The sequence below is a fragment of the Protomyctophum parallelum genome, assembly GCF_964188405.1.
Source record: "Protomyctophum parallelum genome assembly, chromosome: 20".
NCBI lineage: Eukaryota > Metazoa > Chordata > Actinopteri > Myctophiformes > Myctophidae > Protomyctophum > Protomyctophum parallelum.
In genome coordinates this window covers 11068187-11140275 of record NC_139718.1, presented here as the reverse complement: position 1 = coordinate 11140275, position 72089 = coordinate 11068187, and the positions used below count along the sequence as shown (strand labels likewise).

At 42.7% G+C, this 72089-nt stretch overlaps 6 protein-coding genes across 6 annotated transcripts; 3 read left to right on the top strand and 3 right to left on the bottom strand.

The window, feature by feature from the left end:
* Positions 1–12716: 12716 nt before the first annotated feature.
* prox2 (prospero homeobox 2) lies at positions 12717–22609 on the bottom strand (the record flags this gene model as incomplete). Its single annotated transcript, XM_083791983.1, has 5 exons — positions 22486–22609; positions 19331–20965; positions 17348–17449; positions 14555–14749; positions 12717–12884 (listed from the first exon to the last, which is right to left on the bottom strand). Exons 2-5 carry the CDS (start codon positions 20912–20914, stop codon positions 12717–12719), a joined length of 2049 nt encoding a protein of 682 aa, XP_083648109.1. The 5' UTR covers positions 20915–20965; positions 22486–22609.
* A 522-nt stretch (positions 22610–23131) lies between these two features.
* dlst (dihydrolipoamide S-succinyltransferase) lies at positions 23132–36021 on the top strand. Its single transcript, XM_083791325.1, has 15 exons — positions 23132–23279; positions 26394–26427; positions 26535–26571; positions 27451–27512; positions 28326–28400; positions 28545–28600; positions 29891–29999; positions 30100–30276; positions 30911–30996; positions 31109–31206; positions 33825–33955; positions 34322–34395; positions 34501–34584; positions 34679–34846; positions 35302–36021. The coding sequence occupies exons 1-15, from the start codon at positions 23217–23219 to the stop codon at positions 35434–35436; spliced, it is 1389 nt and encodes a 462-aa protein (XP_083647451.1). The 5' UTR covers positions 23132–23216; the 3' UTR covers positions 35437–36021.
* A 1336-nt stretch (positions 36022–37357) lies between these two features.
* On the bottom strand, positions 37358–45612 carry rps6kl1 (ribosomal protein S6 kinase-like 1; the record flags this gene model as incomplete). The annotated part of the gene is made up of 11 exons (XM_083791587.1): positions 37358–37468; positions 37821–37916; positions 38021–38103; positions 38817–38906; positions 39012–39741; positions 39898–40505; positions 40640–40772; positions 41552–41599; positions 42424–42516; positions 43104–43228; positions 45477–45612. The coding sequence occupies 11 exons, from the start codon at positions 45610–45612 to the stop codon at positions 37358–37360; spliced, it is 2253 nt and encodes a 750-aa protein (XP_083647713.1).
* Positions 45613–50007: 4395 nt separating this feature from the next.
* Positions 50008–58608, bottom strand: lrrc74a (leucine rich repeat containing 74A). Its single transcript, XM_083791762.1, has 12 exons — positions 58450–58608; positions 58131–58238; positions 57499–57592; positions 57351–57400; positions 57182–57263; positions 56750–56835; positions 56190–56384; positions 53075–53170; positions 52070–52213; positions 51031–51135; positions 50761–50846; positions 50008–50525 (listed from the first exon to the last, which is right to left on the bottom strand). The coding sequence occupies exons 1-12, from the start codon at positions 58600–58602 to the stop codon at positions 50036–50038; spliced, it is 1689 nt and encodes a 562-aa protein (XP_083647888.1). The 5' UTR covers positions 58603–58608; the 3' UTR covers positions 50008–50035.
* Positions 54162–55094, top strand: LOC310877813 (ketosamine-3-kinase-like; the record flags this gene model as incomplete). The annotated part of the gene is made up of 1 exon (XM_083791763.1): positions 54162–55094. The coding sequence occupies one exon, from the start codon at positions 54162–54164 to the stop codon at positions 55092–55094; it is 933 nt and encodes a 310-aa protein (XP_083647889.1).
* A 4399-nt stretch (positions 58609–63007) lies between the features above and the next one.
* exd1 (exonuclease 3'-5' domain containing 1) lies at positions 63008–70590 on the top strand (the record flags this gene model as incomplete). Its single annotated transcript, XM_083792865.1, has 9 exons — positions 63008–63140; positions 64729–64794; positions 64925–65001; positions 65248–65328; positions 65706–65810; positions 65954–66034; positions 66281–66424; positions 68203–68370; positions 69787–70590. The coding sequence occupies 9 exons, from the start codon at positions 63008–63010 to the stop codon at positions 70588–70590; spliced, it is 1659 nt and encodes a 552-aa protein (XP_083648991.1).
* Positions 70591–72089: the final 1499 nt, after the last annotated feature.

Genomic DNA, 72089 nt, shown 5'->3' with positions numbered 1-72089 from the left:
CACACACACACACACACACGTGAGCACACGCACACAGACGGACAGACATACAATATACAGTAACACACATGCAGGTGAGTCGTGTGTACACAAACACACATACGCAGGCACACGCGTGCCGTGCACACATACGCACACACACACACACACACGTACACACACATGCACGCGCTTGCACAAATACACAGAAATGCCTCTGTCCTGGGCGTGTAAAAAAGAGCCCAGACATATTCTGTCCATTATTCAAGCCAACATGGCTTTTTAAACCTTCTCCTTATTGTCGTCATGCCTTTTAATTAGAGGAGAGTAGGTATAACAGAGGATGTGGTGGTGTGTGTTGTGTGTGTGTGTGGGGGGGGGGGGGGGGGGGGGGGGCGTACCTCTATAGTTCAGCCTTCTAGAGGCTCACGGACAAAAGGGGCATTTTTCAAGGTCTACAACCCCCCCAACCCGCCACACATACCCCACACCCGCGTGCACACGGCCATCTCTTACTCCCCATCCACCCATGTGAGGGAAGCAAGAAGCCTCTCCGTGTGCATAAAGTCGAAATAAACTGCCGGTCCATATTTTCATTGGGGAAAGTGAACCCAATTTCCACGCCGCTCCATTGGAGATGTGCGCTCTAGCGTACCCCCAGCCAGTAATCTGGCCCAGATTCCCCCTTTGTGTCCCGCATTATTGTTGAAATAAATAACCTTTCACTGCAATCAGTGTGGGGATCTTCACTTAAATTATCGCCCCGCAGATAGCTCACTCATGATCTGCTTCTATATCCATTAACTATCCTGGAAAGTGATTTATTGGTGAAGGGTATAAGAGGGGGGGAGAAAAGGACCGGGAGAGGAGAGGGAGACAGGGTGGGTTCAGTTAGACAATAGTGCCCTCTACTGGTTGTAGCGCAGATCACCCCAAGCATGGTTCACCACAGCAGGAGTTGGCCTGACTGAGACCACAATGCCTTTCACATGTGAAAGAAGCCAGTGTTGTTCTGTATGATTTGCTTTTCTGAAGCTGTACCAGACCACAATGTTTATGTGGCCTATGGGTAGGCTTTGAGAGAGTTGAAGGGTCATTTTGACAAAACACACAGTCTTTAGTCTGCTATCAGCATTAGCCTCGTGTGCATCCAGACTCGAATCTGGCCATGTGAGGCTATACATCAGCATGGCTATTGACCCATTAAAACCAGGAAAGCATCTGTGTCATTTTAGATCTTATAGCGTTGAATTTACTATTCAAAAATAGCAGATGCACAAGCTCACACGCTGCAAGCTTGTACATAGTCTGCCATTTTTTTGCTAAAGAAACCTGTGTGAGAACTACTGATTTAGAAGGTGTTTGTAGAATCAGCCTCAGGTCATAATGGGTTAAGCATCACTTATTGTGAAATTAGTGGTAGAATAAAGGGTCAGTACACAGACTAAGGCACATATACCTTCTTTCACCAGCAACACAAGCCAGTATCTCACCTCCCCCCTCCCTTACTTAATCCATCCTCCCTCCATTCCTCCATCCCTCCATCCATCTCTCCATCTCTCCATCCATCCATCCATCCCTCCATCTCTCCATCCATCCCTCCATCTCTCCCTCCATCCCTCCATCCCCTCCTCCCTGTTCCCTCCTTCCCCACACACACTCCAGTGATGTGTCGTTACATGCTCGGCTGGCTCCTCTTCCATGACAGACTGTTACTTCCTGGAGCGGAAACGCATTTGATTGTTAACATCTGGGCCATTACAATTGCAAACCAGGGCTCTGTACATCAATCAGGAAGTGATTTCAAAACAAAGAGACCGTCCTCCAATCAATCTATTGGAAGCGGGGGCATTACATGCTCCTGTAATCCTGGCTAATTAGCGGGATAATGGGAATGAGATTTATGAATCTGCCGAGGAGAGTGGAGGTGCGAGGGTTCACTCAAATTAGCAGGGCTGCACGACAGGCAGGGCAGCAATAAGTAGGATGAGCCTTTTTGTGCTGTTGGCTTTCATCAACTTTCTCTCTCTCTCTCTCTCTCTCTCTCTCTCTCTCTCTCTCTCTCTCTCTCTCTCTCTCTCTCTCTCCCTGGCCAGCTATCTCTATATAATGTGTGAGTCTGAGATTTGTGTAAAGGGATTATGTTAACGCCACTAATATCACTTTCAAAAGCGTGGAATTCTTTGGGCAGTGGTTTAAACATTCACATTCCAAAGGAGCTTTGCACAATTCCATACGGAGATGAAAATGTGCTGTTTGTGATGTAGCCTATTACCTCACAGAATTATAATTGCCATGGCATGAATGACAGTCAGCCAGCCAGCCAGCCAGTCAGTCAGCCAGCCTGTCTGCCAGCCTGTTTGTCAGCCAGCCAGTCAGCCAGTCAGTCAGCCAGCCAGTCAGTCAGTCAGTCAGTCAGTCACCCAGCCAGTCAGCCAGTCACTGGTAATGCTGTCTGCACTGGATCATTCAGTTCAGAGGTCCCGTACCGCTGTGGATATGAGGGTGAAGCTCCTCCAGTCGTACATGATGACGATCCATGGTGACAACCAGCTCCCTTCTTCTTCTGCTGCAAGTACAGCTTTCATGGCTGGGACTTGTCACCCGCAAAACCCAGACTGCAGGACACACTACTAGAGCCAAACCCAGACTGCAGGACACATCACTAGAGCCAAACCCAGACTGCAGGACACACTACTAGAGCCAAACCCAGACTGCAGGACACACTACTAGAGCCAAACCCAGACTGCAGGACACATCACTAGAGCCAAACCCAGACTGCAGGACACACTACTAGAGCCAAACCCAGACTGCAGGACACACTACTAGAGCCAAACCCAGACTGCAGGACACACTACTATAGAGCCACAGTATACTGTACAACACAGTGCATGATGTATTCCTTAAGGAGTTGGAGTATGAGAGGCAGAGATTGAGGGAGAAAGACAATCAGAGAGAAGACGGGGGGGAGTGTGTGTGTGTGTGTGTGTGTGTGTGTGTGTGTGTGTGTGTGTGTGTGTGTGTGTGTGTGTGTGTGTGTGTGTGTGTGGGGGGGGGGGGGGGGGTGTAAAGTAACTAAGTACATTTATTCAAGTATTGTACTTAAATCTGCTATATATTTCTCAAAATTATAATGACATTTTTTTATTATTATCAGGCAAATCGACCAATGACAAAGCTTCTAGTAAAATCTTTGAATGCAGATTCACATTAGATGTGTCACAGAGACAAAAAAAATGGGAGCGTTTTACCCATTTCTGGCTGTCTGAATACCAAAGTTAATTAAAAAAAAGCTCATTAAAATATTGACATATTATTGCTTATAGCAGCTTTAAGTACAGTTTTGAGGCGTTTCTGAGGGGCACTAGCCCCTCCTATGTCCAGCTTTGAGGGTCTGTGTAAACACAAACATTGAAGACAAAAGTGAGGATGAAAATTAGGATTGGCCTCAATGAGATGATGTATGATGACGTGACGTATGATGATAAGAGCGCCCCTCACATTTTTACTTTACTTGAGTATGTCCAATTTTCAGTACTTTAAGTCCTTTCAATACATCTCAGATCCAAATATTGTACTTTTACTCCACTACATTTATTTGAAAACTTAGTTTTGATTATTACAAAAAACATACAGTAACCACTTCAGCCCTACAGTACATTTCGGCCATTTGAAAATAGTCAGTCACAAGGAATTCAAAATTGACTTGAGTAAAAGTACAAAAGTATTGGCTCCAAAATGTACATGAAGTACAAGCTGTACAAGCTTGTACTTGTACAACTTGTACAATCTGCTATTTTCAAAATATTTTTTATACATTCTGCATATTGAGTACTTTTACTTTCGGTACTTCAAGTACATTTTGATACCAATACCTTTGTACTTTTACTCAAGTCAATTTAGAATTCCGGACATTTGCTTGTATAGTGTTTCTATAGACCGATTCCGTACCGGTTTCATGGTCGCAGCCTACGTATTTCCTGTAGGCGGACTCGACGTAGCTGCGGGGGTAAAACCCTTACCAGGCGCACCTCTTCCACTACAGTGAACGGCAGAGTGACTGATGTTAGTTTGCTTCAAACTTTACTCCTTTACCTGCTTTTTTACTAACACTAACATTACAAAGATGCCCAGAACATCGAGATGAACCTGTGTAGTTTATGGCTGCTCCAACAGTAGTGGCAACATAACAAATAAAATAAAACGGAATGTCTAATATCCACCGCGATGGCTGAGACCAGAGCCATTGAGTAATGGTTGAGACAAAGCAGTGAAGAATCCTGCAAGATACATAATTTCAGTCTTACCCAATACCTAATCTTTCTGTTTTATGAACACAAGGCTGCTGTATTTTATACCTCATACTAAGCATTTAAAGTATGAGGTATAAAGTACAGCAGCCTTGTGTTAATAAAACAGAAATATTTGGTATTGGGTAAGACTGGCGTTATGTATCTTTCACTGCTTTGTCTCAACCATTGCTCAATGGCTCTGGTCTCCGCCACCGCGGTGGATATTAGACATTCCGTTTTTATTTTATTTTTATGTTGCCACTACTGTTGGAGCAGCCATAAACTACACAGGTTCATCTCGATGTTCTGGGCATCTTTGTAATGTTAGTGTTAGTAAAAAAGCAGGTAAAGGAGTAAAGTTTGAGGCAAACTAACATCAGTCACTCTGCCGTTCACTGTAGTGGAAGAGTGCGCCTGGTGAGGGTTTTACCCCCGCAGCTACGTCGAGTCCGCCTACAGGAAATACGTAGGCTGCGACCATGAGACCCGCTACGGAATCGGTCTATAGTGCAGTATTGGTACTTTTACTTAAGTATAAGTCACTTGAGTATATACTTTCTCCACCCCTGGGGGCTTGGTGGTGCCACCCTGTAGCCTGCTCCCTCTCCCCCGGCGGTCCCGGGCCTGACCTTGCCCGGCGGCGGGGGACATCTCCCATTAAAGCAGCGTATTGTGATAAGGCCATTTCTTTTCCTTCAGCATCCCTTTAATGTCATCCCTGAAATATGAAGTCATTAAGCGATATTAAAACAGTGCTGACAAACTAATTAACAGAAGACATTATACGGGATGGGCTCGATTAATCCGCCTTAATTGCTCTTTTAAATGGGGGCTCCAATTAAAATTAATAAAGATTTACCGGTGATCGCGCCAAACTGCGCCAAGGAGTGCCCGTTTCTGAAGGGCAGGCTAAAGTCAGCCCCCGCCCGCTTATTCTCAAGTTCCACTCCCCCCCCCCCCCCCCCCCCCCAACCCCCCTGTGCTCCCAGTGCCCTCCCAGTGTGAGGCCGTACATATAACGCCCGTATCGGCACTGGGAGAGCTGGGAATGGGAGATTAACCCCCCCCCCCTTCAACCCCCCCGCCCTGCCACGGGGTCTTTGATCCCAGCTTCTGTCTCTTTAGGACCCTGTGTACCCAGGGCAAGATCGGCTTACAGTATTGCACTAACATGACACCACACACACACACACACACACACACACACACACGCATGCACTAGTACACACGCATAATCACACGTTTATAATGCACACGCATGTGAGAAAAACATGCTGCTGAGATAGCCAGGCGTGATATAAGATTTTTACAATAAAAATTGGTTTATGCCATTCCAGACCCCAGGGGGGGTTTATTATACAATGGGAAAGAAGCACTTTTCAATCAGGACCACCACAAACATGCGCACGCGAGCGTATACACACACACACACACACACACACACACACACACAAACAGCACACACGCACAGCTGTTCATCTTGACTGTGAGTAGGGCACCACTGTGTGGAGATTTTTGTGTAAAACCGATTTTTGGTGTAAGACTGTAAGCACATCTGTGAAGATGTGAAGAAATGTCCCAAAAATATTCATCCTTATTGCTTGTCTGTTGAGCACATACTGAGCACATAGTGTAGTTGGAGAATGGAGATGTCTGACAGCAGAGATCAGTGGTGTTCACACTAGGGGCGACAGCAGAGATCAGTGGTGTTCACACTAGGGGCGACAGCAGAGATCAGTGGTGTTCACACTAGGGGCGACAGCAGAGATCAGTGGTGTTCACACTGCAGGGGGCCAGGGGGCAGTGGGGGACATAATACACACATACAGTACCCACTATATGCATATATATTATTCATTGCTGTCGGGAGGAAACCATGCACCTAACTCCATTTTTTGATTTATTTTCCTTTTCATAAATCAGTGCTATTGAACAGCCTTTACGTCTGTGTGTTGGTTTAAAAGAATCACACTTGTGTGAAGTTGAGGGGCGCTCATCATACATACATCATCATTCATCACATTCCCTGCTCACCCAATGAAATCTTCACTGTTATAATTTAACTATTGAAAAATAGCAGATCTACAAGCTCATAGCCCGCCACCGAGTGGCGTGCTATGAGCTTGTAGGTCTGCTATTTCTGAAAAATCGTGAAAATGTGGCACAAATCTTTGAATATATATTCTTTCAGAGCGAACGTTTTTAACTCAAATATTTGCTTCTGGGGGGTTCCTGGAACAACATATTTTCAGATGGGGGTCGATGGCCAATTATTACATATCATTTTTGGGGTCCTCGACATGAAATATTGAGCACCACTGATACAGAAACATGAGGTATTTCAGAAAACTGTCAGAATTTAGAAGACATTTTTTACATTTCGACGTCAGGCCTGAATGGGTTAAGCGATATTAAAACAGTGCTGACAAACTAATTAACAGAAGACATGTGGTACACAAACACACAAAGCTAGGCATAGGAGGGGGTAGTTAGCGCAACTCAACAGAAAAGCAACCACTTTATAGATTACATTTGGTTTTTCAGATTTTAGTAAGGAAATTATTAATTTAAACGTGGATGGGTGGGTTATAAAATAAATTGGCATGTATTTTTGTCTAAAGTTCATAATGCTAGTATTTATTTTTTACATTTCAAAATAACGTGATACTATCTCCAACTATGTTTTCATTACATAAATTCTATAGCTTCTTTCCAGCCCTTTATATCTGTGACCTTTGAGATTCTTGTATTGTTCAACCTAAAGTTACAAATGACCTGTCTGTACTTATGGTTTTCACATAAAAGGTATTTCTCTCATTTAAACTTGAGTCGTCACCACCTAGAAGGTCCTGGGTTCGATTTTCCGCTGGGGACACTGTCCAGACACTGGCAGGGGGCGTGTTGTCTCCTCCATACCGGTGCCCATACCCGAGGCGGGGTTGGTGAAAGGGCCTTTCTGTGTGGAGTTTGCATGTTCGTGTCCCCTAGGGTAGGTACCCTCACTAAAAACACACAGTAATCCTGGTCTCTAAACTGTCCGCACATGATGGAGGGGAAAGGAACTGGTTGGAATAAGGTGTTCCTTCCACACGCTACGTCCAGCCAGGGAAACTCCTCATGTAGTGAAGGACGTATGAGGTCAGTCCATTGCTCTCCCCAGGTTGGCAGAGGGAGTGTACTAGCGCCCAGGATTACATTCAATAACACTGGGTGAAAAAATTGAGTTACAAAATCATGGGATAAAAATGTATGTAAGAAATATATATAAACTCTTGTACTCAACATAAAATGTCACATGATGTCATGATGTCATTGATTGATTGATTTAAATATTTATTAACAGTTTGCAGAATTACAGTACATTTCAATCACAAACTCAATACAAAGACTGTTAACTGTGAGTGGACGACCCAATTAGGGTCCACCATGTTCAATTCATCAAAACATTTAGAGACGTATAAATAGACACTTCTATATAGTCAAAGAACAGAACAGGATTTCATCATAAAGGAGGTAAAAAGGGAAAAGAAACTTATACACTACTTATTAATAAGTTCACTTAAAAAGTTCCACTTATGCAAAAGCTGATCTTTTAACCTTTGTTCAACAGTTAGTTTCAACCAGTCGATGTTATTACATTTCTGACCATAGTCGTTCAGACTGACTCACTTACCATTTGAGTCAGTCTCATTGAGAATTTTGTGAACATTCAGGTCGAACATACTGTAGGATCACACGTTTTGATTGCCAGTGAGTTTTGCCCTTCTTCTTCTTCCTGCTCCTGCAGAAACCTCCTCTTCTTGACCACATCATCACAGAGTGTGATGTTCAATTTACATCCCTATGAGTAATCTCCTCGGTTCCCTTTGTCCAGTTCTAGGAAGGTGTAAGAACAGACATCTTCATTGGAAATTACTTACAGCATGCTGATCGCGGCTATCACCAGAGATGACGTCAACGAGAGGCATAGGAAGGAAGAAAGGCCTATAGCTTTCTCAAGAAGTGTGGGAATGAATGTTCACATGTTTCTTAATTAGTCTGAACAATTTCTCTGACTATGACCTCCCCTTAATGGTTGTAAGCCAAGTAACCGCATAGACTGCAGTGCTTATGCCAGTGGCTGGCCCAACGTTGGTGCATACAGGGCTAATTAGATAGCATTTGGGACATTTCAATTATACCAGAACCTTCTATTGAGAGTTGTGCCATTGAGGGGGCAGAAAACCGTGCCAGTCACGTGGTTCGTGTAACTCGAAATAGTGACAAATTCCCATAGAGACTCCAGTGCATTCCGTAAACTTCCGGTTCAGAGCTTTGTCACTATTCGCCAATCAGTGTTGTCAAAATATTACTTTAACACTAATATACTACTTATTACTTATTACTTTTTTTAAAGGGAATAAAGGTACACTACTTATTACTCCCTGAGAAAAGTAACTACGTAGTTACTTATTACTTTACTTATTACTTTTTTCTCTCGCCTCCAGTAATTGCATAGTTTGTCCCCAAAAGTCTTACTTTGCATTTTCAACATTAGCAGTCCCCCCTCCCCTATTCTGCAGTGTTTATTTAACTCTAAAAAGTGTACTGTATAGTGTACACATGATGATGGGTCCATTTGTACACTCATTTGAATTAAATGAACACTAAGACTTTTACTGTGTATGAATTCATTAATTACAGTCTAAAGTGTTTCTTGATATTTTAAGTAGATTTTTTCGATGTGGAATATAGATTCTTCCCTAACCTTCCCTATCCTAACTTGTAGCGGACAATAATGTTCTTCTCGTCTCGATCACGGACATACTAAAAAAAATGCGAATACTTCCAAGTATTAAATGTTATAACGCTTTGTTGTGCCGGTGTTTCTGTCTCCTCCACCTCCTCCATGCTTAGTTTGTTTACGTCTCTTCTCTCTAACAGTGCAGTCTAACGAGTTACACACACTAGTTTAGGTTGTTGTTCTGTGTTCCGAACCTTCTGCATCCGATACTTCACACATACAGTACGTACCGACGAGTGTGCATCGTTTCGGTATCCGCTCTAGAGTCTAGATCTAGAGCGGATCAGCAGCCTGCAAAGCAACTTGACCCCTATCCAGTCTACAATAAACACTCAAACCCACAGTTCCACCAAGGCTCGTGAAAATAGTAATAATATTACTTAGAAAAAAGTAAATGTAATATTATATTACTCAAAATGTGAAAGTAACTAGTTAAGTTACATATTACTGGAAAAAAGTAATAATATTACTCAAAGTAGTATATTACTTAAGTTACTTGACAACACTGTCGCCAATACAGTAGGTAGTAGGTGTGTGTATGCGTGTACTGTATGCGTGTCTGCATGTGCGTGTCTGCGTGCCTGCGTGCGTGCGTGCGTAGAAGACCTGGCCCACTGAAGTGAACTGAGTTGACGCAACTCTCCTTCAATGCCTCTGACTTATACTATAACTACAGTTAGTAGACAACTATGAGTACACACTAGCACCAACGCTGAACCTCATGCGAAGTCTCACAGCAATGATGTCACCAGTGTATAACTGGCATTTTTGAATAGCTAAAATATAAGATAATGGTTAAAGTGGTTAAAATCTAAAATGACACAGATGCTTTCCCGGTTTTAATGTGTTAATATCATCACCAAACCTTAAAAATGTCATCGATATAAGACAAAAACACGAGTAGGTAAATAATAAATTAACGAAATTGCCCAATGAATGAATGAAATACAAGTTTGCATACAATAATGCATAATGCGGCCCAGGCCGTAGCGTAACGGTCTGGGCACCGGACTGGTAGCCTGACCTAAGCAGAGACATTTCTGGTCTAGAGGGGCGGGTCGCGCCTCAGAAATGCGCGCACCCTGATTGGATCTCATTGATCTGTCCGTCACCCCCGGCCCCTCCTCTCCCCCCTAGTGCAGCGCTACGTCACATCATTTAGAGCGACGCCCACCCAGAAGGGTTGACTCCCACTTTTAGACTGGTTCAGCCCACGGCTTTTTCCAGGCTTTCATCTTTCGCGCAGACGAAATGAAAGCCTGGGTATCGAGGCTACCGGACTGGTAATCCAGTCGCAGTGTGCCGCGGGTTCGACTCCCGGACCCGACACGGCCTTTACTGCATGTCATCCCCCCATCTCTCTCCCGTTTCCTGTCAGCCTACTGTCTGTCCCTTCAAAAATCAATAAAAGGCGTAAGCCGCAAAAAAAATAATAATAATAATAATAATAATGCATAATGCAAGAGTTACAAGACTTCCAGATAACCGAATGCTCATGTGAGTACTTCTGTATACCATCTTTTTTTACCATTGTGTTGGTCACTTTTCAGTGTCTTTGTTTTCACGGACAACATTTATTGTTGTAAAATGCATTGTCTATCTCAAAACTCTTTGCAGAGAACACTATTGTTGAGGCTGTCCAAGTGACGTCCCCCTGGGGCAGTGGAGGGTCCTTTTTTATTTTTTCCCCGTTTTCTTTCATTATATTAGACATTACCAAGTCTTGTTTTGAAAATGTCACACGACAAATTAATTTGCCGCGGAGAACTTTGGTTCAACCGGTGGCATTTTAATTGAGTAGAAAACATAAATCAATTTAACAAAAGAAGACTGATCTAATTGAAAAGAAATGCCTATTAAAAGATTAGACAGAGGTTTATTTTCTCCAGTCCTCCTCATGAAGCACAATACTAGCAAGCTAATGTTTTAATTTCCTTAATGTTATCATTTCTGATGTAATTGGTGCTTGGGCACCTAACAGGTTTTCCAATTAAATGTTTGGTTCTGGGCATTGGCAACGCGTAATCTAACACATTAACAAGAAACATTGTGTTTTGATCAAGTGGTTCAGCTATTGTAGACTTAGTTTTCCTTTCTACTGTATGTCCTGCACATTGTATCCTTGAATGCATTTAAGTGGTGTAAAATTATAATTCACCATGAGTAGGTGACATGAATTTATTCAAACTAAACTATGGGGTAGATAATTGCCAGGATTGTATTCAGTCAAATTCATTGCAGATTTGTGATAGTGTGTGTGTGTGTGTGTGTGTGTGTGTGTGTGTGTGTGTGTGTCTGTGTGTGTGTGTGTGTGTGTGTGTGTGTGTGCGCGTGTGTGTGTGTGTGTGTGCGTGTGCAGTTGTGCACGTGTCTGAACTGTGAAGTGATCAGCACACTTTGAGCGGGTGCCTGGAAGAAAGAGTCAACGGGTTTGTGGAATTTTGCTTTGGTGGCACAACTCCGATATGAGGTCACATCGGGCATTAGTCATTTGGAGGGAATGCATTGTGTCTGTTTTTAAGACATGGCAATTGTTCGCATCCGCACTGGACACACAATGAATGCAGGCCTTAGAAAGTCGACTTGAATTGGCTTCAGTGAACAATGTGAGCAGCATAGTTTGTAGGACATTTAGCAGCTGGCTGTGTGACATGGATTAGAGGTACCTAAGGGGTACCTAAGGGCCTCTGAACTTCGCTAGAATATTATGGCGAGCCTGCAAATGCTTGTGTATATATACGCAGTAAAAATCCTCTGTGTTATTTTAACTCTGAGAATGTACAAAATGTTACAAATGGATGAATGAACACCGACGACTGTACTGTATAGATTCAATGTTTACATTGTGCTTGTTGTGTATAAATGAAAATGTTGTACATGCACTTGTTAACGTAGTAATTAAAGGAATACCTTACATTACCGTAACAAGATAATTAAGATCTTTATTTTATTTTTATTTATTTCACTTCAATATGGTAGACAAATGTGTAATAACTAAAAATGATTGTTCCTTTTATGATACGTTTTTATACATGATGATAAAACCCAGTCGCTTGCATTATAAGAGTCTGTCAAGCTAATAACTATGACATAATAATAAAACATAAACAATATACAACAATAATTACCAGTGCATTTACATTTATACAGAATACAGCTATCAAATGTAATATGAAATGAAACAAAAAACCTAAACTGCTACCGACAATAACCGATACAACTCTAAAGCTTTCAAGTTGTATACTATCCGAAACAAACTATACCTAACCTATAAGGATTAAAGATTATTCTAAAATGAAAAGAACACCTCTGTAAACATGTTGACCATTTTTTCTTCTTTTCTTTCTTTTTTTTGTTTGTTTTGTTTTAGTTTTTTAACTCAATACAATTCTAAATGTGCTGTATGTACTGTATGTATACACTAACATGACAATAAATCATGAGCACATTAAGTAATGATAACTACCTCTTGCTCAAAGAAGAACGTACAGTATTTTGGAAGAGTGATAGCTTTCAAAATATATATATTTTTTACAGATTTACAAAGTGGTGTGTATATACCTAAGTTCTTTTAAAATTTTAATCTCGATAAAATACACGACATGATGTGGTAATGATGTCAAATAAATCACCCCGTTCAACCTTTCTCTTTCTGACAGGTCTTATAAGCAGGTGGATGTTTTGAACTCTTCGGGGACGTCGCTGTCTAGTTTGCAGATCACTTTGTAGATGGCCTTCTTCCACGAGGGCTCTGAATCTTTGGCGGTGGAAATGGCGGTATAAAACTCATGCAAGGTGATTTCAGCAACCTCTAGGAATCTGTCTGGAACCTGTGAGAAGACGCACAATTATTAGTTTAATAGTTAATACCATTCCTCATTCTAAGAACATTGTTCCAATTAGGGCTGTCCCCTCATAGTCAATTAATTAAATCATTTGGTTTGGTCTTAGTGGTCCAACCTGTGTTAGTCTTTTTTTCCATTTTCTATATTTCACTTGTAAATTCTAGATATAACCCGGTTTAATTCTGTTATTTTGAGCAAGTAGTCATTGTGAAATCAGCTTTAGAATGTTCAGTTCTTAATCTAACCTGACAAGGCTGGTCTCTGAATATTTGTGCGCCGTAAACACAATTTTACAAATGTGTTGATTCAATCAACAAATAAATTAATCTTCAAATACGATGAATGATTATTAGTTGACAAACAATTTCCTTCGTCAGTTGTCCTAGTTCTAATACTGTTGCAATAGTCATTATGTTAAAATAATATTGCGACACAGATTAAAAGACAAAATTATGCATAAGGAAGACAGCACATTTCTTCACACAATGATAAAAGGCAACTCATCTCACTTTGTACTCATACGCATACATACAATGAACACAATGTCAGAATCATTAACTCATCAATATCAGGTCCCTGCTTTGATAAGCTAGGTTTGTTTTCTTATTCTTATTTTCCCAGGAATTCTACCATGTGCTCTCGGCACCAATGAATCAACCGTCAGAGTCTAGATGCAATGGATGCTGGGAGAAGGCCCAAGCTGGCCTTGTTTCCCATCCACTGGCCGGTTAACACGGCAGTTGTTGGCATAAGTTATTTTTCTTTGCTCTCATCTCCTGACACAAAGCATCCCTGGGAAAGGAATGTCTTGGTCCCAAGGTAAAGAAAACGGTCTCGTCCCTTTCCCACCAAACGGCCTTCTCCCTCGGAATCCAAAGCGTCTTTCTCAGCATTCCGCATCAGTAGCAATCTGAGTCTCGCTCAGGCGTACTGGTCCTCTAATCCTGAGTTGTTTTAGTGGGATTCTGCGGCTTCCTCTTCCCACAGTGTGATAAAGCATCACTCTGGAGTTTAGATAATGGCTTTAAAGGCTGGCCAGCCACAGGTGCAGAGTGACACATACAGTAGTAGGTCAGGACAAGGACATGTATGACCACTGCTCCATGCTGGAAGCACCTGAATATTAGGTGCTACTCTGGCCACTAACTTCAAGGCCTAATAAACTACTAGAAGTTTATTTATTTTCCAGTTAAGTGGATACTTAATTATTTCCAATGTATTCAACCCATTTAAAAAATAGCAGATATACAAGCTCACAGTGCGTCACTTTGTGCCTCGCTGCGAGCTTGTACATCTATTTAGAAGGCATTTGTAGAATTGGCCTCAGGTCTTAATGGATTAAATATGATTTCTATACATACTGTAAATGAATATACTATATACTATCAAGCAAGGATATTTCCACCCACAAAGATGGGGGCATGATATATGAGAGCACATGATTCAGCTACTTCACCATGCTGATCAGAAATGCTACGCCTGCGTGATGTCAGACAGCAAGATGCGTTTCTATACTTTCTGGTTCACGGGAGCTCATTTCAAACCGCAGCTGCATAAACAATGCTTACAAACCCCACGCTGATCGAATCTCAGAGTAATGAACCGCTACCGTATAGGAGCCGAGAGTAAAAAAATAAAAAAAGGAGAGGCTTTACCTGAAAGTCGTTGGCTTTATTGTAGTGCATGTTCAGCGCTCGGAACAGCTCTGAGTCCCTGCTGACCGACATGTCTTTGACGTCGGTGACGCCGTCGACGATCGCCTGGCGGGCAAACTTCTCCATCTGGATGTAGTAGAACTCCCTGAAGTTACTGAACCACTTGATCAGCTGTGACGTGATGCAGCGGTTGAACTGAGAGAGACAGACAGAGAGACAGGCAGAGAGACAGACGGAGAGACAGACAGAGAGACAGGCAGAGAGACAGGCAGAGAGACAGGCAGAGAGACAGGCAGAGAGACAGGCAGAGAGACAGACAGAGAGACAGGCAGAGAGACAGACAGAGAGACAGGCAGAGAGACAGGCAGAGAGACAGACAGAGAGACAGGCAGAGAGACAGACGGAGAGACAGACAGAGAGACAGGCAGAGAGACAGACGGAGAGACAGGCACAGAGACAGACGGAGAGACAGACAGACATGCATCATGAAAATCATATACAGTAACTTCACACATAGTCCAAATCAGGGTGTGCTCTTTGAGCCAATGCAGGGATTTAGCTTAATATAAAGCTTTTTCTATGCCTTTTTCAGGTTGCAAAATTAATTAGGGGTTTAACTAAGGCAGTGGTTTTCAACCCTTTTAATATCAACGTCCATTATTTATGCCGCATTTGAGCCAGAATTTGATGAGATTTAGACTCTCAGACCCAAAACAAACATATTTTGTTGTCGTTGAATAAGGTTTGTGTGCAATTCCATGCTGTATTGATGTAGTACCATAGGAGAGATAACAGGCAAAGTTTGATCAAAATAACTTAATTAATTTACAAGAAGTCTACACAATTAGAGAATGTAGAAAACATTCTCTAATTGTGTAGACTTTGTAAATTAAGTAATGCCGATGTTTAACAACAATTTAACTCTTGAGAGCCAAAGATCAAAAGTATAAGGGTCCATTTGGTTACCAACTCTACATCATTTAGCTGGGGACCAACTGGAGCTCCCTCAAGGACCACTGGTGGTCCCTCTACCACTGGTTGAAAACCAATGAACTATGGAATTCCCATGTTATACTTTATCATCGTACAATGGCGGTGACAATAACATATCTGCAAGCTTTACTTTAGAAATACTTTAGATAGTTTAGATAGAATAGAATTTAGATTTTTGAAAATGTGCTTATAATGACATGACCAACATAGGGGCGCCAGGTTGAAAGTGATTAAACACTTTCTCATGAGAATCCCCCTCTCTTCCACAAGTGACGGTCCATCACTCCTCTCAACATGAATTGCGTTGATCTTTTCCCACCAATGTCTGGCTGCGGAAAACAACATCTGTCAGAGTAATGTGTTTCTAAACTCAGTCTTGACATTAGTCCTGTTATTCTATCTCTTCATCCAGAAAGACAGAAAAAAACGCCCAAGGGCTGGGCAGGCATCAAAGACGTGTCTTCTCTCTGGTGTTGTGGGTGAGAACGCGGCAGCGTAAGGGCAGAAGGAAGCTTCCCTCTCACTGACTCCAGCTGATAAAATGGAATCAGACACCGGGATTAGGGCCCTCTTTTGTTCAGTGCCACTTCCCACCGCAGGGTCGTAGGCAAGGAGGAGATGTTCGCAGGCCTGCCTCCCCGCTGACCCCCAGGGGTCAGAGCAGACAGAGGGCCCAACAGGACTCACAGTGGGAGCTATACGACATAGGGCTATGGTGTCTATGGTCAAGGCATTGGAGACAAAGCGAGACACAGTGAGGACTAAAATATGTGTGTAAGAGAAGGAGACAAGGGAGGTTTGGAGGATCGTAGTCAAGGGAGGAAACAGAGGCTGTTGGAGAACCGTCAATAAAAAAAGAGGAACCTAGAGACGAGAAACTAAAGGATGTTGGAGACTGTAGATATTCTGCCAGACAATTGTTTTTAATTGCATTTTATTTTTTATAGTGCTTTTCCAATGAATGGTTCATTCATTCATACTGTACATTGGGAGGTGAAGTGGCGAACAGTCGACGCCAGCGTCCTCACTTCCCACATTCACTTGCACCGACCGACTCATTGGAGGCAATGTAGGGTTCAGTCAGTGTCTTGCCCAAGGGCACTTCGACATGTAGACAGGAGGAGCCGGGATTCGAACCGCCGACCCACGTATGACTAAGGGCATACTGTATACATACTGTATAAAGGAGTCAGGAGAGAAGTTAAAAGAGGTCGTGGGGATGACCGGAAATGTGGAGCAGGTAACGTTCCGTAAGGGGAAGGTGATGAAGAGACAGAAGAGGAGGCAGGAAAGAGGAGATAGAAGTATGGGGCGGATGGGAGGGGGGGCAGGGGGTGGGGGACAGGACAGGACAGCAGGGCCAAAACACACAGGATGTTGTGGTTAGAGCCGGCGCGCACAGCTCACAGACTGGACGCTATGAGCAAGTCTAATACCGGCTCTGTGTTGACACTCAATAGCAATGCCTTGCCTACAGAGTCCTTTGTCACTCCATTTGCTGACTGGAGTGGCTTTTTAAAGAGAGAATGCCCCTCTATCTCCCTCTGCCCCCAGGACATACTAGCAGCTTAGCGGCTTTGTTAGTGTAAACCCTCTGCTCCTTTGTTTCTATCCTACGACACACTGCTGATTCTATCCCAACCGTCCAGCAACAAGTAGATGTTCAGGAGATAAACACCCAGCACACAGTAATTCCCCTTTTCTGTTTTGTTTTGGTCTTTTTTTCTTCTTTTTTTTTTTTTTTTAATTTTCTACCTGTTGAATTAATTGGCCAATATTGTATATATCGTAATAACTCACCTTGACATCGGGGAAAAAGGTTTTCAGCACGTTGGAGCTGGGATAGCGGGTGTAGAAGAACATGAGTTTGGCCTTCTTCAGATGGTTGGGGGTGAGACCTTCCTGAATGTGCACATCGGAGTTAAGGCAGCGAAAGCTGACAATTAGACGTGAGGCGCACAGCAGCCCCCTACAGCGCTTTGCAAGGTGATAGTAGGCCAGAGTATTGTGTTGCCTCGATCTTCGGCTAAATTGAATTTCACTAAAGAACAGCTTGGCGTTAACCAGGGAGTCAATAATGACCCTAACATGTGTTTATTGGCAAAACAGCATTACGAATTAGATTAGGGATTTTTAATTAGAGGCTGAAGTACTTCATGTCTGGCAGTGAAGCGGGGTTTGTTTTGAAATGTTTTGAAACAAGGGAGTTGATTTTCAAATATAATTAAGTTGAGTTCAAGACAACATATGTCACGACGTCACGTTACTGTATATAATTTCTCAGACAAAATGCTTATTTGTGTAAAATCTGGAAATCACATGAAATTAAATTCTAGTTCTTATTTGTGTTTTCTAATATTATTTTAAACAATTTATTGTTTTGTGGGAGCCAAATGTATGAATTGGCTTCATCGCAAATATTAATATTTTCAATTCCTTCTCAAGTTTTTCCCCCTGTGGCACTGAAGACACACTGTGAAGCCTTCCCTCTGTAGTTCATACTACGGTATAACGCCTTAGGTCATAATATTTCCTTATCAGGTCACACCACGCCATACATTTATTAGGCAACTCTACCTTTGAAATAAGGAAGTTGGGATGAAAGATTGATGTAGCATTGTTCAAAGAGAACCATCTCTTTGCACTGTAAAGAGAAGCACCTGATAATGTTCTTCTACACAGCATTATGACAAAAAACAATATGAACAACAACACAAATAACATCACCACTTTTTCTATTTCAGCATGTTTTCCCACTGCTTCACAACATTTGGTCTAAATTAAAGTAATTATAAATATGTGAATTAATATCCAACACCGTTCATCAACAACAACAGAAATGGTGAAATATTATTTGACTCGCACAGCAGTACTACAAAAATATATCCTCCAGGTCTTTGAGTGATTTTCCTTCTATTTTCCCCAATACTTATACTGGAATTGTGATGTATTTCTATGATATACCTTCTGACAGATGTGTCCAACAACAAATGCTCAAGACAAGAGCTCAAGTGTTACGGGTGGACGGCTTTTGTGGTTTGCACCGGCACTCAGAAGTGACCTTTTACATGCACTCCCATCACTCTGATGGTGGAGACATCTATCCCACACCTTTTCAAGTCTAAAAAAAAAGAAGGAAAAAAAACCCACACAAAAAAACAATGCTACCTGAAACAGAAACTGATGCTTTCTCTGCCTTTGAAAGCCGGCTTTTGTTCCTGACAGTTCTTATCAAAGCCTTCTATTCCTTTTTATTTGCCTTTTCTGGACTTAAAGTCATTACTCTGCTTAGATTAAAGAAGATGCTATAATTTTCGTTGGGGTTGGCAAGATCAAAGAAATAAATTCTCCTTGAAGTCTGTTAGTGGAAGAGCTTGTATTGCATTGTTCCTTAACCACGCTTGTTCAAATGGAAGGACTAGATATAATATTATGTCAGGTTTGTACAAAATACTACGGTTAACATCTATAATATTATATATGAAAGATATTAGTTTTTTATAAGATGACAAATTCTAATGAATATATTTGTATTATTAAATATTTATTTGTCACTCATAAATCCAATATAAGTAATAATCTGTATTATTATTTGTTAAATATCATATATCATATTAATATTGTTTATTTCCTTGCTATATTTTTCCAACCAAATTGGCCTACTGTACAAATTTGTAATTTCATTATTAAAATGGTATAGTGGTCCAGCATTGCAATAACTACAACCAAATCCTGCAACTAGTCAGACAAATAATGTTATGTTTTGGGAGGGTTATAATGAAAGGATATATTGAGAGACATGTAGGGGTTTCGTTCAGCCATGCTCTGCAGGTCAGCACACTCCATCTTGACATGAGGGAGACACATGCTGTCCACAGTCACCGGTCCCAGGCCTGTAGGACGAGGGTGGTGGCTCAGGTGGCTGGACGTTACCTTCGACCTCATGGCAATAGTATCCCAGGGTAGGTCCACTGAGTCTGGGGAGGTCCGGTCAAGTGATGGGGGCATGCACGGGAGACCCCCAAAGTTAGTGTGGGGTCCATACTTAAGGAGATGCTCCAGGATCTGGCTGTCATGCAGAGGTGTGCTGTAGTTGAACTGAAATGGTGGCTGGTGTAAGGGGTAGGGCCTCTTCACCGAGGATGAGACGGAGCTCAGAGGAGCCATGGAAGGCTTCCGGACCACCAGCGAAAGGGCCTCAGTTTGATCCTGTGGGCTTTGTGCCTCGCTGCTCTCATAGTACTCCAGAGGCCTGAGTTTGACTGTGATGTCTTCGGGGTGGGGTTGTTCTGGGGCACAGCTTGCCACCTCGTCCTTCCTCTCCTGTCCCATGTTGGTCTGCATCCCTGGAGATGGGCACGTGCGCTGCGGTGGGACCAGCGATGCAGCAGACAGTTTGCTGAAAACCTTGTCCACGCATTCATTCACAGCCCTGGATAGCTCCTGCTTTAGCGTATCCTGGAGATGCTGGCCCTCTTTCTGGTATACCAGATGACTCTCTGCATTCATTCTGTCCTTACAGTCCTTGACCACTCTATCGCGGCTCCTCTCAAACTGCTCTTGGTCGTTTACGTAGCTAGACTCTCTATTGTGTACCAAGTGGTCGCGCTCAATGGCGTCGAAGGTCTCATCTCTGTCATCATGTTCTGGATCCTCCTGGTTGTAGACCTGAAGAAACTTCTCCTGTAGCTGACGCAGGAGCCTCTGCATGCTTTGGAGCTGCTCCTTCAGTTTGTGACACTCTTCATCCTTGTTGTTGCAGGTGTCGCCGCCACCCCCAGCACCTCTGCTGGCCGTGCCTCCGGCACCGATGCTGTGCTCCTGATGCTGAGGCAACCTCTGTTTCCGCTTGTTCTCCCTGTAGGCCTCCCTGGTCTCCTTCGTGTCCCTGATGGTGTCCGTCTCGGACCTCTCGCTCTCGCCGTGCAGCCGGCTGTTGGGCGAGCCCGCCATGACTCGGATGATGTTCTCCACGCGGGCCCTCTTGGCCTGCAGGTGGTCGCTCAGGGGCCGCTCCGCCTCCGGACTGGCTCCCGTGGAGAGGTGGCCGCCGGGCGAGGCGGCCTCGACCATGCTGTCCTTTGAGGAGACGCTGCTTCGGTCCTCCTGGCTGGAGTCGGCCATGGTGGAGCTGGACACGGCGGAAGGGGGCAGGTGGTAGAAGTGGCTCTCGTCTTGTGATCTTTTGTTGTGGATGGTCTTGCGGAGGAGCTGAGAGATGATGGATCCGCTGGAGTACGAGGTCAGGGGCTCATCGTACATGTTCCTGCGAAAGCACGGTATCATGAGGTCGGGCTTGTCGTCGTCCAGACAGCCGTCGTTATTGTTGTTGCTGTGCATGTTGTGGTCAGGTATGCTGAGGTTCATGCTGAATGGGAACACTGCGTACACGGCTGGCACCTGTCACTCTGTAGATATCTGGAAAGGAAGAAATCAGTAAGCCATTAATCTCATAGATCATGTACCAGCTAAATATATTTAAAAAAAGTGTTTCAAGTACAGTATGAGTAATATAATTTTGAAACCAATAGTCTCTTTGTGCCTTGTGTAGTATTTAAAATAAGGTATATTAAACTGAACAACGGTTGAAAAAAAAAGGAAAAGAGAGGGGGGAAAGATAGTGGAGATCACCTTTACGGGTAAAGCGCATCAATTCAAATTGCCTTTATGTTTTTATAATGACTACTTCAGCTAACTAAATTTGTATTACATATTCATGGTATATGGAATGTCAAAGGACTCCGTATTATATCCAAGACTGACAGATTCATATAAGATATTTCCAAAGACGTTAAGGAACATGGGAATCTACTCTTATGTATCCTTTCATCTTGGATTTGTAATGACATTTAATATCAAGGATAAAAGAAGGATTGCTTTATACTTGTGAGCATGGAATATTTCAATATATGAAAGACCTAGACTACCTGCACACAATATATTAATTTTTAATAGGTGCAAGTGAATATGGGGAATTCATGAAAGTATCATCATCTTAGGTTTTTCAAATATTTAATCATCATTGTGTAATCAGATTTAAAAAAGAGTAAAAGCTAGTTTTTATATCCTAATTTATGGAATCCAGGTTCAGTTGTTTAACATTAAATAATGATGATTGAATATTTAAGTTGCTGTGTATTTTTCCATCCTATAAAGCGTACTGCAACAATGTCAATGTTAACAACAGCTATGAAATCATGGTAGAGCTCCAGTTATCTATATTTAATATCAACTTGCAAACATAATGGATGGACCTGCATTTCAAAACGGAACAACAGAGGAGAAAATATTTTAGCTTTCAGCAAACATCATACTCTGTCAGATGATGGATTACTTTTCAAGCAAGCACAACAAAAAGTTGAGTTTTGTTATTTCTTTTTCTTTTTATAATGATGGAAAAAGACACTTAATAAAATGAAATCTAAATTAATTAGCCTGGGGAAAGCTTGAATGCAGTATAGTTGTACAAATATATAGGCCAATGATCTATACATACTTTTTCTGCTATATTGTCTATACACTGGGAAAGATTCTATACAGATCTGATAACTTATCAGATCTATAAGAAAACACCAGTGTTTTTCTATAGATCCTATGACATAGGTCACATAGCCTATTTCTTCTATGCATTATTAAGCTAACATACATGTACAATATTGTAGGATATTTTGATATTCCATGATTTTATATTTTCATCTAGAATTGTTACACAAAGCACAACAATTTTTGTAATGTAATCTTTTTGTTGTTGTTTAATCCTACTGGGTTAAAAAAGGGGGTCAGAAACACTAAAAGAAAAATTATCAATTAAGTCTCTCAAATAGCAAAATATCTCAAAACATTAGCTGTATGCATGCAGCAATGCAGCATTAAACACAACACAAGCTAGGCCTACTCTCTATCTATCTATGTATGTATGAGAACAGTGGAGTTCTTACCTGTTGCGCTGCTGTGTGAGCTGTGTCGGGTTGATGGCCTGCAACCAAAGTGAAGTGAGTTGAAGGGATGAGTGGAGAGAGAGAGTAGACATCAATGCATCAAACAGAACGGACCAGAGGCGTGGCCATCATCGAAAAGCTCTTCTGTGGACGGACGCAAATCTGGGTGTCTGTCTGACTGACTGACTGACTGACACACTGTGGTCATCTCTGTCATCAGACTCATCACATAGCTGTAACGTGAAATAATTGTGTGTGTGTGTGTGTGTGTGTGTGTGTGTGTGTGTGTGTGTGTGTGTGTGTGTGTGTGTGTGTGAGAGAGAGTGTGAGAGAGAGAGATTTTTTTGGAAAAGGAATACACTTTTTAAATCGCTAAAAGTGACTTAGACAAGAAAATATTATAGGCCTATATAGACCATTCACTCGAGTGATGTTATTTAGATTTTAGACCAATCGATTTGTCTTTGTGGACAAATAAATAAATACATAGGAGAGAGAGGGGAGGGAGAGAGAGTTAGAGAGAGTGAGGGAGAGACTCCCCCCCCCCCCCTCCTGCCCCCTGCAATCACAGACATCATCTCGTGTATGTATGGTTCATCCCACCCCACCCCCTCCAGGCCAGATCACATGGTCCATCCCACTTCACTTCCTTAGCTTGGAGCTTCTCATCTTGACCGGTGTGACAGGATAGCTTCCCTCCCGCAGACAGGTTGCTGTCAAACGGCCACACCATGCTATCCCATTCCCGGTGTCTCACCAGGAATTTCGGTCGCTCCCTCTCTGCCATCCGCCAGGTAGGCGAGAATACGCATAATAGCATGCCATGTCATTGTTTTTAGTCTCACCCTCTCTAGCTAGGGAAGGACAACTCGTACCCTAGCTGTCTCTCTGTGTGTGTGGGGGGGCTGTGGTTGTGAAGCAGTGCAGAGCTATCATGCTAATGCTAGGCCGAGCATGCTAGGCCAGTAGCATTGCAGCCCCAAGGACAGCATGACACTCAACGCCCCCCACAATCAGTGTATCAACTCGTATTAAAGTTGGGAAAAGATGTGTTTTCTGCGTATTTTGGCAGCCCGGGCTTGTTAAACTTAAAGGTCAACACTTGCAGGCTAGCACACTGGCTAAATGTACATTCGCTTGGTTTGATTAGTTAGCCTCCCAGGCAGGTGTGTAGGTCATTGCTTGTGTGTGGGGTTTAGCACCTGTGTGATTATAGTGTCCGACCTGTTGATGGTTTTTAGGTGCTGATGTGAAAAATCAGTGTAGTTAATGATTTAAACTCAAGTCAGAAAAAGGTTGCTATTTTTATAATGCAAAACAAAAATATTTTATTCCGTTATTGACAGCTAAAAGTTAGATGGAATACAACTTAATGTTGTGTGAGAGAGGCAACTTTGCTGTCTAGCACTGCATTTTGATTAACATTTTGTTGGTTTTGGAAGGGTGTCAGACAGGCATATTGCCACTCTAATCAAGACTAGTTGTATAACAGGGCTTTTGTTAATGGGCAACTAGGTAACTTTACAAGATATTAAATGGTGGATGTGCAAATCCAAAAGCAAAGTCTCAGTAAAGTAAAACTATTGACACTTGACAGGGCAGGCACCCTTAAAAGTCCACTGCAAAGGTAAACAATAAAACAACCACTTTCACAGGGGCGGCGGTAGCCCCATATGTTCCCTCTCCCTACGCTCATTCTGTAGCTCCGAGATGAGGTCACACACTGGGCCCCTCCCACCGCGTTTCAGAAACGGCGCAAGTTTCCGCTATGTAAGTTTCTTACCCTGACGCCACGATTAATTCAAACGTGAAGGGGACGTGGAGGGTTTACACTAATTCAACCATAACAACGCCCAAGAAAATCCAACTAGAGATTTGAACCGAGCCTTTACGTCCCGTATTTTGTCAGTCGCTTCCATGTTTATCAAGGAAGTGTGCGTGTGCGCGTGCATGTCGAGTGAACTGAAGTCAGTTGGAAATTTCGACCAGGGGAGGCGCTAAAGCTTTTCAACTTCCTTGATAAACATGGAAGCGACTGACAAAATACGGGACGTAAAGGCTCGGTTCAAATCTCTAGTTGGATTTTCTTGGGCGTTGTTATGGTTGAATTGGTGTAAACCCTTCACGTCCCCTTCACGTTTAGATTAATCGTGGCGTCAGGGTAAGAAACTTACATAGCGGAAACTTGCGCCGTTTCTGAAACGCGGTGGGAGGGGCCCAGTGTGTGACCTCATCTCGGAGCTACAGAATGAGCGTAGGGAGAGGGAACATATGGGGCTAGGGCGGCGGTGGCTCAGGGGTAGAGTGGCTGGATGGTAACTGTAAGGTTGTCAGCTTGAACCCGGGCTCCCACAGAGTTGCTCTCGAAGTGTCCTTGAGCAAGACACTGAACCCCTAATTGCTCCTGATGTGCTGGTTGGTGCCTTGCATGGTTTCCACCGCCATCGGTGTATGAATGTGTGTTGGTGAATGTAATGCACAATCTCTGTAAAGCGCCTTGGATAAAGGCGCTACATAAATGCACCATTTACAGAGATTAGATAAACAAAGTGAACTGTGCCTGGTGTCTTTAGCTCTACGTTTTAAATTGCAGATGGTACCTAAAGTGACACTTTTAATGAATGTGTCAAAGATCATGAGTCAGAAGTGATCTTTGATTCAAAACCCATAATTCTCTCATCTCTTATGTTTAATTCATTCAGACTGTTTTTTTTAATCGATCATGTTCTGTGAATAACTTGTTTTTGAAAGGTATAAATAATGGATATATTATTTTGATTTGCCATGTGGCTCAGCTACTTGGTCCAGTGGCCACATGCTCCTTCCTTGTGAGTTGCAAGGATGCAAGTTTGAATCCTGTTATGTCCTGCATGCCTCCTCTCCGTCTCTCTGTGTCTACACTCTAACGGCCAAGCTACACCAGGCTTTCCTTGCCCGTTTACTCTAAACGTGCGGACCGTGCGTGCGTAAGCCAAATGCCGCGCGGCAGATTTGTGCGGGACCTTCCGGGAGGATATATAGATGGCCCGCGGTATCCGTGTGTCTGGTGTAGCTGGTATCATTGACATATATTGGTCCTATCCAAACGCACTGTACGAGCGCAGTAAACGCGTGTAGTAAACGCATGCACGCAAAAGCGCCTGGTGTAGCTTGGCCGTAAGCAAAGCAAAACATGCCAAATGCACGGAATTGGCTGAGGGGGGGCATTCACCCAAAATTTGAGAGGACCTGTCATGACATACTTTTTATTTGTTTTTTCTATTCATTTGGTCATTAAGGTTCACAGAATGAGAGGTCTGCTCTGCCGGAAACATCGCGAAAAAAGGTTTTTGTATACCACACCATAGACAACCAATAAGTTAAAGAATTCCAAATTTCATCATGCTTTAAGTAGCATGTGACATGTCAAACTAGGGGGGGTTTGCCTCATATTGGTTGTCTATGGTGTGGTATACAAAAATGGCCATAACTTTATTTTGCGATGTTTCCGGCAGAGCAGACCTCATTCTGTGGAGCTTAATGACCAAATGAATAGAAAAACACAAATAAGGTTAATCTCGATTCCTTGAGCTTTTGGACCTGTGGCTCCCCGGCTAAATGCAAGCGCCCAGTGGGCCACTTTTGGTAAGCAGAGCTGGCGCTGCGGAATGCAGATCTTGGTGGTAGTAGAGTAGGCTAGTAGCAAATATTCAAATGAGAACTTTGAAGGCCGAAGTGGAGAAGGGTTCCATGTGAACAGCAGTTGAACATGGGTCCGTCTGTCTATTAGGATAGGCAAAGAAGTTATTGTTTATCATGTCAGTCCCTTGTTGAACTATTCCACCTGTCCCTTGTCTTTTTTTTAGCACATGGCATGTTTTAATGTGAAAGGAAATGAAACGCTTTTAACTGGTTGTCTCTTTCCACAGGGGAATAATGTGTTAGCTCGTCGAGCTACATCAGGTATGAGACATTTTGTTGTCTAGTCTTAAAATCATGAATAACTTTTTGTTTTCACTAATGCTGCTCAAAGGAAATCATATCCACATGCTCATCTTGTCATGTTTCAGCTCCATCAGCTAGCCATGGTATCACGCTCAACAATGAGTAAGTGCTACACCCCAAACAAACACATACTTAACACATGTTAATTCTCTATGGCAGTAGAGGAGTAGATTTTGAGCATTCATTTGACATTTGATATTTCACCTATCTTAAAAGTTCCTTGCATGAAATGACTTCAACCCACCACCCTGCCTCACAGATTTCCTCCTAGTACTCCATCATATGTCACACTGCCATTTTTAAACTGTCACATGATTGCCTTCCAACTAACAGCTGTTGTCTGAGAAGGGTCAACCACACAAGTGAAGTGGCCTCTGTTAATCTTTATGTTTTATCATAAAGCATGTGCAGGTTGCATGACGTTGGCATGCATGACTGTGCCCTATTGCATGCAACCCAAAGTGTTCTGCAATGTAATCCTAAATCAACCTAGTACTGTATTCAATCTCATACATATATTAGTGATGGGACTATATAAAAATAACCCCCAGAATGTTCACCAAAAATAGCTGTTATATAAGCTCACATTGCGGGCTTGTAGATCTACTATTTTTCACCAATCAATGTATGTAGATTTATGTACCAAGTGTGCTCTTTACAGGTCAGTTGAGTTTTATCAAGTATAGGCTTTAAATCAAGTGGCACTGAATTTGCAGCTCAACAAAAGCTAATTCATCCTAGTGTATGACGGAGGATGACAATGACAATGACAATTTCACGATAAATTAAAATCTCCACGATACGATTGTCTGATTATTATTTTTTTTTTTATCATGATAAACGATTATCGTCCTATCCCTAACGTACTGTATGATCTCTATGCATTCAGGATGGTAATTGTATCGTCGTAAAAAGATGCAGGGCTGATTTAGCCACATTTCAGTTGGAAAACTGCTGAATTCCTGTGCTTTTTGTCTTCAGGAAATGTGATCCTAGGTCCAGTGTCTTCCAGATCCAGTACTTCAGGACGTCTGTAGCCTACAGTATGTACTGTAATCAGCCTGGAAGTCTTGTGTCTAAATTAACCCATTAACATTCTAAAAATGTCTTCTAAAGCCTAACAGTTAGCACAATCCATGCCATTCTCGAGATATCTCGTGGTAAGATATTAAACCCTCCTTGGCCAAACACGAGATTTGATAAAACAGTATTAATCCAGAATTAATAATCTTTTACCGGATTTTAGCTACCGTCGATAGCCACCGCTAGCTACCATGGTGGAAACAGCCGAGAACCGAGATCCTAAATCCACTGTGCATGTGTTTGCGCACGCCGTCTTCAGTGGCTTTAGGGCTCAGAATGGGGTAAAGTACGATCTTGTGAGCTTAATATAAAACATTAATTCGAGCTCCCGGTTACTATATCAAGGGTTCTAACGTTAGAACACGGCCGTGACCCTGGCTTGAAAATGGCCGATTTTATAAAATTTAAGTGAAAAGAAAATGGCCGATTATTACTTCCGGGTCATGGGGCGGCGGTGGCTCAGGGGTAGAGTGGCTGGATGGTAACCGCAAGGTTGCCTGTTCGAACCCGGGCTCCCCCAGAGTTGGTGTCGAAGTATCCTTGAGCAAGACACTATACCCCAAATTGCTCCTGATGTGCTGGTTGGTGCCGCCATTGGTGTATGTATGAATGGGGGTGAATGTAATGCACAATCTATGTAAAGCGCCTTGGATAAAAGGCGCTATATAAATGCACCATTTAATGACACAGATGCTTTCCTGGTTTTAATGGGTTAATATTTTCAGTGTATGCAGTGATCAACCTGGTTTCCCCGTCTCACCTTTATCTTAAAGGGAATGAAGTTGTCACAGTTAATACGCCTGCGTTTGCAGAATCTGTATCGGAAGGAGACGTGAGGTGGGAAAAAGGTATGTTCTATTCTCATCCCGATGTTGGTTGCTGCTACTGTGTAGACATTGTTCTGAATTCCAGGCTCTCTTCCTCAGAGCTGTTGAGCAAGAGGTCAAAAGTCTTTCCTCGTTTTTAAAAAACAACCTGATTTCTGCTTACAGCTGTGGGAGATACCGTCAAGGAAGATGAAGTGGTTTGCGAAATTGAGACTGATAAGGTATGACACATTCGACATTTAGACTCACTGGGACATAAATGCGAGGTAGTATATGTTCTCTGATACTGTATCACAGTACGTAGGAAATTAGGAATGCAAAAGATTGAGTAGAAACTTGCATATTGCTTTGCAGATCAGTAATACACTTATCTCTGAAACTTCTTTACAGAGAAGTTTACTACTCTACTGTACTCCCCTCTACTGTTTAGACTCAGTGAAATGGATAGAAGTGGAAAGGTCAGAGAAGTTAAGGCTAAGGCTGGGCAATATATATTCTGTAAAATACTGTATGACACATGGTTTAATAAATGATGTGTGGTAAAAATGACTCGCTGTACTCTTTCAACAATGTAAATGTATTTTAATGTAAGTACAATGTAAATGTTTTTTAATGTAAGTAAGTGCCAATTTAATCTGTGTAATATTATAGAAGTCTGGTTAATTTAAAAAAAATAACAAAACCTGGCGGTTCAACCACTTGTCCCTAATGGCCCCTACACACTGCAGGAGACACGCTCGCAACCCAGTTCATACTGTACGATGTCCAGTCGGCTACAGAGCCAAATATCAAACCTGCTAGATATTCAGAAGATGTCGGGGAGACGTCGGCGAGCACTTTTATCGGCGCTATATATCTTCTCGCAGAGCCTTTCACACACGGCGAGCAAAACCTTGCCGATCAAAGCCCGATCTTACGTCAGATCTGGAGTTTTGTCAGCGAGCGCTAAAAATGGTCCCCGACAGCATAATCGGAGCAAATGTCGTGCAGTGTGTACGAGCCATAATCTGGGCATTTCATAATTGGCAAAGATTCAGTGAAAATAGTAGATCCACAAGCTCACAACCCATTGTGAGTCATTTGGTGTGCTTCTAAATGCTATTTGATGTATAGCAAAGTTCAAACTTAAAAGATTAATTATTCAGTGATAAAAGTATAGAGGTCATCTGACAATTCATAGACACATTGAATATTGATATTTGGTGCATAAATATGACCACTTTATCATAATATCTAGTTTAGGCATAAATGTCCACAATGTGTCTATTCAAAGTTTCAGCCTTGTATTAATCCTTCACATGACATGAATATTGATTCAAACTCATAAGCTTAAACAAGCCTTAAATATGCTAGTTTACATTATCTTCATCCTACTAATAATTCGACTGACCAGTTTGAAACTATCCATAAAGTATGTATTTTCTTTTCTCCTTCCAAAGTATAATTACTAATCTAGTATTTTTGCACACCAATTTTTTTTAAATAATTTTAGAATGCATGTTCTTTTGTAGACCTCAGTGCAGGTTCCGTCTCCTGCAGCCGGTGTGATTGAGGAGCTCTTGGTCCCGGATGGAGAAAAAGTGGAGGGCGGAACTCCTCTCTTCAAGCTTCGCAAAGGAGGTCTGAGAGCTTAACTGGACTTGTGCTTGCATTAACAACAATGCGATGATAAACTTGAAAGCTCAATGTTTCTTCATGTGTTCACTTGTACGTCTTTCAGCTGCCGCTCCCAAAGCTGCGGAGGCTCCAAAAGCTGAGGCTCCACCACCCCCTGCTGCCGCTGCTGCAGCCCCGCCTCCCCCAGCCCCTCCCGCTGCGCCCTCAGCCGTGGGCCCCATCCCCACCAGCATGCCCCCTGTGCCACCTGTGTCAGCACATGCTATGGACTCCAAACCAGGTTAGTTGTCATGTGAGAAGTGTTTAACTTGACCTCTGTTGCCCTCTTGATTAAGGGAGAGTGATGAATCCTTTTTCCTCCACGTGTAGACTGGTGCTTTGATTGATTGAATACTTTATTAGGCAGCAATGTAAACGGCACAGTTCAGCCAAACACTTGAGTCTAAAAGGATGGCACCGAAAAAAGTCCTTGCTGTCTTGTTTCCATTCAGGTTCTAGGTATTCAATTCATAACCATGACATGAAAAATAACAAAATTCAAATCATCACAATTTTTTTTTTAAGTAAAGTGGTTATGGGCTAAATGTGCCTAACCTTACATTGAGCCACTTGTTCCCTCAGGAGGTTCGGGGACCAGCAGGGGACCGTTAAAGGTCTGTAACACGGTAAAGTTTTTGTACACTCAGAGTTGAATGAGCACTGAGGATTACAGTGTAGATTAGGGTTTGCGTTAATTTTAAGGATCCATGGTTTGATATGTTTAAGACCATGGACCCCCATTTGATACGATTTTATCAGAGACTTAAAGAGTCTATAGTCCCGTAAGAGTCAATTTGCACCTCTGGTCCCCGGATCCTATGTATTGAAACCATGCATTAAGCGGTACTAACGGCCTCTTTGCCTCGTTGCCATAGTTTCTGCAGTCAAGCCCACCCCAGCTCCTGCTGCCCCAGTGGCCCAGGCCGAGGGAGGGGCTAAAGGAGCCAGGACAGAGAACCGGGTAAGATCTCTGCCAAAGGCTAGCGTCGGTGAACATGGTTAACAAAAGTAACAAAGCGCTCATAGAGTTGTCTTAAGTTATTGTTTTTAACACCCTGTGTTTTTTTTATCAGGTGAAAATGAACCGGATGAGACTGAGAATAGCCCAGAGACTGAAGGAAGCGCAGAACACATGTGCAATGTTGACTACGTTTAATGAGATTGACATGAGGTAGGAAAATTCAACATTAGTTGATACAGTATATACACTTTATCAAGACCTCAGTGCGTTTGGAGGTCTGTGAATCCACCATGTTGTAGCACATCAAAGTTAGGCTTTTTGAAGCAAATCCTTTAATTTACCGCATATAGTAGAGTTGGAAATACATCTTCATCTAAGTTAAAGCCAAGGTAGGGTACCGGTAATTGATAGTTTCTGGGTAAAACTAAACCTTTTTGTTAAAGCATTACAGTATATTCTGATAGTAATCATTGCTAATCATTACTTACTTAATCATTGCTAGTGTGTTTGTTTGCGTCTCTCCAGCTTTTTGAGGTGACAAAATGTGACAAAATGTCAGCCAATTAGGAGAGAGTACCCATTTGTCAGCTTATAGGATTATTGAATAAAACTTGAAGTAAACATGTGAAATGATGCAACGGTTTATCCATTCTCTGAGTTGTGCTGAGCCCGGGCTCCGTTGCCCCCCCGGTGTCGTTCTGACATCGGAGGGTCTGGCTGCCCGGCCTTCGGTACTGACCCAGTGTTCTACTGGGCCAGCTACCCAGCCGGGCATGCTGGGATCTGGACCCAACGCTGAGCTTCAACCAAGACTTGAAATGCTGATTCTGATCACATGTCAGAATAAAAACAGATTTACATAAACAGAAACTTGATTTAGAATATACTGTATATACCCTTGTATGTACCCTTGTCCCCCATATATGGGGACTAGGTTGGTGGAGGGTGTGTAGAGCCCAGGATCACATTAGATGATTGACACAGGGGTGAAAAATGGGTTACAAAATTGTGGGATAAAAAAATATATTTAAAGAATATACTGTATGAGACTCCTGTTACTGAACACAATAGCAATGAGTACTATCAGAACATTAGTTATTTAACCAAAGAAAATCACTTAACCCCCCATTTTTTTATTTTATGTATACAATCTTTAATTGTAGCTACAGTAAGTAATACATTGTATAAATGAACATAGTGTTGGGAGGAAAAGTTAGCCAATATGATCTTTCTGTTCTAAAGTGTTAAAGAGAGGAAACCACACTGTCGCAAATCGTTATAGATTGGAATCTACCCAATAGGAAAAGCTTTCTGAAACCCAATACCCTTTTAAATGCTGGAATGTAAATATTTGGTCATAATGGCATCTAAAACGAAGATAAGAATTGTTAAAACAGGCTTTATTAATTTACAAGGAAATGTTATTGTCTGCGCTTTGCCCCCTCTGCTGAAGAGGACACTTTGAGGGTTTCTTTCCCCCTCACATGCCCGGTGTCGGCTTTCAGCTATTCAGGGTTTTCTGTGTATCCTAATTGAATTGACATTGACCGTCTGGAGGAAGACTTCCCAGGCCTGGGCTCATCTGGAGCCGAAGGAGCCGCTCAGAGCAGGAGGCTGTAGCATCTGCAGGGGCCCGCAGAGACCTGCACTCTGAGTGGAGAGCTACCTCAACCGATATGGGCTTTTATGACGGCCCAATAAGATTTACAGGCTCTAGAAAGTGAAGATTTTTATCGCTTCTTCTCTCCTTTCTCGGAGAGTGTGTGTCTTGGGGGACGGGCTAATTGTGTTAGCGGAGAAACCCTAGAGCCTCAACAGGGTTAGAGACAGGAAAACAAACAATTAAAAAGAGAGATACAAGTGGTAAAATGAGCAACGGTGAAACGATTAGCACGTCAGTGTCAATAGCAGCTATTCACCATGACCTGAAACCTCTTGTTTTTTCCTGTAAAAAAACTGTTAACCAGATTTTAATAATTCCCACCAGTGATAGTTTCCATTAACACCCCGAGGTTATTTAATCCATAAAGTCATAGTGCCCAGCGATTTACAGCAGCGGAGCACATTTAGCGCCGGACCGGATGTTATCCCGGATGTGGCTGATGTAGCCAAAACACTCGAGGCGATCGGCAACAACGGGAGGTATGATTAATTCTAACGCAACTAGCGACGGGACTGCGTTGGGCCGTCTTAACACATCATCTTTTCTTAGAATTGTTCTTACTCACGTTTTAAGATTTTCAATCTCGTCGGCTAAAATGGGGGGGGGGGGGGGGGAGAGAGACATTTTCGATGTCCCACCGGAAAATAACATTGAGTGTTGCGCAACAGACGCTCCCAGCCTGTGGAGCGATCGGTTTTGATATCAATCTCCGTCCTTTTGATCAATCTCCATCTTGAGCGCTGGGCGTTACTAATTGATAGGGAAGAGAACTCCGTCCTGTGCGCTCGGGGTGTTAAGCATCAGTTCATAACATTGATGTCCTCCTCAAAGAGAGCCTTACATACTAATAAGAATCTAATGATCTATGTACAGTGTAGTCTACTGCCTTCTGTAAATTAAAGAAGTGACTTACATCAGTGGTTCTCAAACGTTTTCCAAACACCAATAACTTGGTACCAAATGGGTCTATAAGGGTGCTGCTGCTGTTTGTTTTGGGGGTGGGGGTTTATTTAAAAAAAAAATCCTTAAGCAAATGAAACAAAGCCACTAATTCAACTCAAGATACACAAAAAACCTAACCTTGGGTGTTACACTTGTGCATCAACGATTGCAGTAAATTGTAATTGTTGTCCAATGTCTTAAAGTTCTTGCACTCTCTCCACAGCAACTTGTCCGAGATGAGGAAGACTTACAAGGACGCCTTCCTCAAAAAGCACAACATCAAACTGGGCTTCATGTCGGCATTTGTGAAGGCGTCAGCGTACGCGTTGACTGACCAACCCGCTGTCAATGGCGGTATGGCTCTTTATATCAATGGTTACAAAACGTTAAACGTTCGGGACCCACAAGATAAATATGGCGTCTCCCTGGGCACCCAAACGTACATAAATGCATTATGAACTAACTACTTTAAAGCTCTATTTAATCGTGATAATAGCAAATCTACAACCTCATAACGTGTCACGATGTGATGTGTTGAGAGCTTGTAGATCTGCTATTTTCTGGGATTTATTTTTTAAATACGTAATACGTTTTATATATAAATGATTTACTTGCAACCCATGAAAATGGCTCCACAGTCGATCTGTAATAAACCCATGTGGATTCACATTTGATAATCATACCTTAACATAAGAAGCTTTTCTTGTACTCCGTTTGTAGTCATCGATGACACCACAAAGGAGATCGTGTACAGGGACTATGTGGACATAAGTGTTGCAGTAGCCACACCAAAGGTACAACAATGTGATTATAATGAGTAAGCCTTTATGTTCTGCTATTGTCTTTAGTGTAAAAGGCAGATATATTCTGTCACGTTACTTTTCCTCTTTCTCTCACAGGGTTTGGTCGTACCTGTAATTAGAGGAGTCGAATCTATGAATTTTGCGGACATTGAAAAAACTATTAACATGTTGGGAGAGAAGGTAATATTTCATAAATAGATACAATATATTTTCAAATCAACTAACTTGTTCTACAATGTTGGTCCAGACTTTAATTGTGGTTGTATGCCTGTAGGCCCGCACAAACCAACTTGCCGTTGAGGATATGGACGGAGGCACGTTCACAATCAGCAACGGTGGAGTGTTTGGGTCCATGTTCGGAACCCCGATAATCAACCCCCCACAGTCTGCCATTCTGGGAATGCATGGAATATTTGACCGGCCTGTTGCTATCGGGGGCAAGGTTTGTATTGTTATATTATATGTATTTGCTTGTTCCAGGGACCCCCAGAAGCGAGATATTCAACTATTTGCACAAATGTTCATAATTCTTCAAAAATAGCAGATCTCAAATTCTCAATAACTCAATATTTTCATAAATGAGGCTATGAGCTTGTAGATCTGCCATTTTTGTTTTTATAAAAAAAAAAGTCCTCGGAGAAAAGATTTATTAACGAACAAAATGTCCTTGGACTGAAGTACAGTAACGTTTTAAAACCATGGAGAAAATGTAAACTAATGCAAAATCTAAAAGCCATTAGAAACATTGTATGTATGATAAATGGACGAAGCTGTGAATAGACAATGACATGTACGGTATATTGTTGTTTTTAATTGTGCAACATTTACATTGTAGAATGTATAGACTTGTTAAGCGGCTGTATTATCCCCTCGACTGAACCCTTCCCAATCCATCAGGTGGAGATCCGTCCCATGATGTACGTGGCCCTGACGTACGACCATCGTCTGATCGACGGCAGGGAGGCGGTCATGTTCCTGCGCAGGATCAAGACGGTGGTGGAGGACCCCAGGGTGCTGCTGCTGGGCATGTAAACCCTTTTATATACCAGCAGAACTCCGGCTAACAACAACCCGCCGTCACACAAACTGGCTGTGGCCTCCGGATGATCCACACTGTAACTACAGTTGATTTATTATTGTGTTGGTTAACTAGCAAAAGGGAGATTGGAAGAGAGAGAGAGCGAGGAGTGCACTGGACTTTTCCACGGATGGAAATGACTGGCATTGTTGCGGGTGTTTAAAAATGGTTTTGGGGTTTCAGGAGTGACTGATCTCTGTAGATCAAAAAGGATATTGTACAACGCATGTGCGTCACTGTGCGTCACTTGCCATTTTCTACACAAAATTTGAATAGATTCCAAATAAGAGCAAGATGAATGCAACTTTAAGTTAGCTGAACTGCATATTGTCATTTCATTTAGTTGAGAGAAGAACAATATTATCACATGTTGAACTACAAACCAAGAAACACTATGTCCTACAATGTCCAAAGCATCAAATACCTTGAGGTTGTCTTCTAATTCACAGAAACATCTGAGGAAACATGTTTATGCTGTGTAAGAAAGTCACTATTTAAGAAAATAAAAGATTTTAAACGATAAAAGCTGCATTACCTGACTTTGATGTTCTTTCTTTAAAATAGTGATAGATACTGTATATGTAACCTGAAGAAAAAATACTTTGTTTTCACTGTAAAGTACATATGATTACATGATTGTGCAGTGACTAACCCACTCTAAAGCCACTAACACAATTTTCTCTCACTTCCCTGTTTACAGCCATGTATCATGCATAACCCCTGCAGTGTCCCGCATGTCGGACTATGCTGTCAGAATTACATGCGGATCCCGTTGACAGCCATATATCATTCATTGGCTATTTCCAGCCAAGAACCAGAGAACAAAGTGTAATTTGGAATTAAGACTATTTGCTTTCAATGAGAGACTGGCCTCCGCTTAAGATTTACCATCAAAATTGGCATTATTTGAACTGTCATTTTGAACCCAAAAATAGGCTTACATTATCATGCCCCTATCTCTCTAGCCCAATGGTTCTCAAACAATCCCATGTGTGTCATGGACCCCCAAATTGAGAACCTAATTCATGGACAGGATCTCGGGGCGAAGGCGTGGCGGAGAGGGTATTCGACTTGGTGAGCTAAGGGTTGCATCACTGCTTTTTGCAGATGATGTCCTGATGGCACCATCGATCCAAGAGCTTCAACTCTCACTGGACCGGTTCACAGGCGGATGGATGAAACTTTAAGAATCACTATCTATCCCAATGTCTTAATTAAATGTTTTTCTTCTGACTTTAGTTAATGTTGGTGAATCTAAACACGTCTGTAGAAACTGTTGAAAATGAAGACATTGATGAAAACATTTTTTAATAGATTAGGTTTAGGAAATATCACAATCACAGAAGAGGTAAAACCTTTATTGCCTAACGCCCTCGTTTTGCCATCTTTGGCAGATAGTCCAAAAAGTGTTAATGATTATTTGAGAAGAAAAGGCATCAGTTGTCATGCATGGTGATGGAGATAATAATGAATGTTTAAACTGTACTGTACAATAATGTTTCACAACTCAAACTGTTGCCTTCCTATATCAAGAGTCCAGAGTCTCTTTCATACTGTATGTAAGTTAGAGATCAGACTGTCAAAAATGAGTTCTGCTTCAGTCTGACATTACCAGAAAACACTAGCGGGGAACTAGACTTGCAGCATCATGAATTGGCCATTTGAGGGCGCTCAGGTACAGTACAGCTAGAATGCTTAGTGTTCAGGCAACCATTTTCAACTTGGCTTCCCCACCTTGTGGACATGTCATTTATTTTATACTGTATAAGAAAAACTGTCCGTCAAATGTTAGAAAACAGCGAAAATAGCAGATCTGCTATTTTTGCTATTTAAAAAAACAAAAATGACAACAGGTCACTGAGCAGAGGTGTCCAGCTAGCAAGACAGCGCTTTCCAGGAGATGCAGCTGAAAAAGGGGTGACATTTGATGTCGCTCACCCCTCCTCCTCCAGAGCCCAAGCGATAGCCAGCGTCAAACTGAAGCAACTATAGGGAGCAAGACAAAACACAGTGTTGACAGCAGTGGTGGAAGACAGTACTACTGCTTATACCATTAAGACCTGAGGCCGATGCTACTAAATGTGGAGTCTCCTACTGACATCAAATGATTGTCTCAGGAATGCGACAAAATCTTTGTGAATTCAAGGCTTCATGGGGTGTGTCATTGATAGAAAATAAGTCATTTCTTGGGTGAACTGCTCCTTTAAGCTTTCGCAGAAAATATCTGTGACACAGATCGGCTATGATATTTAATGTAGAGCGAAAACAGAAACAACCCTAGTATAAAGCCCTGAGGGACTCACTCCGGGTATTAGGGTTTAAGTTGGTCAGGACTCACCTCGGTGAGCAGCGATGCAGCCGCAGGGCTCAGGTGGTCAGGGATGAACAGCTGGGTGTGAGAGTGTATTCCTGCTGGATGAAGCTGCCACAGGGGCTGAGGAGGAGGAGGGAGGTTTGTATGAGTTGCCATTCACTAATTCCAACATGTCACATTCATGAGCTTTGCTGTTTGAGATGCAACACATAAGATCTTCTTACCATTCCTGTCAGAAGCTCAAATAACAAGGCCCCCAGACTCCACCAATCGCAAGCTTCTGTGATCTTGGACACTCCTCCAATCTCTGTTGGTTTAAATTAGATTACGTTATAATCACGCAAATGTGTTTTCATATTATTTGATGTGTTTACTGTTGTATTACTATGCCACCAATCTGGGAACCCATCGGACAAAAAAAAAGGAAATGTATTCAGAATATGTTAGCCTCTACCACCACCACTAGGTGGCAGGTTTTACCAAGGAACCCAGTAGCTTTACAGTATCAGACTTTTTGGTAACACTATTCTTAAAACCCATGTCTATTATGCCTTATAGAACTATACAACATACTTATACCGTAATCATGTATTACATTATAATCTCCATATACATATCATTACAGTTATAAGCACTCAAATTATAATGCTTACTGTAAATAGCTCTGGATTAAGAGCGTCTGTTAAATGCCTAAATTGTATAATGCTTTATAACAATAATAATAACACATAAAGCATTTTATATTGACTTATACAGTCAGGTATCATAATTCATAATTGCTGGCCGCATATGAATATGCAGAATACATTTTTATACTTTACTTTATAAGTGATATAAAATGCTTTATAATGTATTAACTTACGATTGTTGTTATAAAGCATTACAAGAGAGACTACATATGAGAGACATATGAGAGACTTATGCATGTCTACAGTGTTGCTGTATTTCTACAATACAGTATGTTTATGATGCATACATTGGGAGACATTGGCTTTAAGTAAACTGTTACAGCATTCTTACCTGGTGCACAGTACATCTGTTCCATTGCTCTGGGGCTGATCTCTGACTGAACCTCACTCCACTGGCCAAAAAATGACAGACACACCTTTCCTGGAGAAACAAGTTATTATTACATACAGTATGTTATGTTTAAAGAATAAAAAGTATCCGTCTTCTCCTTGCGCAGGCTGCTTTTCAGGAAATTGATGAACTCACCATTGCTGGTAAGTAGAATGTTTTTAGGGTTGAGGTCCCGACACAGGACCCCCTGCTGATGCAGACTCTCGAGGGCCAGCAGGATTTGTGCCCCCCAGACCCGCGCCTCTGCTTCGGGTGTCCCCCAGCCCACCTGGCCGGCCTTCTCGTCGGCCCCGGAAGACTTGCCTGGGAAGCGCGGCAGGTAACACCAGCCGTCCACCTCGATGATCTGGTCCTCCTCCTGCCCCTCAGACTTCAGGAAGGCATCCATGTCTCCTCTCCTCCTCTGAGGCGGAGCCCCCGGGGGATGGGACCGATACGGGTCGCCGCCCAGGGGCCCTTCCCTGGCGGTCGGGCCCTCTTTCCCCCCGGGGCTCAGCAACTCCCAGGCTTCCTCCACTTCCTCTCCTGGCTCTTTCGAGCAGGCCTCCCCTGGGAACATCCCCCCCGAGAGGGCTAGGGAGATCCCGGGGCGCACCCCGTGTTTCCCCCCAGCACCGCTGTGGCAGCCAGGAGCAGAGGAAGAGCGGTCGCCTCCTAAGGTGTCTGTGTCCGTGCACTCAGAAAACACTGCTCTGTCTGTGCTCTTGATGACCGGTATAGCGTTCCTTTCATCTGCCGTGGGACTACAGGTGATTTGGCCCTCTACTCTGCTCGGGTCCACAGTGTTCCCAACATACGAGGTTGTGTCGCTTAACACAGGTCCCTCGAGAGGGCCGTTGGCGATCCACGGTGCCCTGCCGTGCATCTGGGTTTGGCAATGAAAGGGGATTTGCAAAACGGCCGGAGAGGAACTTGTTTGTGAGCCAGGACTCATACCAGTGTTTTCCACGCTTGTCGACCCTGTTTTGTTTGTATGCGGTGCGGTATGTCCTTGAGTTCTATTTAAATCCGCGTCAGTAACTGCATAGGGGTTTATAGTCTTGGAGTTTTGCGCCGGATCTGCAGTCTTCCAAGCAACTTCAAATTCGGAGCTACACTCTATCAGTCCCATTCCGGCTGTCTTTTTGTGAAACTCCGACATGACACCAAGAGCGTGACTGACACGGGCGCAAGCGAGCGGAAGAGCGGGCTTTTCCTGAGTTCCTAATTTGCTTTGCAAACACAGACTGGGGGCTGGTGGATGGATACGGGGGTTGACGTGTGTCCTTGTGGGATCAGAGAGCGAAGTCGGCCGCTCCAGCCGAGCATAAAACGAGGCCGCGGAGCGAGTGTTCTGCAGACAGCCCGTCTCCTCGATGTAGGAGTGGGTGCCACAGCTCTCCAGGCGTTGCTGAGTCTCGTACCACGACGTGGTGGACTCTGCGTCACGGCCGTCGTCGTTCTCCGTCTCTGGCAGGGAGGTCACGGCGGAGCTTCCGCCGTGGTTGTTGTGCTGGTAGTCTGTGCTGATGGTGGGAGACGTGTGACTGTTCTTCAGTTTCGTCCCGTGCTGGACGGGACAGAGGCTTTCCCTGTGCTGCTTGACCCTGTCGCTCCTCACCTTGTGCAGTTTGGAGAAGAGCCTCCCGCCTGAGAGAATAGAAGACCAAAACCCAATCGATATAATTTAATCAATATATATGGACAACGGTGGAAAATCTTGAAAATGTTTTGCTTTTTGAAACACAAATCCCAGCCTCAGGATAAACAGTGTTGGTGGTGACCTTGAAGATGTTCCAGATGCAGGTACACAGCGTCTTCACTGACATAGTACCTCAGCAGCTTCACCATGTACGGAACCCCCTGGGGGATGATGGTTGGCTGGTCTCTGCTCTCCCAACTCGACTTGGCCAGGCTCTGCGACGAGACACACACACACACACACACACACACACACTGTAAATACTGTAAAAACAAAATTCTGAAGTAAATATTCTGGTTAATATCAATGCATTGCTGTATTTCCCAGAAACATTCTTGTGTCTTGCTAAGGGACACGTTGACAAATAGACCAGAGTCAAGAAGCGAACCATGGGTGACCTTTTGCTTACCAGAGCACTTTTCTAACCACTAAGCTACGGCCGCCTGCTACGTACAGTACAGTACAGTAGTTTGGGATGCCCTGGATATGAATCTGTTTCAACACTTCTGTCATCTCCTCTCGCCACTCTCCGTATCCTCTCTTTCCCTGCTTTACTATCTAATAAGAGCAAAAGGAACTGCCTCTTTCCGCATGTTTCTCTGGTTACTGAAATTGGAGGTGCATATTGTCTGTTAAGGGGTGAGGGCAGAGGGCTTTTAGATAGATCAATGAAGACACATACTCAGGACTCCCATTAACGGGGCCGTCACAGAATACAGGAGCTGGCTGGCTGCCACAGAACCTCCCCCATAACATATGAGCTCTCAGTTGATAAAAGCTTTGTCTCTGGGTGTTCAGTGCTGCTGCATGTATATTATTCTAACACAGTCCTTCTCAAACATTTTCATGTCAAAGATATTGTACCAGTGGACCCCATAAGACAATATGCTTACATTTGTGAAAATGTAAGAAATGTGAGGTTGTAGAGTGGCTATTTTTTTGTAACTCCTGTAGCATATATGTAATGTCTTTTAGAATAGAGTTGAGAACTCACCTTCACAACAAATGTCTCCTTATTGACCATGCTTTGGACAATCAAGACCTTTGGAGGCAAGAACAACATTTTCAGAAGATGGAAAGTTTGTGATCACCCGCTTGCGCTCGCACACGCACGCGCACATGCAGTCAGTCATTGAGAGCCCGGTGACCAGCTCATAAAGAAACACTATTTCTGAATGACTAAATGACTAAAGTAATCGCTTCTGGAAAATAACAGAAGGCATATAACACATTATTGTCTGCTGTGTTGCTTTTCGATGTGTACACTGTGTAATTTTATAGAGTAATTTTATAGTACAAAGTGCGATTCTGAATCTGAACGTGCCAAGTATTGCGAGACTGTACACGGTTTCCTGTCTGGCAGCCAAATGAAGAAGATATTCTGATGGTGTATAACTGGAATCTACTGGAGCTTTGGGTGAGAGGAATATAATTGTTCTTTTAATGCAATGCATTTCTATTTTCCTTATGGAAGATTTTTGGACAGACAGAAGATTTTCTGTTTTTGTTGAATATTACTGGATTATTTTGGATTACTTACTCTGGATTACGTTACTTTTATGAACTGGGACTGGGGAAGGGACAAAAGATCAGTGTTTCAGTTATGGTCTCCAATACAGGGTTTAATTACGGTATGAATGAAGAATTACTGATTTCTTTAATACAACCGTTATTTATTCCAATATGGAGGATAAACAGGAATTCTAAGCATTCTGTGAAAGGCCTCTATTGCCCTAACAGCATCAGTATATTACCATATTAACCTTGGCGTCACTGTTTTCGGTGTGTCATTATTGTCAAAATCATCATGTACAGCCAAGATTGTAAGAAGATTAAAGAGTGCAAAGGGTGCTACGTACTACGTACCTTATCAACGACCCCTACTACTTTACACATCTCCAGATCCTCCACAGGGGAACTCAGATGTCTGATTGGTCGGAATCTCAGGCTGCTGTAGCCCTGGTGACAGAAAATCATGGTAGACATTAGCTAGGAAAAATACAAAAGGTATTTTGTTTTTGTCTGTTTTGTATTGTTGCTCCCCATCCCCTTTCCCCAAGCGGACCACAACGGAAACAAGTCTAACAGCTTCCTTGTGTCTGTATCCTTTTTAATGTATTTTCAATAAAGTAATCAATCAATCAATCAATTACGTTTGTTAGACATACTAACAGTCCGACTAACTAACCCGTGGCAAGTTAAAACTAACCTGTGGCTTCCTGTGAGGTTAGGTTTAGTGGTTGGGTTTTGGGTAGGGTGTCAGACTCATGCCTGTAGGACTGTTAGTATGTCTGACCAAACACATGCACCCCATTGGCTATGGCTCACTACAGGGAAGAGCGCAGTCATGTTTGTATGCCTTGTTTTTCATATTGGATAAAAACGAATGAGTTACTTTAAAATATATAACCTTTATATTTTGTTCTGTTGGGATTTGCAGTAACACTTCAAAGGAGTAGAAGATTATTCAGGAGTATTATGCACCCATTGTGACACTAATCACCACAACTTGCTTTGGTAGCTTCGAGTCAGTGAAGGATATTTACCCCGAGATGAGAGCTTCCCTTTCCTAAGTTGTCCTGCAGATGTGAGATGAAGATTTCTTCAGCTCTTTTCAGATATTGAGTTGTCTTCCTTTTCACGGCTTCCCGGCGTTCCTTGTTTGGATCCACTGTACAACACAGTCCCATAGATTCCACTTAAATAACAGCAATACAATCACAGGCAGCCACTACTATAGTACTATAGACTCAATATAAACCTGGTGATAGGGAGGAAGTGGCCATTTATAAACACACTGACCATAGCATGTGATGGGCACAATTATACTACTCAAACAGGATGAGGAAGTCGTGTCACATGAATATGATGATTCCATTTTCTGTCTTCTATTGTGTCATCAATCAGCTGTGTTTTGATCAAGCACTGTTAATCAAAGTGCTTCAGTCAGGATAATGCCATCATGATGAACTTTGATCTTTGATGGGAGGCCTAATTGCCAGTAGGCCAGCCTATGAAGCCAGTATTATGACGTCGCAGTCCCGCCCCCTTTCATGCCAGGTCATGCCGTTTATTTCTACTTTCTAATTCTTTGTTTGGCCCAAAACATTGTGTTTATTGTCATGATTTGTCACGACAAGAGTTGCCTTTGTCCACGGCGTAAACGTCTTTAAATAAATATTTCTGAAAAGTCTATGAGGAAAATGAACAGGGATTTATTTTCCGGGTCTCTCGATGGGGCGGGACTGCAACGCTCTATACAGACATACAGACAGATACACAGACAATCAGACATTCCTGGAATTAATTGACAGACAGGTCAGTTCAGCTGTGTATTGTTTATAAATTGTTGTTGTTAGTGCACCTTTTAATACCAAGTAAAAAAAAATACCAAGTAAAAAAAAAAAAGCCTGTGGTGAAGAGGCGTTCATTCAAGCAGGTGAAGTGGCAGCACAAGCAGGAAGTGGCTGATGTATTGTAATGAATGTCATGCTTTGTTTTGTTTTGTATGCCTGGCCTTCAGCAAGGCGACTGACTGCAGCGTTTCTGTGACTATAGAATGTCAGACTGGAGATGCCAGTGCACAGGAGAACCGAACAGCGTGAAAAAAGAAAATAAATTGTGCCAAAACGTATTTATTTTTTAAACCGCTCAAAGGCTGACAGCAACAACCTCCAGGGGGTCAGACAGCTGACAGAGTATAGATCAGGTCAAGAAGAGGTGTCAGGTTTTGGAACAGGGAGAAAGAAGTAAGGGGGTTCTTCTAGGGAAGACACTGTAGTAGGGCCTAAGCTAGTTAAAGCTACACAGGAGGAGGAAAATGAGGCTGCATTAAAATAAAATGATTAAAAGGACCGTCTCTGTGATCGATATAATCCACAACTTAATTCAGGACAACATCGGCCAAGGATATCCAGGCAGAAAGCTGGAATGTTTTCCGTTTAGCCGGGAACAACGCAGGACCTAACAACATCAAGATCAATGCTCAGTTGTTGTGAGGTATGTGACTGATGTTGTCAATGAGAGGCTTGTCACAGTGTCCACTGATAGTTCTTTGTCAAGTCGCTAACAGAGACCCTCAAGCATTTTGACACTGGACACAAGCCTGTGTATTGGAAATGCCACAAATGGGGCTTCAAACATGCAGTACAGAGGCTTCTCTGCACCGCTGGCGTTGCATTCCCCCAACCATGTGCATGCATGTATGGCGCTATATGGACATGTTCTCAATGTTATGCTGCCTGGTACCAGTCAGTGACTGGGAGTTGATAACGGTTGGATCTCCTCAGTGACACAGCAGTGTGTTAATTAATATTGGAGTGAATCTGTGAGAGAAGGAGAGCCATAACAAGATACAGGCCACGCTTAAAGCCCAGAAGAAACTATGTCGATAATATGGAAAGCCTCTCTAGATGGTCTGTACGTTGATGTGTGTCTATGCTCACTGCGTGAGTGTTGAGGACAGGTTATGTATTCTATGGCCATGTCATGTGTGTCTGATCACCAGGGAGTCAGTCAAGAGTGAGCGATACTGGTGAGCGGTGTGTGTCTGACTCATAGGCTGCCCTTTCGATTGTGCTCTCACTCTACCATCTCTCTTCACAAGGAAATTAAGGAATACTATAAAATGATGGAGCATGCACGAACAAAAAATAATTTCACCCACAGTAAACCTGTGATGTGACAAATAAAATGTCTGATTCTCATTCTACTGCACGTGTATTTACTATTTAGTAATTTGTTGTCTTTGGGCATGTACAGTATGCTGTTCATGTGGTGAATTGAAACGAGTGCCTTTAAACATGTACTGGTAGCTTAGCTGCGTGGTGATAAAGGACATTTGAAATGCTGTGTTCACTTAAACATAAACTAGTTGTCAAGCAGGTTGACACAAAAACAAACATAGAATGTGCACTTACACTGCACCCCGTTGAGCAGTAGGTCTACTCCATTCTTGTAGTAGCTAAAAGCAGCTTCATAGTCCTCGTTGACCTCGCGGTCCAGTGCCATGCGGATCTGCTTGGCTGCCTCCAACAGGTAATCTCGCTTTGCCATGGCGTTCCTTGTTCGGCCCGGTTAAGGTCAGGATGGGCCTGAGCATGGCACACAAAACCAGGTTACACAGTAAAATGTAAGTGTTAATATCTGTGTTCTTATTTGTCCTAATCGGTCCTAGATACCTAACCATGTACATTCAGATATGCAGGTGCTATAGCTGTGCGGGTCTTTTCAATAAAAAGAAACGAGAACAGAAAACACAACTGACAACAACATAGCTCTGGTTCCATTCTTCTCCACGCTGTTGTCGAGCAGAAAAATTAAAGCCGTACTCGTCACTATTTTCAAAGACATTTTAATAATTAAAAGGGAACGGTTTGGTTTCCACCCGACAGCAACGATATTTAAGTAGCAATGTGTGCGACTTTAGTGTAACAACCCACCTTTGCTCCCTGCTCTTATCAGCAGTTACATTATTCATCTCTGTGACTTGTCAACAGGCTCAGAGTGTGCGTCTGCCCCTCTGTGATTTCAAGGCTGGGGTCTTTATTGCTGAGCATGTCGAACCAAGCCGCTATAAAAGAAAGGAGAGAAAGAAAGGGTTAACCTTCAGACTAGAACAGGAAGTGAGTAGAAGCTTGCGGTCACAACCGATCAATGGAAAGTGCCCAGAGCTGCGAAGTAACGAACGAACGAACGCACATGATGACAAGGACATGACTCAGACAGAGAGATGCTATTGTTTTGTTTCTACTTACTACATTTATGTCACAAGGCAATGTATATAGGCTACAGCACAATAAATAGGCTACTTAAAATGTATTTTTGAAGTATAGGCTATATCATATCAGCCGGAAAGATTTATTTCTTGTCCCAGACAATAAGACAAGCCTTAATAATGTCTTCTCAGCAATCTTAAAATTTGCGAACACACAGACACGCACATATATCACATATGATTAATTGATATCAACTCAACAAAGAAATTATCTGCTGATAAAAATAATTTCATGATAATTGTGATGCTAACTTTGATCATTGGGCTACTCATGATAAAATATAGCTAAATTAGTAGCAGACAGACAGCAAATAGACTAAGTCTAATTTGATTGATTGATTGATTGATTGAAGTATTTATTCACAGTTTGGAGAATTACAGTACATTTCAAGCACAACTCAATACAAAAACTGTTATGTGGACGACACCAAAAGCATTACACTTGTTTACAATAGGGTTCACCCTTTTCAACATTTACAAATATATTTTCTACATGTAAATGTTTCCTGTTTTTGATTATATTGAAGTGTATACACTTCAATATAATCAAAAACAGGAAAATCATCATAGGAGCTAAACTGGGAAAAAACAAACAGTGCTAATGCTATAGTAAACTTGTACTAATGCAAGAATGTTTTTAAATAAAACCCATGCAGTTTCTCTGCTGTCAATGAAGCATTGAAATACAATTAACATCAACATGAACGTCCATCGCGTGATTGTGTAGTACAGTAGTACAGTAATGTAATGGAGGCAGCAGCCTCTATAGCTCTGATTCTTCAATTACGCTCCGTCGTACGACGGTGTCGCGCGGCTAAAACAGCCGACCTACAAGCTCTCAACGCGTCGCAGACGTGACGCGTCGAGAGCTTGTAGGTCGGCTGTTTTCGCCGCGCGACACCGTCGTACGACATTAGCAGGCTTGCAAAAAAAACAGAAACGGGGACATCTTCAGACAGTCCTCATCCTCATCCTGCAGCACCGCATATTCATCTCCTGCACATTCCACTTCGTGAATAGCAATGGAATTGATCAAGAATGCACTAAAATAGCACAGTCAGACTCGCAGATTGAAAGACATTCACGCAAACGCACGGTACCTGATGTGAGGCCGCCGACGTGCCATCATCATGGATGATCCCCCGGCCACGCATGCATCCATCCATCTATCCAGGAGGTCGGAGGACCAGGCATCCGCCCTGCATAGCATCAGCACCACCACAGTAGCAAGCAGCCTCAAGACACGCTTGTCTCCGGGAACAGGAGCAGACTGAGGCCTCCTATTGGCTGAGCATGATGTCACTAAAAGGGTACCATTTAATACAAGGCGCTCACGCCCCCCCCCCCCGCCTCCCCTCCTCTCATCCTCCCCTCATCCTGCCAGATGCTGGTAGATTTAAAGAGACAGTGGGTGGGGTTTGTCAGCCTCACAAGGCTCTCTTCTTTAGAATGTAAAACACTACTTCTAAGCTTAACAACCCCCCCCCCCACACACACACACACACACAGTTTTCTGTACACGTTTAGTGCGTGCTGTTGATGATGTCTTGTTTGTATATTATTGTATGTCTTTAAACGTAGTGATGACTTAATTGAATGCACAGGACCGCAATGGAAACAAGCCCTTAGGGCTTTTAGTTCAGTTAAGAACCTCACTCTACGCCTCTTAGCTCCCAGAAGAGGTTCCGTGTCAGGATATCCTTGCATCGATGGAACAGGGGTTGAGCCGTCCAAAAACAGCGGCGAAAACCCTTTTCGCAGTTTTGTTTCCAAAAACTAAAGATATTTCTGGCTAGCTACACTTAGGACAGTCACATACACTTTGGACAGGCACGTACATATTTTAGACAGGGGCGAAACAACTGCTTAAATCAGGCTTAAATTGCATATTTAGTCAGCCTGTCATGCACGGACAGGGGATCATTTCCTGGTCAGAGGATATGAAAAGAGTGACACATGACTGAGGGGCCGGGCTCCTTTTATAGGTGGAGGACTCCAATTGGGTTGGGTTATAGAGCGTCGCAGTCCCTCCCCCTTTCAGAACGACGAGTGGCCCAGGAAATGAAATGCAATGCATTTCTCCCATAGGATTTTCTTTAAGTATTTATTTAAAGACGGTTACGCCGCGGACAAAGCCAACTCGGATTGTGACAAATCATGACAATGAACACAATGTTTTGGGCCGATCAAATAATTTATAAGAAGAAAAACAAAACAAATAGTGTTGTCTCCTGCCTTTATTTTCTTCTTTCTAATGATTTGATCGGCCCAAAATATTGTGTTCATTGTCATGATTTGTCACGATCCGAGTTGGCTTTGTCCGCGGCGTAACCGTCTTTAAATAAATACTTAAAGAAAATCCTATGGGAGAAATGCATTGCATTTCATTTCCTGGGCCACTCGTCGTTCTGAAAGGGGGAGGGACTGCAACGCTCTATACCACTTGCCAGGGGTACATGTGTTTGCCAGTGTAAGACATATTATGAATGAAAATAGTGTTGTGTTGTTAAAAACATAGTTGATACTTACCTTTTAAGACAGATGGTTGGGGCCACTAGACAGAGGCCCAGGTTTGAGTGTCTCAGACACGAAGGAGAGAAGAGGGGCACGCACAATGCTGGGCGCTCTGCCCTAAAATGCAGTGTTGGAACCAAAAGTCCAGACTGTTTGCTTGAATTAAAGCATAGTACGTTTATTGTTTTAATTCTTGAATTACTTTTTTTGTGAAAGACTATTTTTGGAAATCTGCAAAAATTGAGATTTCTGGTTTGTCATTTTCTGTATAGCCCTCATCCAACGAACTCGTTCAGTTCTCAAAGTGGGGTCCGGGGACCCTCCAGGGATCCTTGAGGGGGTTCCAGACCAGGGGGCCCAACAACAAACATTTAATACCCTATTTTATGCTTCAGCTATGAAAAAGATAGCTGATCTAAACGTGTCACGATGCCCTGCGCTTTGAGCTTGTAGATCGGCCTTTTTTTTTCTTTTACTATTACACATTTTGAATAATGTTTAACATTTTAACACAGATCTTCTGTTATGGGGGTCCCTAGCACACAATCTTTTCAGATGGAGGACCATGACCAAATACTGTACACATCAATTTAGGGTACAAATTGATATCTGCATGGTTGAGTGGTTCTCAACCGCAGTCTGTTGTAGAGCCTGTGTTCAAATGGACTTTTGTTTATCATTACGACTGAAAAAGATACATTTCAGCAGCTTCATGTGAGTGCTGAAAACATTTTGATCATCCGTACTGCAAATATGTCCTAATATTTAAAAAAAAATATGTAGAAACTCTAATAATGTGCTGTGACTTGGTCCTCAGTACCAGATGGAGACAGGCTTTCATCAGAGCACAAAGAACTGTCCCCCTGGGGAGTGCTGGCTTTTAGAGAGGGGGGGTTGCTGCCCCCACCACAGACCCAGGGAGAGGAGGGGGGGTGAGGATGAGGAAACACACAGGGAGGCTAATGTATCAGATACTGCAACCTTAGCCAGGATAGGAGGGGTTTGAGTGTTCAGAGGGATGAGTCATAGAGGAGGGATACACACAGTCAGTGGTCACTAATTAAAAATAATCACACTGAATCATGGCTTGTCTCTGTAATCTTTAATAGTATATTTAAGTAGTTCAACTTCTGAATAAAAAAAAGTCAATGATTGCAATGTTGTTTGGTTTTGCTTAATCGTTCGCCTTCAGGTTTCCGTTGGATCCTGTGAGCTTTTATCTGCACGTTTCTTGCCTTTCTTTTTCTTCTTCTTGCCTTTGGTTTTGTTGAGCGCGGGCCTGGACCTGGTCAGGTCGTTAGCGGTGCGACTCAGCTTGCCGGCGTCCAGCTCTGCGTCAGAGTCGTCCAGCATGTAGGAGCGGGAGCTGGGTGGTCGATGGTGGACGTGCTCGCCGCTGAGGTTGGTGACGGAGTAGCGGCTGCTGTTGGTCATGACGATGTGATGCCACGAGCTGAGCGGGGTGGCAGAGAAGTGCTGCGGACCGTCGGAGTCCTCCTTGGTCACGCCTCCCGGAGACATGACCAGGGAGCCGCGCGGCGTGACCGCATCCACGGCGCTCTGGAAGGTCTTGAGGATGCGGTCGCTCTTCTGCTTCTCCTTCTTCTCACGTGACTCGGCTTTCCGCAGCTTCCGGCGGTGGTCCCTCATCATCTGCTTCCTGGTGTCCGCCAGACCCCTGCACAGAAACGTGAGAGCACTCGAGGTTCAAGCTGGGTGTTTATGATCACATACAATACAGCTTGTTGCATTGTAGGCAGTGATCTAGCATTGTGAGCTTGTACATCTGTGTTTTTGGTGAGTATTCCCCCCAGAATAGGGATGCTGGGGTTCATAAGTGGTTACTTCAAGTATAAAGTTCATTTCAATCTGCCCTATAACGGAAAACGGTTATTATAGCTCTACAAACTCACCTGTAATCCACCACTCCTGTCCCATCACGGTCCAGTTTCTGTATCAAGCGCTCAATCTGGAAGCGATCCAATGGGATTGAGGATTGCTATTATGGTTACAAATTACAAGAGAGAGGAGGCAAACAATGAGTTTATCTTGTATGGTTATTAATGGAATTCTTTCAATTCATGCAGGTTTTCACGTCATTATAGTTGTCACTTGTCATAATAAGCCCCCGGTGTGTAAAGAGTCGTTCTGGACAGTCCAATAAATAAACAGAATGTAGAAACCTCCACAGCCTTTCTGAAGTCGGCGACCGGGACTTGCATGGTACCATCTTTGTCAATATTTCGAAAGAAATCCCACAGGCGGAGCTTGCGTTTGTCCAGATAATCCTTGAAAAGAGAGGGAGAGCATTTTGCTTACTTTCATGTCATTTATAGTTGTCATAAGTGGTTAATAGTTTCCTTTATACATACAAAACACGGTTCAAATTTTTTCAAAAACATTTACCAACTAGAACTGCACTCTGTCGAGTGCCTACTTGCTTGTTGCACACAAGAGCAAGCAGAGCGCGCAAGTACTGTCGACTGCTACAAACTGTCAAATCTCAGCTATGTATATGTAATTTGTAAGTTGATTAGCGGTATACTGTGGTTACTTTGCGTATGCCCCGTTTGATGCGTATGTATCGTAGCAGCATATGACGTCAGGCTATAACTGGTATAACTAGCTCTCAATGATGACGTAATAAAGATGTGAATTAAAAGACCCAATGCCAGGGTGTAATAGGTTTTCGATGGTGACGTCATGACAATATGTTTTAGTGTCGGGAGGATTAAAGGTAATGCCCCTATGTATACATGTATCTAATCTGGCACCACTGCCATATCAAGCACAAGTAGTCATTACGTCATATGCTGGCACGGCGCATACACATCAAACGGCCACATAAGCATCGAAGCACTGGACGAAAATTATTACTTGCGCGCTCTGCTTGCGCAAGTAATAATTAATATTCTGTGGATGTACTATACCACTACCTGTTTGGAGAGCCTGGCAGCTTTTATTACTTGCACAAGCAGAGAGCGCAAATACTGCGATCGGCTGGGTATGTGTATGTATGTCGGTGTACTCCACCGGCCAATCAGGGACCAGCTTTACGTCACCATCAACAGCCAATAAGGGACCACCATTCTTGGTGACGTAACTAAGGTACGTTTCAAGGTTGGTATAAGGTCAATGGTGAGCAAGTTGGCATCTCGGCAGAGTGCATTTCTAGTTTCAAGTTGCAAAGGCAATACATGTCAATGGTGCGAACCAGCAGACCTGGATGACTTTCATTGGGTCGGGACGTTTGGGTGCTTTCTTAGCGATGAAACCTCCAACACCGCCGTATTGCACTTCCAGGCTGGGGTGCTCCTGACACGTGAGCTCCAAAAGCTGCACAAAGTTCTCATTCACCAGCACGTTCTACACAGAGAAACACCACACACACACACACACACACACACACACACACATACACACAAACTGTATATTAACTGACGATTTCGGGTGTGACAGTAAAGTACAGTGACGGTACAGTACAGTAGAGGGACCCCCTGGGGACCCCCACACAGTAACTCTGTCATTTCTCAACCATTTCGGACGCGGGGCGGCTCGCCGGAACCGGGCCGCCCCCCCTGGACGCGTTCCTGGGGGTCTGGATGTTCCGGGGACCCCCACACAGTAACTCTGTCATTTCTCGACTGTTTTAGACGCAGGGCGGCTCGCCGGAACCGGGCCGGTACCCTGGCCGCGTTCCTGTGGGTATTGAACCTCCGGGGATCCCCAGGGGACACCTACACGGAGTTGCACCACTCACTTCACACAGGTGTGATTTTTCTAGTAGATTATATGACAACGTCCAATTTATGTAAAAAGTTACATAAGTTAGACGTTGTCATATAATCTACTAGAGTCTTGAAAACCATTCCAGCAGCCAGCATGACTCGTTAGTCAAGAGACTTTCAATCCATACCTCCTGGGTTCAAATCCAGGAGTTATGGGTTAGGGTTATGGGTAGGTTTAGTAATGTCCGATATACAGTACATACGTTCACCTGTGGCTTCGTTTGGTGCCACTCAAAGTGACTACAGTACTGGATTGGGCTTGCTGGATGCATGGGCCAATTAACCCTTAGGATGTACTGTATGTCAGAAGTAGTTGAGGGCTGATTTCACCCCCGGGCTCCGTTTGAGCTGTGGTGACTGAAAACATCACTTCACACGAGAGCAGAGTGAACACGATGATGACCAGGGCATGGGGCAGGGGGCAGGGCAATCAACTTACACTTATGTTGATCACCTCCAGGGCAGATTTAGGTGTGTTCTTCACTACATTGACCAGGGTCAGTGCTCCCTCTACTGTTATGGAGTTGTACGCCAGCTGAAACAAACACAGGACAAACAACATGGAAGCTTTAATGTCTAATTAGTGGTGGAAAAAATCACACCTGTGTGAAGTGAGGGGCGCTCTTATGGCGCTCCATTCATTGTCAATGGCATTTAATGTTTGTGTTACGACAAGAATCTACACTACTGTATATAGCTAAATATAAAAAAATACAAATAAATAGTTGTTTATGACTGAAATATTATTTTATTTTACTTTCCTTATAATTTTTTTTGTCTGAGATCGGAAACATAAACTGGCGCTGATCCATTTAAAGATTTAAAAACGCCGGCGTAGAGGGCATTACAATAATCAAGGCGAGTTGTAATAAAAGCGTGTATCACTCGCTCTAGGTCCTTAAAAGATAAAACTATCTAACCACAGCATTTATTTGTGTATCAAGTTTAAAAGCATTATCCATTTTAACTCTTTAAAGCGTTATGACACTTGGTCCAAACATTATTACTTCAGTTTTATTTTCATTAATATTTCAAACATGTAGGACCATCAAGGCTTTAATATCTTTTAAACATTCAAAGAGAGGGGACAGGGGGCTGTTGCCGTTTCTATTTAGGGGCATGTATATATTGTCATCTGCGTATAGATGATAGGAGATGCCATGTTTTTTTAAGATGAGTCCTAGGGGGAGAAGATATAGTGTTTGTATGTGTAACGATTGTATGTGTAACGATTTCCTGTATCAGCAGTGAGCTGTCAAAGGGCTGATGCAAAGAGGCTCCTTGAGGGGGCTGTCTGTTGACCGGTGGATCTGTGCCACACTTTATAGGGTGACATGACGACATGGCCTGACGTCATGCCACTGACCGTTTCCGTGACAACAGTATGTGTGTCACTGACTTCTCATACGTACAGTATATCTGACATAAATGACACCACAGGCCGGCCTCTAAGTACAACCGACCTATGCCACGTGCGTTCCCAACGCCATCGTGCCAGTATCACATACAGTACTGTCGTCTGAACCATGGAAGCTAAGCTCAAGAAGGAGTTGGGGACCTCCATGCTGAAGTCCACAGGATATTCTGGAAGTGGATGTATCAGCGAGGGACACAGTTACAAGACTGACGATGGGACAGTGTTTGTGAAGATAAACCACAAGAGTCAGGCCAAACTGATGTTTGATGGGGAAACGGCCAGCTTGCATGCCATCATAAACACACAAACCATAAAGGTACCAAGGCCTGTGAAGGTGATCGAGCTTGACGCGGGAGGATCTGTGTTTGTGATGGAACACGTGGACATGAAAGGCCTCACCGAGAAGTATTCAAAGGCGCTTGGCGAGCAGATGGCAAGTCTACATCTTCACAACAAGAGACAGCTGGACAAACGAAATAAAGAGCAACAGACGGTAGGAAAGGGGGCTGAGCTGTCTGACGTGGTCGCCGTTGAAGAATTTGGCTTCCATGTACCTACATGCTGTGGTTCCATACCACAGGACAACGAGTGGCAGGACGACTGGCTGACATTCTACTCCACACAGAGACTGCAGCATCAGCTGAACCTGGTGGAGACGTCCTATGGGGACAGAGAGGCCCGGGAGTTATGGACTCTGCTGCAGCACAGGATTCCTCAGATGTTTGCGAACATGGCGGTGATTCCTGCCCTGCTTCACGGAGACCTGTGGGGAGGCAACGTGGCAGAGTACTCCGAAGGCCCCGTCACCTTTGACCCGGCTTCCTTCTATGGCCATTCAGAGTACGAGCTGGCCATCGCAGGGATGTTCGGTGGTTTCGACAGCTCCTTCTACTCTGCCTACCACGGGAAGATTCCCAAGGCGCCGGGATTCGCAAAGAGAAACCAGCTTTACCAGCTCTTCCACTACCTGAATCACTGGAATCACTTTGGTGGAGGCTACAGAGGCTCCTCGATAAGGATTATGAAGGACCTTGTGAAATGATTGCACACTTACTGATTCAAAGAAGGTTTTAAACCTCTAATATCCAAAAGCTTTAATGCGTGGCTTTGTGTGTGTCCTCCGATGACGTCATGTGGCAGGCAAGTCTATGGACGTTTTACGGAACGTATAAACGTAGTTTTATCATCATGATAAAACGCACCGTTCACTTCACACAAGGGCCGCTAGCCCCTCTTATATACAGCTTTTGTCCCCACAAAAATTACGTCATCTTGTCCCCACACGTCTCATCTCAATCGACAATGAACAGAGAAACTAGGTCAAATGTCCGCCAAATATGACATACATTTGTGGCAACAGGCATTCTGATTGGCCAGTATGAGATGATGCATGATAATGTACGATGATAAGAGCGCCCCTCACTTCACACGGGTGTGATTTATTTTAATCTCTAGTAGGCCTAAACTGCTAGTTGCTGCTAGAGGTTGAGCATATAGTCTGATGTTATGTTTGAAGATGTACAGGTAATAGTTAAAAATGTTTCCATTTCTCAACAAATCCATGATCCCTATTCCCCCTCCTAGATTGCTCATTTCAAGAGCAAACAACTTCAATGGATTTATTTATTTTAGATTGCCGACTATGTATGAAACTGAACATGCAGATACTACAGTTTATCGCCTTTTGTTATCACGGTTTTGATGTCTAACGTTGATTGATGACTAGCACACACTATGTTTTTATTGATCACACACACACACACACAGACACAGACACACATCCACACACACATCCACACACGCGCGCGCGCACGCACACACATACACACACACACACACACACACACACACACACACACACACACACACACACACACACACACACACACACACACACACACACACACACGAACATAGATGGAGAGCCTCTTGCAGATCCACACCGTAAAACAAGAATGATGAGTCATAACTGCCAGGTATATGGGTTAAGTCTCCCATTGGCTTAGAGGCAGCCTAGAGATGAGGCAGCCAATCATGAAAAAGGGTCCACTACGGTCACTACTAGAGGTAGTAGTGAATGTAGGCCAGGGTGCTTTTCAAGCACCTGGCAAAAAGATAAAGTATTCCACTCACTCACCAGTAGGACTCTGAGTGTGTCATTACACTCCAGACCTCGACACAGCATGCCCACACCCTCGTTGGTGATGCGGTTGTTGTTGAGGTCCAGGGTCACCAGAGTGTTGTTGAACTTCAGGGCCTCTCCCAGAGACAGAGCCCCCTCGTTCCCGAAACCATTCCAAGACAAGTTCAGGTGTTTCAATGTGACATTCGCCTACATGGAGCGGATGGACTCGTTTAAAGGGATATTTCACTTTCAAATAAATGTAAACATTAAACAAAAAGTATGCATTAAAGGACAATATCAGTCACTAGAACCAAGGATGGGTGTTTTCAATGAATCTATCATGGTTAAAATGGAGTTTGAAGTTTGATTAAGACCTGAGGCCAATTATACAAAATGTATTCAAAATCCACAATTACAGTTTTCTGAAAAACCTATGATGCTACATCAGTGGTGCTAAAACCTTTTCATGTCAGTTTTTACACAGGGCTTAAATGGTTAAGCATGTGCTACAGTATGTTGCACATTAGCTCCAAGAAGAGGACTGTTGGTGCTTACTGCTTATACATCCATACCTTGAGACCAGCACAAAAAGCCACAGCTCCTTTCATTCTAAGATGATTCCAACTTAGATCCAGAACCTCCAGGCCTTCGTTGTTTGCTGTTAGAAATGGAAGGAAAATGAAGCAGAAAGATAGGAATGAAACCCAGATTTTCTTTCCATTACGGTGACTCCTGAATCTTGGCCTACTATAAAGCTGCTCAATTAGAAAATACTTTGTGATCAGTGAAGCTAAATACTTTGCAGGTTCACACAGCATGTGCACACAGAGTACAAGACGATGGCCACAGGCTGCGACATCTGTACAACAGCTCTATAATTTTGTCTTTCTTTGCCATATTTGCAAACCGGCAAAGTGAATACAATAAGCATCCTGGTGACTCGCACTGTACGCGTTGAGCACAGCAACATTTTAACTTTTCTGCTTCAGTGAAGTTCACCTTACCCAGCATCTGTCCTAAATGCTCCCCTCCACCGCCACAGAATTTGTTATGACTCAAGTCCAGTTCTTTCACTCTGTAATTGCTCTAAAGGGGGAAATATTACAGAAGAACCCTGTCAGCCATCATGATGTTAAACATCAAATGATATACTGTTAATCACTAACTACTTACTGCCAAGGTATCCGCAAAGAATTTAGCGTCATCCTCAGTAAATCCATTTCCTAGTAAAAAAACAAACAGAACAAGACATTACTATAGGTCTAAATAAAATGTGCAAAATATACTGTAAGTATAAAATATAGCAAGATTAATGCTCTACCTGAAAGTTTGACAGATTTGATGGAAATGTTTTCCAGCAACATCCGTCCAATACACTCAGCGCCTCCAGTCTGTAGATGGTTGTTGGACAAATCCTGTAAGGAAACATCTGTGGTAAAGTAGCTTTACTCAAGTAGTGCACATACTAAAAAAACTACTAGTTTTACAATGTGTACATGTATGTCGATTTTTCGATTCTCTATACTAATACTAACACTGCCATACTTTTTACTCCCCTACAATTATTTGAAAACGTTAGCTACAAAACAAAAACATAACATTAACCAAAACAATTTGTCTATTAAAATCTCATTCGGGCCAATGTGTTTACACAAACCCGGAAAAAGCTGGGCATAGGAGGGGATAGCACCCGTCAAAAATAGCTGATTACATCACATTGCGTCAAATTGTGAGTTTGAACAATGGCTATTTTCAAAAGATTTTGTACTTTTGAAGAACAAATTGAGTAAAATAAAAGGCTATAATACTTTTATATTTAAATTTGATTTACTCACGTAACAGAGTATTTCTACATTGTATGCTATGTAAAGTTAAAATGAAATGTCCAACAATGACCTGCAAAACACTTATGCCCTCTAGTGGATGGTGAGGAGAACTGCTGTTAACACCTACCAGACTCTGAATGGTGAGGTTGGCCTTCAACATCTCTACAAGATATTTGGCTCCCTCACCTAGGATGTGGTTGCCTACCAGTTCCAACTTGTTGATGTGCATGTCAGTCTAGATAACAACAAAACAATTAGTAACACCTTTTGGTGTTAGCATTATGTTATGCTTTAGTTATTGAAAATTAGCAGATCTGCTATTTTTGAAAAAATCGAAAAACTACTGACATAGAAACATAGCTTTTTCTGAAAACTGTCAGGATGTAGAAGACATTTTTAGAATCTGATCTCAGGTCAAAATGGGTTAACCAGCTACTCAGACTTACCACCAAAGCAATAGCCAGTGCCTTGCAGCCGAGCGGCCCCAGTCCATGGTGGTTGAGGTTCATGGTAGAGTTGCCTAGGTTCTGTATAAAATAAGAGACAGGAACCACTCCCACCAGCTCACACGCCCGCAGGTATACATCAGCCGTAGACATGTCCTTGTTGTTACCATTCTCCACCTCTGGTAGCGAATAAGAATGACAATTATGTCAGACAACTAACTATCCAATGCACTGCAGACATTGGGCCCTATTTTCGCCATGCTTTGCCTTTTCTTTTGCTATTTTGAAAACATTTTAAAATTGTTCAACTAGCCGATCTACATCGACACGTTGTGAGCTTGTACATTTGAACTATTCAAAAATGTGTTCCAGTCTTTCTGGAACTTATTCCAGGACCACAGAGCATAAAAACCAAAAGCCATCCTTGATTTGATTTTGGTAAAAGAAATACAAGTAATCACAATATAACTTAAACCCAGGCTAAACCCATAAAAGCACACTGAAAGGGATGCTAGCCATATGCAGCGAATTGCCCATTGATGACTTTCTAAATAAAGTGTGCCATTGAAGCCATGTACGATGGGATAATGCAGTCAGACCGACCCAGTCATACAGATGACAATGATGTGTAGTGGATTTGGAATTTCAAATCAAACGTAACGGTCCATGGTAGACTGTCTGTATAATGTATAGTATTGTATACTGTAATGTATAGCCTGGAGAGAGTGGTAGCAGAGGTATGCATATAAACAACATGATCACCATAGTGACGATGGCATAGTCAATCAGCGATGTAGATCATATAGTGGTAGATGCAGTACATTCATTCTGATCACATCACCACCAGGGAAACTGAGTTTGCAAGAACTTTAACTGCAGCGTATACTTTACTCACCACCATCAGCTTCCAAGTCTGTATCTTCATCTTCCCAGTCTGGGATTTCTGACGGAGATGGACAATCGTCATTTCTTAAGGACAGCGACTCCAAGGACAGAATAGACGTTGCTACTGATTTACTCAAAACATTATTTTTAAAATATAGGTCTACCTCCTGCTGTAAAAATGTACCCATGGCTCTGGTTAGTTCTTTGGTCTTTCCATATAACCTGTTAAAACTATCTGTAAGTCAGGAACCGTGAAATAAAATACCCCTGTGCTGTCCAGCAGGTAATTCTACCTTTGTGGTTTCATGTCCTAAGTAGGGTCATACATAATTAATTTATCATCAGTCACCATGGTTAAAATAAGTGTGTTTTGTAAACTCAAGCAAGACTGTTTATACAGTATACATACAGCACGTGGTTCTCAAATGTTTTTCATTTCAAGGACCCCCGGTTTGCTATGCATTAGGCCCCCTGAGGTCTGTAACTCAGAGTTAAGGGTCCATTTACTTCCTACATCAATAATTTATCTGGGGACGTCCTGGAACCCCCTCAAGGACGCCACTTTGAGAACCACTGCTTTCCAGTACCATCTTTCTCAGGCTTTGTAATGTAATGTTGTCTTTTTCAGGGAATACCTCAACCCTTCCCTCATTTGTCCCAATGTTTGGTCAAAGTGGGACTCACCACCACGCACTCACCACGCAACGCAAGGCATTGTGAGCTTGTAGAACGGCCATTTTCACAATATTTATCTGTGGAGCCGAGTCAAACTAAATGCCTCAAACTCCTACAATTCCAAGTGCTTTCCAGGGGTCCCCAGTAAAATATGGTTATTTGGGGGTGTCGCAGCCTGAAAAGGTTGAGAACCAGTGTACTAGACCAGGGGTAGGCAACTTGGATGACGGAAAGGGCCAAATATTTCCACACTCACTCCAGAGTGCCACATTGCATATTTCTGCCCTAGCAAAAATAGCCGATCTACATGCACAAACAACGCGTTTTGAGCTTGTAGATCAGCTATTTTTGCTATATTTGAATTGAAAGCCTGAAATATTTTTTGCTATTTTTTAATTTGAATCCTGCAAAGTAACCTTTGTATTTAATTTCAAATGCATTTGTTAACTTTATGAACTAAATACATGTATATACATACATGTATTTAGTTCATAAAGTTAACAAATGCATTGGACAATGAACATGAATTTGAACATTTGAATACTACTCATTAAGCTACATATATATTAAAGTGGGTCATGTTTGGAATTGTAACAGCTGAAATCAATAATATCTCAGTATTCCGATATTAACCTGCAGACCACATTAAACCCCCCGGGCCGCCAGTTGCCCATGTATGTACTAACTAGACCATCTGCAGGTGGCTACCCAGGCAACTACAGGAGGGCTGAATCCTATTTCATCAATGTGCAGACATCCTCATGACCTCATCACTGACTACTGCAACCCAGCAATAACTATTGGAAGATCAGATCATGCTGTGTCCGTCAAGTCCTGTCACCTGTTTCTCACTGACACTATGACAGATTTTAGCCATTTAGATTTTCTACACAACACACACAACTTCTACTACCAGAACTTTGTATTTTGTCACGATTACATCAAGTATGGTGTATAATTACAATTTAACCATCTATAAACAACACTAGGTGACAGATGACTAGATGACCGGTGATAAAATGGCCACCAACGTAATCAAAAAAGTCAATCAAAGAACAAGATTCCTTTACAGGATCTCCTCACTGGTCAACAAAAACACCTTGAAGACCTTAACAGGAGCCCTCGTACAAGGTTTCTTTGACTATGCATCCACCTCTTGGTACCACAGCACCTCAAAGGCCCTTAAAACAAGGCTCCAGACCTCCCAAAACAAACTGGTCAGGCTCCTACTTGGCCTCACCCCCCGAACCCACCTCACCCCTGCCCACTTTGACAGGCTGGGATGGCTTAGGGTCGACGACAGAGTACAGCATCTTGCAATGGGTCTGGTCCACAAGATTCGATACACCACCAAGATGAAGATACCCATGTACCTGTCTAAATACTTCCTTAATGTAAACGAAGTCCACACCCACAACACCAGAGGGAGTGCAACAAACGATGTACAACCCAGATTCGGCACAAACAAGGGACTGAATTATTTTCGCTCCTATGCCACCAAAATGTGGAACGCCCTACCAACAGTCATTAAGACATGTGAATCCCTTGACTCCTTCAAAACCGCTCTCAAAGGGCACCTACGGACGGCTGCAATTCGAAACTGGCCCCTGTAAAATCTGAATCCCCCCCTTTTCCCCTCACTGTATATGTATCTTTTCCCTTTTTGCTTCCTATATGATGAATTCCTGTTCTGTTCTTTAACTATATAGAAGTGTCTATTTGTATGTCTCTAAATGTTTTTATGAATTGAACAATGTGGACCCTGTTGTAAACAAGTGTAATGCTTAATTGGGTCGTCCACTCACAGTTAACAGTCTTTGTATTGAGTTTGTGCTTGAAATGTATTGTAATTCTGCAAACTGTTAATAAATATTTCAATCAATCAATCAATCAATCAATCAATCAATCATGTTTCAGATTTTTAAGAAAGCTCAAGATTACCACCTTGTGGCCAAACAATGCATTGCGATCCATTGCACCTCCATATTTAATAGATTTTCTTTTCTTTTACCCAGTAAATGTAATAGTATGCTCATAATATCATATGGTAAATGGTCTGTAAATGGTCTGACTACAAACTCACAACACATCGTGCTGCGACATGTTGTGAGCTCGTAGATCAGCTATTTTTAAGGGGCGCGTCTCAAGATTTGCCATTGACAATGAAAGGGAATTCAGGTTAAATGTCCGCTAAATCTAGTCCCCACACGTCTCAATATTTGCCATTGACAATGACAATGAACACCCTCTCAGGAGTGCATACGACCAGTCACCAGCCTACATCGTGGCCCAGGCTCACGGTGCTCACCTAAATGTTGGACCAGGACCGGCCGGCTGGCTGCCCCAGGGATCTCCTCGGCTCCGGGCCGGGGTGGCGCAGGGCAGGCCTTCGCCTCCTCACTCAACCGTCGGTCAAGGTGTGTAAACAACAAAAACTAACACAAATCTCTAAAAAGTACAACAGTATTCCCATAAGCATAAATAACATCACACACCACCAGAGGCCGGGCATGCTGGGAGGGGGCACTCCGCAAATAGCAGATCTGGATAGGCCCCTTGACCAGTGTTGCCCTGTCCGCTTATTATAAGCGACTTTGGGCTTGTTTTATGTAAAATAAGTACCGTATATATTTGAAAATATTTTCTAGCACACACACACACACACACACACACACACACACACACACACACACACACACACACACACACACACACATCCGTGCTTGAAAGTGAAGGCGGCTCGCCCAAGCCGTGAGTTGTCTTGTTATGTTACCAGCTTGAATATTGTAGCTTGTAGATATTTTAACGTATATGTTTCTCGCAAAACCTGGCAACCGTGCTTTTGACCACTCCCAGATAGAAGACGCCATTATTACACCTGCAGCTGCAGAGCGAGGTTGGTTTGGTCTTCAACACGCGGACGGACAAGTTGAAGTTGAGCAGAACGTTGAAGAAGATTTATCAAAGCATTTATTTGACAGACGGACAGATAACAAACATGATGTCCTCACAAGACTTCAACTTCGTGGACATCTTGAAGAGAAAGCGCATTAAACTGACCCTCAGGACGGCTGCATACATCGGCACCGTGCAGCGCATCAACCTCAACAAAACCATCATCCTAGAGGATGGTCAGTCAAGTGTTTTACTTTGGATCTTATTTCCGTATGCATGTAGTTATTCTCGATTAATTGAATGCACGGGACCGCAATTGAAACAACAAAAGCCACCCTTTTTAGCAAAAGCAAAGTTACTATATGTTTACCCAGGGTAACTGGACTAAGCTCAAGAACTTGTTTACAGCCAGGCCCTGCTCATAGAACATTTCATGGTAGGGGTTCAATGCCTTGCTCAAGGGCACTTCAGCGGTGGTAATTTTAACGCAATCATTGTAAAATCGCACTGTCCACCACTATTTGCAAACTGTCAATTGCTTGGTCTGGTCAATCAATCAAATACATAAATTGGTACTCGTTAAGTAGGCCTACCCTTTTCATGCTAGCTTATGATCATCGTTTTAGTTAACAACTGTAGTTTAGCTTCAATGTGCCAATGTGTTGTCAATGTCAAACTCCTCCCAGTGAGCATGAATGAAAAACACTTTTTTTAAATGGCTGTCTCAAACAGGCTTAGATATGTCTTATACAATATGCCACGGTTAAGTATATTATTATGCTATTTGGTGAACTTTAGGCAGCCTTTGGGCAGCCTATACAAAATTGAGTGATCTCTAACTGGTACCATGTCGGAGAGGTTTTTTAAAGTTAATATAATTTTACCACACAGCATGCATGATTTGTGTTATTGTGAAACAACACTTGACTAGAATTTAAAGTAAATTTACTTTAACATGGCTTTTCTTCTGTTATGTCTTCTCTTGAAAGTTGATGACCTTGCTTTTGTGTCCCAATCCTGGTATGCATCTACAGTATATTGAGATTGAGTAGCACCACTAATGGAGATTGAATTTTGAATGTCTTCAGCTTCCTTTAGAGTTTAGAGCCTTGTAAGAAATGTAGCGGCTGCATTCTGAATTATAGCGTTTTTGGGGAGACTTGAAAGAAGAACATTACTTACTTAGTCATATTCATAAGACGTTCAATTTATTGTTGCATTGCAAAAGCAATTGTGTGACTGTAAATTATGGGATTTCATTGTTACAGTTGTTGATGTCAAGGATGGAAGAAAGATTCCTGGGGTGAAAATGTTCTTTGGACATGAGGTTTTGAATGGTGAGTACTAAGGCTGAACGGACTCAGTATGCCACTCACTGTTAAGCTCTATAAATTCCAGGGGTACAAACACAAATCTCTGTGAGTGGGTGTATTATTTGTCTTGTGTGTGTCTGTCTTTCGCATATATCAAGAACCATCCAATAAATTGCCTTTTCATTTGATGTGTTTATTGCTGATATATGAATATATGAATCCCATACTCTGAACGCTGCAACGTGAAGCTGTGAGCTGAGGCAGGCTACGGCACACAAACTGATTATACTGAAGATGTTCATGAACAAGAGTTTTCGGCACCTGGCAGTTATGACTTGTAATTCTTGTTTTTCCCTTATCTGATAACTTATCTTGTTTAACTTAATTTTCAGTGGAAATGCCTGATGAAACAAAAAACAGGTAAGCAATGATGCATTGTATTGCATTTGGTCTAGTGTTGTTTCTTGCCGCTTGCTGAATCTAGTCTCTAATCTACACAGAAAACCTCCAGACCCGATACTTGAAGGCCATCTCATAGTGGACGAATTCCAGCCCTACAGGAAGAGTGTCACATTGGGTGATGTTTTCTTTTTTCTTTTCAATATTTGCTTTGCACTTTCGTAAATTTACATTAAGTATTCCTGCCCTTCATGAATAATTCATATAAACCGTTTGTTATTTTTGGCCGTGCTCATCCTGTTTTTTAGATGGTGATGAAGATGACGAAGAAGACTATATCAACTTTGTTGTCATTGATGAGTTTCACGAGAAGTTTGGACCAGCTGTAGGTTAAGCCTCTTATCTCTCACACACACACACACACACACACACACACACACACACACACACACACACACACACACACACACACACACACACACACACTCTTAATGCTTTTGAAATGTCTACATATTCAAACAGTGGCCATTTTGCTCTAGCTTCATATATTCCGAAGAGGGAATATTGCCATATACATGTTATATTATGTAGAGTGTCTTTTGACCTGTTTGTTGTCATCTGGTCCAATCAGGTGATGCAAATCAAGAAACAGCAGGTGATTGGTGTAGGAGCTGATGGAGTGGAGGCGATGCAGAGACTCTGCTGGTTGCAGGTGAGGATGAGTGTCCGCTTTGGTCTTTGGAATCTACCATATTCACATGGTGGCTATTTTGCTCTTGGGTTAAGTAAGACGAAAGTAGGACAGCTGCTGACAGCGAACATTCATGCAGCCTACTACTGTCTATTCTGCACTGCGAAAATATGAGTATAAACAATGTCTTTCAGCTGCAATGATTATAAAGTTTACACTTCATAAAACGACCTCTTATTCAATTCCTGTCCTTGCCCTTTATTTTTTGTTGAGTGGTGCAACCATAGGGTGCAGCCACTCCAATGCCCAGCTTTGTCCGTCCCTGTACGTGTCCCTATGTTTAGCGTGCTGAAAAATGTGATATGTTCTGACTATTGTCTTGTCAAATTATTCTGAAGATTGCAACAAAGAACACAGTCTATCTGTTCGACATCCTCCAGCTTGGAGGCCGTGCCTTCAAAAATGGCTTGTCCATGATCCTGGAAAGTAAACGCGTTCTGAAGGTGAGAATCTGAGACTGTCTTTTGTTTAACCATCTCAATGTATGTATTTCCGGGACTCATTAGGAGCCTAGGTGCCCGGACAAGGACACACATGCATTCCTGGTTTTAATGTTTTATTGTTTGGAATTGTTCCTTCACTACAGGTCATTCATGACAGCAAAGGCGTTGCTGCTTGTCTGACGACTTCGTTTGGAGTAAAGCTAACCAATGTGTTTGACACACAGGTATTTCACACCTTTTAAATTCTTAACCACACAAGGGTGTTTAAAAAAAATTGAGTTGCACATTGCAGTGTGTTGTGAGCTTGTACATCTATTGTTAAAGAACTTTTTGTAAATTAATATTTTTCGAAAATAATACTATTTTCTGCGTTCCCTGCAGTTGTTTCTATGGCATTCATTTGTAGCATTCTGTTGTTCATTAGCTTTTAATCTAGCTTTAATTTTGATTAAATGTCTGCATCTGTTTAGGTGGCCGATGTGTTGTGGTTCTACAAGGAGACCGGGGGAATTCTCCCAGATAGAGTCAGTACTCTAGAGCAGGTTGTAGGTTTTCACATGGAGGTGCCATCCTCAAAACTCTCCTCCCTGCTCATGAAGTCCAAGCTCACCAAGGTACATGTCTAACCTTTTCATTTGAAGGACCCCCAATTTGATATATATTTGGACACAGACCCCCATCTGAAAATGTTTTGTGCCAGGGACCCACAGAAGAGAAGATTTGTGTTAAATTATTCACTTTCAAGATTCAGCAAAGTGATGCACTGAGAGATTGTATATCTGCTATTTCTGAATAGCCAATGTATAAAATATGGATAAAGGGGTTAAAATTATTGTGTTGCTGTATTAACAAATTTAGCTGGGATCCCCTGGAACCCCCCCCCCCCCAACTTTGAGAAGCACTTATCTAAGCAAGATTACCTCAATATTGTACTTTGATTCATGGACCAAATATTATCCAAAGTACTAGAAGGGTTGTTTAGAAGTACATTTTAGGACCTCCCCCCCCCCCCCCACTCTCTTCTCTTGCATAATTAAACACATGACAAAACACAGCGATGATTTAGGCCATGTTATCTGCTATGGTGTCGATCCACTAACAGTGAAATTTTAACACTGGTTTCAACACAGCCATCTTTTTAGAGTACATTGTGCTTCAGTATGTTGATAAGCTTCATGGAGATGCTAATTTTCCTTTCCAGCTCGATTTGGCACCTGCCCACAGAGCCAAAACTACTAGTAACTGGTGTACTGACCATGGTATTACTGTGCTTAACTGACCAGCCAACTGGCCTGACCTGAACCCCACAGAGAATCTAGGACTAGGTTGTATTGTCAATAATTTGTTCAATAGTAGCCCAGACCAAGTATTAACTGCATACATTAATATACTTTTCAGATGGTCGACATTTCTCGTTGTTGTAGTAGTCTCGTAAAATATTCTAATTCATTGAGATAGGATTTTTTGATTTTCATGAGCTGTACGCCATAATCATCAAGATTAAAACAAAAAAAAGTTTTAAATACTTCACTTTATGCACAATTAATTGAGAATATGAATATATGAAAGTTTCACTTTTTGAATTATATTACGGAAGAAAATGAACTTTTACAATATATATGCACATATATTAACCTGAATATGGCAGCATAGGCTATATACTTGCTATATATTGGCATAATATGTTATGTGTTATACAGTATAATCAATGCCAACAAAGGGAAGCTTCCCCCTGTCTTTGTAGCTTAATTTAGCTTTGCCTTTAGTAGCTACCAAACCAGGTCCACTAGATGGAGCACTTGTTGAACTAGAAAACACTTCATTTGGTGAATTAAAATCTTTGAGATTTGAGTAAGAACTTGTTTTCTGTAGACCGACTAATTGGGTACCATGTGTCAATATATATGCTGTACTATTAATCAAACACATCATAATAAAGCCTACTTTATGTGCTTATGTGATTGTATGCATGATCAAGGACAAGGTTCTTCTATGGTTATGATATCTACTACACACTACACAGTAGTAAAAAATATAAATATAGAGCTGAGCACAAATGACTATAAAATCCGCACACCAGAAGGGAAGGGGGGAGCATCATTCTGGTGTGCAGATTTTCTTATTTCATGTAATTGTTTTGTTCCAGCACCCAGCCTAGCAGTACAGGATGCCTTCTGTCACTTTGTGACAGCTTTTTCATTGCTTTTATATTACTATGCCATGATACTGTATGATGAACTGCATTTATTTTATTGCTGCTGTTGTCTTAGCTAGGTTTTCCTTGTATCTGCTTGGTTACATTAAGGATGAATAGAAGACGGCGTATTTACATATCGTGTATGGTTGTGCATGCGGCTTGCTCATGCATGTTATAATATGCATGGTTTGACAGGAAGATGGGGAGATATGGTACAAGCGTCCCTGCCCTGTGGCCCTGCTCAAGGTAATGGCTCTGTCAGTGATCCACCTGCAGCCTCTCAGACTGATGCTGCTGGACGCTCTCATGAAGGACTACACAGATCTGGTCAACGCCTACCTCACCAGTGACCCCGGATACCCGGTCAGTCATACACACACACACAAGCTTGTTGTTTGTTAGTAGTTCCGTCGATTGATTTACATTTGGAAATCACTGAGTGAATATGAAGTTATAAAAATGAAGATGTTTAGGTCTTACCATTAACCCACACAGACCGAACAGAAGGAGCCCGTAAATGTTTCAGTTTTGTGCTGGCTTGCCTGTGGAATGACTGGCACTTTTATGCCTCAACTATCTGTGCCCCTGTTCATTTTCTGTGCAAAATATTGAATATTAGATTAACCATTATGTCCCAGTGGGTCTCCTTGGAATTAAGATGGAGTAACCTCAAAATAATGTGATGTGAGACTGCCCTCCACACCCTCCTGTCTAGCGTCAGGGTTTTGAGCTATGCATTGTTAGCTCTGTAGTCGTGCGGCAGTGTGCAAGGCCATGGTCATTTGAGTATGCAGTATATTCCACTCGGGAGTCCTCTGACTGGAATAGTTGGCAATAGGACTTAATACTTACCACCTTTTTATTTGTACTGCTGCCTATTATGGATTTTGATCACCTCAGTGGGACATGCTTTAGCTATTGAAAAATAGCAGATCTACAAGCTCATAGCACGCCACCGAGTGGTGCGCTACGAGCTTGTAGGTCTGCTATTTTTGAAAAATCAAAGAACGACTGACATAGAAACATAGCTTTTTCAGAAAACTGTCAGGATGTAGAAGACATTTTTAGAATCTGATCTCAGGTCAGAATGGGTTAAATAAATATAATACTTAAATACTTATTATAATAATGTATTTGTATAGCACCTTTCATGACCTAAAGAAAAAGAAAAGCAAAGGCATAAAACGACATCAGTGAATAAGTCAATACAGTGAGGACATGAATAACAAAGATTTTAAAAGCAAGAGTGAAGAAGTATGTCTTGAGCTGTGCTTTAATAATGTGCTTTAAAAATGTCTACAGAGGCTGCCTGTCGAAGGTATAGTGGGAGTTTGTTCCACACCGTCGGCCCGTAGAATGAATATGCTGTCCAAGGAATGAGATTTAGCAACTGTGCCTTTGTTTATGCTATATGACCACGTCCTCTTTTTTGGCCATTGCTAGAGAGGTTAAAATGATGTGACCGCTTATGGTAAATGGTGCATTTATATTGCGATTTGTGTTATCCAAAGCGCTGTACGATGTGCATTACTTTCACCCATTCACACACCGACTGCAGAGGAAAGCATGCAAAGCCCCACCAACCTGCTCATCAGGAGCATTCAGTGTCTTGCTCAAGGACACTTGGACACTAACCTACCTGAGCCACTGCCGTCCCTGGTTATGCACAGCGCTGATTAGAACTGGAGTAAATTACACCAGTAACTGAGTGATGTATAACAAAATTGTATTTTTTATGGCAAGACGGAACGCCTTATGTTTACTCACATCTGCCTACAGAGCAATGAGTTGGATCTGCCCCTGGAACTGAGGGACATGGAACGCATCCGCGAGGAGCGGTATGAGATGGCAATCCAGATGTACCCTATTACAGACCAGGGCCTTTTAGAGCGCTACAACCCGCGACCTCACTCCAAGATATCACCACCAGCAAATGGCCACCAGAACCAAGACAACCCCCGACCTCAGCCCAAGATATCACCACCAGCAAATGGCCACCAGAACCTAGACAACTCCCGACCTCAGCCAGAGATGTTGCCACCAGCAAATGGGCGCCGGAACCAAGACCAAGATGCATTACCCCAGATGGAGTTAGTAGATTCAGCTTACCCTGCAACAGTTGAACCCATATCCCCAATGCGAGTGGACTCTCCCTGTCCCCAACCGTATGCTCCTGCCCCAGTGGCCCTGATTCCAGCCACAGCCCCTGCATCAGACCGTCAGAAACCCCCCAGCAGCTCTGGACCACCACCAGACGAAGCCCCTGGCCTCATGGAGATGATGATGGACACAATAGGTCGAGGATGGCCCTTGAAGAAAGACCCACAGCCATCTGTCCCCGTCTTCCCTTCCTTTGGAAGAGGCTTCCCTTTCCTCATGCCACAACCCCAGAAGACACCTGGGGCGATGGAGATGGTTCCTCCGACTCTGAAATCCACCCCTGCCAACGGAGCCATACCCAAGACCGTCATGCCTGGTAGTGATTTTGGCCTGGAGGTAGGATACAGTAACCCGACACCTCAACACCTCGTCTCCCAGCTCAGTCCACTCAGTCGATCCTTCAACTCTTTCAGAAGCACTTAGAAGTGATGTGAAACTGAGTAAGTGGCTTGAGAAGAGATCTGTGTAGTACTCCACATCGACCACTAGATGACAGTAAATGTTCTGTTTTGGACTAAAGCTGTATTATTTCACCAATATTGTTTGTTACTTCAGGTAATTATTGTTTCTGCCAGGCTGAAGGCGTGGCCGAGACTATGTTTTGCACCCTGTCCGGCCGTCTGTGTATGTGTGTGTGTCCGTTCGTCACACACTCCCTGGTTGCCAGAGCAGAACCTCTGCCCAAAATATTTCACATCGGCCTGTTATAGTAGCACCAGGAGGCGGATTTTTGCTAAGTGTACTCCTACAGATTTTGTCCAAAAACATGACGCAAAATGGTACATAGTATCTCTATAGTCATGTGACCGAGGAAGAAATATGTATTGTAGCGCCACCGGTCTTTGCAAAACGGTTGTTTTGCCATACAATTGTTTTGCCATTATCTTACAGATTTTATCCAAACATAACGATTTGGCGTGGCGTACATCAAAGTTCAAAGTCACACTGGAAATTTGCATTGATTTTGGCATACGCCCATTTTTGGGTGTAAATCTCATTGATAAATGAGGGCCATTATCTCTATAGTCATGTGATCAAGACGGATCTGTACGATTTTCATATTCCATCCCGATTGGCCAATTCCGAACATTGCTGGCCCACATTAACCAGAGTAATCTAGTAAGAGAGTAGCGACACTGGGGTCCATTGTAACAATGGAATGCGGAAGTGCTCATTCTATCTCAATGGGATAGTTCCAGCCATAGGAGCAATGTTTGGAACTTTAGCCCATAGGAACCTGCTTTGCGGCGAGATCAAAGCGTGTCGCCACTCTTACTAGATTACTCTGACATTAACCTACCTGGCAGAGACATGTGCTCCGATGAGCACATGGTTATGTGTTTATTATTAGAGCGGTGCCTATGGGGCCTCTACAGCGGTGCCTGTTGGGCACTGGCCTACTTGAAACGATGCAAGTTGGAAATGCCCCACCCAGATATTATGTCTGCGTCCCTTTTATGGCCATATATGGAGTTCTTTGTCAGGCATGCCCAAATATGGAGTCTATGCAGACGTCGGAATGATGTCACAACAGGCCAGCACCATATATGGACCCTGGGCAGGGGCCCTGTCCAGAGCCCGTGGAGAGGCCTTTTTGAGGCGGTTCTGGACAACCGTGGGTCCGACTGACTCGACACCGGGCACTGCACCCCCTGCTGTGGTGTGGAACGCGTGTGTTGAATTTGAAGTCGGTGGGGCGAACTGTTCTAAAATATCCCATTTTTCTGTTTTGTTTTTTCTATAATAAAAGGTCTGTGTTCTTCCAGTAAATTCTTTGGCTTGTGTTTTGGTGATGATGATGATGTGCATTTGGTCATTGTTTAATACAAATGATGAGAAAGGAAGTGAATTCATAGGAAAGGTATCTAAGCAATCCTTTAAATTTTAACTTAAAACTGTAACTGGGGAGGCGCACTGCATTT

Coding starts and splice junctions, on each gene's coding strand:
- lrrc74a (XM_083791762.1), bottom strand. CDS start 58,602: ATGTCTACGGCTGATGTATACCTGCGGGCGTGTGAGCTGGTGGGAGTG. Junction 57,264..57,350: donor TCTTTGCGGATACCTTGGCA/GTAAGTAGTTAG, acceptor TTCCCCCTTTAG/AGCAATTACAGAGTGAAAGA. Junction 51,136..52,069: donor ACCCAATGAAAGTCATCCAG/GTCTGCTGGTTC, acceptor TCTCTTTTCAAG/GATTATCTGGACAAACGCAA.
- dlst (XM_083791325.1), top strand. CDS start 23,217: ATGCTATCCCATTCCCGGTGTCTCACCAGGAATTTCGGTCGCTCCCTC. Junction 27,513..28,325: donor CAGGACGTCTGTAGCCTACA/GTATGTACTGTA, acceptor TTTATCTTAAAG/GGAATGAAGTTGTCACAGTT. Junction 34,847..35,301: donor CTGTTGCTATCGGGGGCAAG/GTTTGTATTGTT, acceptor CCAATCCATCAG/GTGGAGATCCGTCCCATGAT.